The sequence below is a fragment of the Salvelinus alpinus genome, chromosome 3 (genome assembly GCF_045679555.1).
Source record: "Salvelinus alpinus chromosome 3, SLU_Salpinus.1, whole genome shotgun sequence".
In the NCBI taxonomy this organism is placed as follows: domain Eukaryota; kingdom Metazoa; phylum Chordata; class Actinopteri; order Salmoniformes; family Salmonidae; genus Salvelinus; species Salvelinus alpinus.
The window spans coordinates 43,017,142-43,089,230 of record NC_092088.1 but is presented as its reverse complement, the minus strand read 5'-3'; the positions used below and the strand labels follow the sequence as shown (position 1 = coordinate 43,089,230).

The following is a 72,089-nucleotide window of genomic DNA, read 5'->3' as shown; positions in this document are numbered from 1 at the left end:
ATCCAAATCTATATCCAAATATAGTGTTACCTCAAGACCTGCTGACTCCCTCCAGATCCGGCGTGAGAATCAACCTCCGCTAATCCTAGTTCGATGAGATGGGAGTCCCACACGGCTGACTGCGTTTTTCAAACGTTCTTTGAACCGGTCCACCTGACATTCCAAAGGAATTATGTCATTGACAAGGACTCTTAGCACGCAGGGGAAAATCTTGATTTGTTTTCGAGAGTTGTGTCTAATGCTGCTCAGTGTTTTGGAGGCATATGTATCACTGCTGTGTTCTCCACATAGAGGCCGGGGTGTCAGGCCCAGACCAGACAGCCTCTAATTCAATAACGGTTTAATATCGGTGGGATTTTAAACAGGAAGACTGACTCTGAAAAGGAAGAGAGGAGAGACAGAGGAAAAACAGAACCAGCCCAGCCACTGACACTGGGAATTGTCTTCACTTAGAAAGCCAACTGCGAGATCCATACAGAAATGGTTTGTTGTGATTGGTGTGGAAGAACTTGACTGGCCTGCACAGAGCCCTGACATCAACCCCATCGAACACCTTTGGGATGAATTGGAACACCGACTGCGAGCCAGTCTTAATCACCCAACATCAGTGCCTGACGTCACTAATTCTCTTGTGGCCGAATGGAAGCAAGTCCCCGCAGCAATGTTCCAACATCTAGTGGAAAGCCTTCTCAGAAGAGTGGAGGCTGTTATAGCAGCAAAGGGGGGACCAACTCTATATTAATGCCCATGATTTTGGAATGAGTTGGTCGACGAGCAGGTGTCCACATACTTTTGGTCATGTAGTGTATCTTTCCTGCTTTGTCTCTCTCACACACATAAAACAGACGCACATACGCATGCATGCACACGCACACACACACACACACATACAGTCATTTTTTATTTCAGCACCAACCAAAACAACATGGCATCAATTAAGCCACAAACCCAGTGTCCATTTGAACCCAAACAGGCTGATGAACTGTAATAGTGAATCACTGGTTGAAATGGCTATCACTAACACAGATTTTCAATCAAGTCCTTTTTTCTTAGGGTGTGAAAAAATGAATGTTTGGGCAGTCAGAAGAGAAAATAATATTCTGTTACCATTATCACCTCAACAACTGTAGTAATCCACCTCCAGCCGCTGACAGCCATTACTGACAATTATAAACTGGGTGGTTCGAGCCCTGAATGCTGATTGGCTGACAGCCGTGGTATATCAGACCGTATACCACGGGTATGACAAAACATTTATGTGTACTGCTCTAATTATGCTGGTAACCAGTTTATAATAGCAATAAGGCACCTCAGGGGTTTGTACCTCAGAACCCCTTTACGTCGTGCCTAAGAACAGCCCTTAGCCGGGGTATGTTGGCCATACACCAAACTCCTTAGGCCTTATTGCTTAAATAACCCCCTCCACCTAATGAGTAGCATGCAATCAGAAGGTCTGTTCGGGAGAGAAATGGAGACTGCTGTGTGTGTGAATATTTATCTGCGAGACAGTGTGTGTAGATATTAATTTCTGAATGTGTGTTTGTTAAATCAGTGTTTTCTTAATAAGATAAAAGGGTTGTGAAGTCCCAATCAAATACACGGGGATACATACGTTTTAGGGACCCGCAATGACCCCAGTAGACGACGAAGCTTGGTGCTTTGAAACGAGGAAGAGGCGAAGGGGTTATGAAGGAATATGTGGTTAACCAAATGACTAAAAGAGATTTGTGAAGACTTGTAAGTGTGTGTAAAACGTACAAAAAATAATCAAGGACATCAAGCGAATGTGTTACTGTACGTGTGCGTGTGTGTGCTGGTGACACACAAACATTGCTCTGTGATCAAGCCACGCCCGCGTGATTACCCTGACAAGGACGTGAGTGTCGGTGTATCGTTGCGGTTGGGTTGGGGGGGGGGGGGGGGTGGGGGGGGGGGGGGGGGGGTGGTATCGGGTTACCCTCTGTCACTCTCATATTTACAACCGTCCACTTAGCAGGAGGATGCCAGGCCAGCACTGACGCTGATAGCTTTAGCAGGAGTTCCACGAGCCTCCAGACATCTAGTTAAAACGCTCTGCCGGCGAGTTCCACAGGAGCTATACAGTCATTAAAGAGCTGCCTGCCTCGAGAACACCAGGAGCGCACAGCCCCTTTGCACCAGCCGGGAACGTTCAGGGAACGTAGAGAGAACGTGGTGGGGAACGTTTTAGGGAATCAGAGACGCATTGTTCGGGGGAATAGGCTGCGAGTGTTTTTACTCCTGTTCCCACTATGTGAGATGTGGAGACCAAACATTGCTAATAGGGTCAGAGTTATGAGCACTTGTACGCCACCCATAAGTTCATAACAAGTGATCTCTTTTCAAACCAGACGGGCGTTCATCATTTGACCTGCAGCTCTTACAAACTCAGGCTAAGCAAACTGTAACCTGGTCTCCCCTGCTCCAGCAGAGCTCGGGGGTAAAGGTGACTCTTCCCAGAGGCAAACACCTGAAAGTCCAACATATAAAAAAAAAAAAATGTAGGCATTTTTGTTTTATGAGGCTAACGCAGTACATGTCCACACACTCAGAAACCCATTGACTGGCAATTCTATACACTCTCTTTTGTTCACACACACGCATGCATGCACTCACTCACACACAAAACCCCCCCCAGTTTGTGAGTGTGGCTCTTAGAGCCACGAGGAAAGTAATTCAGCGCTGATAGATGCCTCCGGGTCAGGCCTGTTTGTGCGAGCTGTAAGAGACCCTTGATACCTATCAGTCAGTGCAGCAGGGCCCTTCCTGTTGTGCCAGCCATGACCTATGAACCCTCCAACCCAAACAGACAGCAGGGGACCCAGAGGCCCTGAGAGCCCAGCTTCCTGGAGGGCTGAACTGACCTCAGACTGATCCCCCCCCCCAGACCTGAACACCCTCCTGGGGGAATGGAGAGAAGGGTATACCCTCCAGACACGCTGAGGTGGGCGGTAAGAACGCTGTGAAAATAAGGCTTTGAGTTTAGACTGGCAGAAAAATTTAAGTTCAACCGTTACAGCTTTTAATAAGTAGTCAATTACAATGAACAGTTGTATATTCCCAGCCTACTCGCCATATTCCCTTTGTTCACATATTCCTTGTCAGGTTCTTTGGACACAGTCTCATGACACCGACATGAGAGAGAGTGAAATGTGATGCATCCCTCCGAGTTTGTGTGTGTGTGTGTGTCTGATGAGTGTGTGTTGTTACAGACATGCTTGCATAAACACAGACAGGGCCTTGTGTCTGAGCTGCCAGATTGATGTGTGTTTGCTTTGGGTTGTCTTGTCTGTTCGCATGTCACTAGTCTTAGCAGCACTAATAAAAATGATGAACAGTCCGACAAATGCTCCTGGGCAGAAACAATAGAACGGTACAGTTTTTGGGCCATTGTGGAAACACTAACTGCCTGGGAGAATTTGTTTCAATGTAATGCACTTTTCACTATGTATTAATCTCTCGTGGACAGATCTACAGTATCTACATAGACCTGCCCGTAACTTGCAAAGAGAGAGGGTGGAGCACATCGTTCCGCTTCAGCTTCTCGTTCTAGCGTCTCTTAATCCCTTCTCTTAACACGTTTGGCCGCAGAACTCAATCTAGCAGCTGACCAATTATGAAAGACTTTAATTCTGGGCTAACTGAGATTAACTATGCATTGACATTCCAATAACAGACATCTTGGCTTACGACTTAAACTTCATATACTAATGATTCGCTTGTGTGGGAATAAATATCATACCATAATAAATTATGTAAATTGGGAAATGTCTATGCTATGTATCTGATGGGCCTCTTAGGCACGAAAAGAGACACCTTTTGGACCCTGGTCCTAGAGCAGCAGTAGACAGTAGAGTGATGGAGGTGGATGGAGATAGCACAGAGATGAAAATGGGGCCAGAGCAGTGCAGGCAGGGAAGGAGGGAGAATCGCTGTGGTAGTAAATTACAGCAGCCTGCTTAAGTAAAGCACACTGCTCCCACCACCTCTGGAATTCTCCCTCTCAGCTACACACAGGAGCTATGGAAATGCTGTGGAGAATTACTTTGGTTTTTCCACTATTGATCTACCTTTTGCTCTCACATACATACATGCATAGACAGACAGACAGACAGACAGACAGACAGACAGACAGACAGACAGACAGACAGACAGACAGACAGACAGACAGACAGACAGACAGACAGACAGACAGACAGACAGACAGACAGACAGACAGACAGACAGACAGACAGACAGACAGACAGACAGACAGACAGACAGACAGACAGACAGACAGACAGACAGACAGACAGACAGACAGAGCACATTGTGTTTGTAATTCTTGATTCATACAGTATTTGATGATCTGGTTGATGAGACAAAAGAGATGAGACTGCTTAAGTCAGCAGCTTTTGAAAATATCCAGTCCTTTAGGTATGTCAATAAATCCTCAGGGAATGCAGACTTTTCTCAGTGGTTCAGACATGAAACACAGCAGCTCCTTCATGTTGTGAATCAATTATATCCTGGGTGGTAATGCTTTAATTAAAGACACACATATTGTAAAAGCACTGTAACCACAACAAATGCCAAAGGCCCTCTCACTATGGGACATTAACCCACCTCATTGCAGCCCATTGATCCTTAGCGTGATGTATGTAATACTACATTGCAGGAGAGCCCTAATCAGTGTACCTTATTGACCTTTGACCCAACACATGGCTGACCCCTGTGTACCAGGCTCATTGTGACAGATGATCGAGCCCACTCTAAAACACAACAGGGCCATAACTCAAGGACGGAGACTGTCAGACAACCTGTTTATTTAGATTTCTGTGTGTGCATGTGTGTGTTTGCTTGCACACGTGTGTGTGTGTGTGTGTGTGTGTCTGTAGCCTTTTTACATGATGAGAAAGAAATCTGTAAGGAAATTGTAATGGTGGATTTCAGACGGTAGACATTCATCAATATAAATGGATTTACAGCAGACACGTTCTCAATGATACACAGTTGGCTAACACTTGTGATTCTTCACTACAAACGCTCATATGTTGTCAACAACCCTGTCAGAGGAAGCCCCATACGGATGCCCTCATAGACCAGCATGCTGCTCTTACATAAAGCACGTACGCACTCCGCACAGATTGGCTTAGCCACACTAGACACAACATTCTGAAGAGTCCGCATTCAGAGAATCCACCCACCCACAGTGCAAACACACACATGTATCCATGGCCTAAATGCCTAACACACACGCACGAACACACACACACATCCGGCCGCAAGATGTCGTCTTGGGAATGTTTTTGGTCGATGGAAGGCTTCGTGCACAATTCGGATCTTTAGTATAAGAATATTTTGGGGCGGGGGATTCATCAGGGGGTGCAGCAGTCTTCAGCAACCATACTTCCCGCTGCCGTGCACACACACCCCATTTCCTTGGCCCGGTTTCAACCTGTCACTCTAAAATCCTGGGTAGTCGAAAGGCCTGTTGTTGGCCCTCTTACAGATACTTCATGCATCATTACATCCAAAGCTGTGGATTTAACCAGGGCTGAAAACACCAATCAAAGCTTCAATCCAGCCAGTGCTTTTTCAGGATGGGCAAGAATCCTTTTTCTATTACCTCTGGGAAGCTCTCAGTTTGACTTCACCTCCTGTCAATGTGGAGTCTGTCCCTTTGCATTAGGCTAGTCTGGGAGATAGCTAGGCTTTCATGTGGACCAGCAGCTCATGATTGGCCTGGATTCCTCCATACTAGAATCTGGCTTCAATCCACCACGAAAATGAGTCTACGCATGTCCTTTTGTCTCCTATAGACCTACATGTTATGAATTCGTTCAATTTGAAAAAGGACATCTTTTAAATGGCTGAATTTGTCTATAGTGAGACTACAGTGGGTGAATTCGCAATACACTATAATATCTTAAATTGGGTATGCGCGTGCTTATGTATAAACAACATGCACTGTTAGAGAGTGCGGGTGTTCGTCGGTGAGCCCCTGCTGCAGTGACCCGGCGGGGTGACTCCCTGTGGGATGTTGGTTATCCACCATGGCCCTCTTTTCCCTGGCAGCCCTGTGCTCAGACAACCCCCCCAGGACCCAGCCCGGAGGCAACAGTCACCCCGGGCCCTCAGATGTGCCACATGCATCTTTGACCTCCGCTCTGCTTCGACCCAAATCTGATTGACAAAGAAGTTGAGAGCCAGGAGAAAAACCTCCGCCTTGTCTGAGTCTGGTGAGGTCATCCTTTCTGATGTGTCACCCTGTCTGCGTACAGTAACAGTAGAGTGCAGTACATCTCTGCTCCTGCCGTGAGTGGTGGCGCTGTTGCCATCTCAACAGCTGAGCCTGCAGCTAAGCCTATTTCGTCTCACTGCCCCTGCGCTCCCCAGCCCAGCACATCTAGTAAGGCAGGAAAGAAGAGAAGAGAGGAGGCGTCTCTCTCTGACCTGTAAACTCAGCCCAGCTCTGGCGTTAAGCATTTCAGCCCCTCCGCTGAGGAATGGCGAGATGGAGACAGGCTTTACCGGGCGTACGGGGGGGGGGGGGGTGCTTGGCGTCGCGCTGGGCACCTTGAGAGCTCACACTGCAGTGGCTTAGGCTGATTTGGGTGCCATGTTGTGGCCAGATGTGGAGCCCGCCAGTACTGGCGTCAGACTGGACGCTTGTTCACGCAGACATGCCAGGGCCTGGTGACTGGAGGTGTCAACCAAATGCAGGGTTTTTGTGGATAAGCTCAGCCATTGTTTTGCAGTGTCTTTCATGACCTGAATGTAGTGACAGTGGTGCAGTGTGGCAGAGATGGGGATGGAGGGAGGAGGAGTTATGGGGGTGAGAGATCAGACTCCCCCTTCAGCACCTGTGTTCTCCAGCTGACCTGACACACACGGCGCGCCTCAATATTGGCTCTGCGCTAGAAGGGGCCCTCTGCCTGCCCTGATCACGCTCTCTTTCTCCTACGGACTCCCATAGAGACTCCCATCATACTTTACAGTATCTCTAACATTCTGTTACCTTCCTCCATGCTTATTCACAGTGTCCATCACAAGTACTCCCTGCGAACCTGTGATCATACCCCTGCCCTTTCTCCCTCCTCCCTGCCTTCTTTTCTGTCCCATCTCTCTTTCCCCCCTCTCTCTTGGAGTGCCTGTCCGTTGGGTGACAATGGCCCCCTCTCTCCCCGGGCCCTGGGCTGGAACATCCTCCCGTAGCCCTGCTGAACAGCTCCATTGTAAGGCATCTGCTCTCCAGGCACCTGCAATCACACTCCACACTGGGAAGCATCCCGCCAGATCGGGTTCGCTCACCCTCTTCCCCCCTCCCCGGTCCTCTCTGCCTTCCCATCAGCCACTGTCCCAGGAAGACGGGCTCTTGTATTGCCGACATGGCTTAGCGATCAGGGCCATCTGACAGTATAAAGTGCACCACGTCCGTCTCTCAGCACCCGGGCCAGATCACTTTCCACTGGGCCACTCGGGGTGGGGTCTACAGGGAGCTGAATGGGGCTGTCAGGGGGATAGACTAAGGCTAGCTACTGATGATACAGGGCCAGGTGCTAGAGAATCAGTTTAACCCTTTACACTCGTGGGAATTAGTCTATATGGATAGGGCTAAATTGAAATGTTTCTGAGACAAGAGATATGAAAATCATTAGCATAACCATGGTAACAATTGAAAGGGAACAGTTTGGAGATCATGAGGAAATTATTAGACAAAAGGTGTGTACACAAGTTAACCTGACAAGACTAAATCCAAACATGATATAATGTGGGCGAAATACACATACAGTACATATCTAGTCCTGTAGCCGTACTACGACACAACAGTAGTAGTGGGCTTGATCACCAACAACGACGAGACAGCCTACAGGGAGGAGGTGAGGGCACTCGGAGTGTGGTGTCAGGAAAACAACCTCTCACTCAACGTCAACAAAACAAAGGTGATGATCGCGGACTTCAGGAAACAGTAGAGGGAGCACCCCCCTATCCACATCGACGGGACAGCAGTGGAGAAGGTGGAAAGTTTTAAGATCCTCGGCGTACACGTCACAGACACACTGAAAGGGTCCACCCACACAGACAGTGTGGTGAAGAAGGCGTAACAGCGCCTCTTCAACCTCAGGAGGCTGAAGAAATTTTGCTTGTCACCCAAAACCCTGACAAACCTTTACAGATGCACAATCGAGAGCATCCTGTCGGGCTGTATCACAGCAAGGTTCTCCAGAGGGTGGTGCGGTCTGCACAATGAATCACCAGAGGCAAACTACCTGCCCTCCATGACACCTACAGCACCCTACAGCATCTTCACAGGAAGGCCAAAAAGATCATCAAGAACAACAACCTCCCGAGCCACCGCCTGTTCACACCGCTTTCATCCAGAAGGCGAGGTCAGTACAGGTACATTAAAGCTGGGACCGAGAGATTGAGAAACAGCTTCTATCTCAAGGCCATCAGACTGCTAAACCGCAATCACTAACTCAGAGAGGCTGCTGCCTACATTGAGACCCAATCACTGGACACTTGAATAAATGGATCACTAGTCACTTTAAACAATGCACTCTAAATAATGCCACTTTAATAATGTTTACATATCTTACATTACTCATATCACATGTATGTATTTTATACCATCTACTGCACCTTGCCTATGCCGCTCGGCCATCGCTCATCCATATACTTATATGTACATTTTCTCATTCACCCCTTTAGATTTGTGTATATTAGGTAGTTGTTGGGGAATTGTCAGATTACTTGTTAGATATTACTGCACTGTTGGAACTAGAAGCACAAGCATTTCGCTACACTCGCATTAACATCTGCTAACCACGTGTACGTGACGACAAATACATTGAATTTGATTACTATGCCACCATATTCTTTCTTTTTTTATACGAGACGTGGGGTCCTCAGGACTAAGCTAAACGTAACACAGGTTCTTTAACATTAAGGAGTGGAGCATTTTAATTTTCCGTGTCACAAGAACGGCAGTCTCCATAGGCCAACATCATTTCCATATATGATCAGCTCCGTACAGCTGTCCTACAAGACAGACTTCAATAGATAGCAATATCAGATTATTCTAACAAATATCACAAGGTTGATACGTTTCATTCACATACACAAACAGACAATAATAATGTTTTGCAATACTCATAGAGGGCGTGCCCAGGGAGACGGAAAGCAGGTCTAGGTGGAATATGGGAACCAACGCCTACATTTATAATAATTACTATTTCAAAAAATGTTTTACATTTTTTTAATTTAACCTTTATTTAACTAGGCAAGTCAGTTAAGAACAAATTCTTAATTACAATGACGGCCTAGGAACAGTGGGTTAACTGCCTTGTTCAGGGGCAGAACGACAGATTTTTACCTTGTCAGCTCATGGATTTGATCTAGCAACCTATCAGTTACAGGCCCAACACTCTAACCACTAAGCTACCTGCCGCCCAAATAATAGGTAGACGGTTCTACCCCGTTACAACATTACACTGTTGAGTGTAGGTGCATTTGACATTTACTCTAATTTTCACTTCATTTGTTGATGATGAAATCCGAAAATACTCTGGATACATTCAGTAACATCACGAGACTCTTCCGGGAAAAGGACAAAGGTTTGAGTGAGAGGACTAACTGGTGTCTCCAAGTGGATACACACCTCTCCAAAGTGTGCACAGTTCCTAAGCAATTCCAATGCACTTTCATGACTCAAAGAAGAGTCTTTTTTTGGAGCTCTCCTAGCTGCGCCATTGAGGAACTAAAGCATTCACAGTTGTGGTTGTTTTGAACACAACCCTGCATGACTGCCGTCGAATAATTACAGTCGTTGTTGACAACAGTAAACAGAAAATGGTCCATTTATAAATCGCAATCTGGGTCAGGTGGGCATGATGTGAAAGCTTGTTCCATTGCCAGCATGACTAGCTAAGTTATGAAATATGATACTATAGTGTTAGGCTTTCACAGGCAATTCAGAGAAACAGATTGTAATTTTGGTTCTCAGAGAAAGGATTCCTGAGTGCATTCGGGTGCGTGTGCCACGGCAAATTGTCTTCACAATAAACAAACAGACTCGTTCTGTTCAAAAACAACCCAGGGTATGGCCGGCGTGATCTTGTAACAGTGCATCAAACATAGTGATCATAAACGTTGGCACTGTATATGACATGAGTTTTATGATTTGGAGATGTGACGTGTTATCTTGGACTCACAGGTGTTTGGTTTGCTTGTATGACGTCAGCGGTATTTATTATAATCCTCAACGTCTCATCTTTCAAAACGCATCAAGTCATCTTAATTTACAGCATTTTCGTCACTCGGACGACAAAGCGTTTGCAAAGGTTGCCCAGGTATGGGCACTTCTTGTCGCGTGTGGTGCTCAAGTTCAGAGCAGTTGTCAGTCAAAACCCATACAGCGCTGTGAAGCGCAGAGCCTGAGCTCTGAACGTCATGTATAGCACGTTATTGTACAGCCACTTAGACAGATAGCCATATCTACCATTTTCAACCCGTTAACAGGTACTAAGGTAAAGGGTTAACCCATGGTCTCCTCACACCATCAATCTCATCTACTGCTAAGGGCCAGATAACCAGTCAAGCCTTTCAACTCTTACAACCATTTATTAACCCTCCAAACACACGTTACTCACCCACTAATAACCATTTGTCCCGTGCTGTGCCTTTTTATATGCCAGTCAGCAGGACTATCACTAGATGGCAAACATGGTTCTGTCAACACTGGTTTACAAACCGCGGTCGTGACTGGACCACGTCCCAGTCAGTGCACTAAGGGCTATCTGTGTAAGTCAAGACCTTGAGGGTCTGTTGGTTGATGTTAATTCCCATGTACTTACTGCTTAATGAAAGTCACATTTTAGAGTTGCTTTATCAGGCTGTTTTTCACAGTCATCAAAAGTGGGTTAAACACTAACTTAGAAACAAGCAGAGCATTGATGCCTAGGAATCAAATGACCCACTGCCACTGTGTATTGAGCAAGAAATGTGGAGGACAGATAGTCCGAGGAGACTAATGACAGGACAGAGACTTCTGAAGAAAGGAACAATAAAATGTGTGTGTGTGGGGGGGGCCATTCATCCAATTTTCTGCCCCACTAGCAGTCTGAAATGATATGGTGTGCAGATACAGTGACCTGGACCGACCTGCGAGCCTTCTTTATTAGACCGCCATGATTGGAAGCAGCTGTGGCCCCGCCCCCACAGTCTGGAACTGACGGAAGAATTTAGACCTGTGGAGAGGAGAAAAGAGGACAGGAGGGGAGGTGAGGTGAGAGGAGAGGAGAAAGTCATTTACAGCTCATGAAATGCGAAGCACTGCTGCAACGTGTTATATTTTACAGCGAAGGTCGCAGCAGAAGCAAACTCCTTCTTCAGTTACTCTTTGTCTGCCGCGCCCGTGTGGGCACGATTGGCTGGGGAATGACTGTTGGTTGGTGGCAGAATATTTATATATAATATTGTATAAAATACACATTTACAAATTCACTGTATTTGATGCCTTCCTTTTAGAAAGAATAAATAAAACAAGGTTGGGTGAATAACTTGAAACATTTTATCCATAAAACCTACTAATACATTAGAGGGGAAACTTGTTTAAAAATGTCTGAAGGCTCTCATATTGGTTCATTTATGCCCTAAAATAAAGAAGATACTGTACGCAGCGCTGTATCTTCCACAGAAAGTTTGCTCGACAACAGGACGTAAGCCATGCAATGACACTACTGAAGCTAATGCTAGCTCAGGCCTTTCACTGATCTGATGTGACTGGACTCTAGGCTAATATAAATAAGACTATTCTAACAGGTAATTCAGGTAGATTGCATTCGGGTATAAAAGTAGATAGAATTGATAATTATGTGTATTGTACTTTTTTATTATTCTAAACTTCTTACTTTTGATACACAGAATCAGTGTCAATACCGACTCAAGACATGTGGCCTGCTTGTCTGCCATGTGACTCTGTCCAGGAAGCAGATATTTTGGTCTGAGGAAGAATCTCTAGGAGGAATGTGGTGGTGTGCTAGCAGGCTGATGTCAGAGGGGTGTGAAACACGGGAGGAGTGCAGCATACTAGCGTGTCCACTCCAAGGCATTGCTTGCATGCCGCTGCTCAGCTGCATGGCAAACATACACAGACATACACACACACAAATGTGAGTGCTCTCTCTCTGTTGGCCCCTGAGATCTCACAGTGGGACGCAGTCCAGGAATGTTGTTTTCTCTTTTGACCTGTATTTCACCTCTCTCAAGCTAATTAACCACATAGCACATTTGGTTCCTTGGAAGGTGTGGGAACATATGATTTTGGTTTCACATTGGTTGTGTGAACAAAAGCCATACGTTTACTGACTGGTAAAACAACACTTCTGCTGCCGGGCAATGTCAAACCAATGGTGTTGGTGAGTACATTAGCTAAGTATATATCTAGTTAGTAGCTAATTTTGGTTTTACAACATGATTTGATAATGTACCTAGCTATATACATCAAGCTAATGTGTAATGTGATGTATCATGTCAGAGGAAGATGAGCATATCTCACGTTAGTTGTTGTTAGCAAGGTAGCTAACTAACTGTAGCCCATTGGCATCTAGGGTCAATACAGTGCAGGCATTTAGATACTAGCTTGCTAGCTAATCATAGGATGTAGCCAGCTTGCTTTCAATAATGTTTCAACTCTAACTGGCATGTTAGCTAGCTAGCTAGCTAATGTTTGCTACCTACCTAACTCATTTCAACTCGGACAAAGATATGATAACTAACCTGGATTTACAAGTTAGGTAGCTGGCTAGAATTCGGGGGGCTTCGTCTGCTAACCCAAAACAACATGTCTATTCTCATAAATGTTTATTGTGGATTTTCTAGGGCAAAAATAAATGAATGATGGGCCTTGTCTACTTCAAGTATAGCTATGGCCCTGGCAGCAAATACCAAATGTATCAACAAGCATTCAACAACATACACAGTGTCAGCGTCACCGGCCTGAATCTATTTTGTAGTTACAGTCCCTCTATTGGATATAAATTACTTCCAAACTAGAGAAAGTTATTTTTCTCACTATATGTTTATTGAGTGAAGACATTTTATTTCTGGTGGATTTGTTTTTCAGCATCATTGTGAAAGCCCCCTGACTATATCAGGAGGCTGAGGCAGTAGCCAGACACCAGTCCCACTTCAGAGTAATGGAGGACACTTGAATCAGGTTGGTCACATTTGATCTGGTCAATGGTCAAAATACTATCGGCCCTTTGTCTTGTATGTTGTAAGTAGGTGCCACCTCCCACTGTGCCAATGGACTACTCCTGGGCCAGAGTTAGTAAGGCCAACCAGTCAGTGCCAAGCTGACACGTACGTGTCCCTTGTGAATTAGCTGTGAATCAGGATCTCTGATGGGCTATGTTCAACCATGTATGTATTGTTTGCTTCCACGACTATATGGTCAAAGTCTTTCTCTCTCTATCCCTCCCTCTGTGATATAGGAGCTGGGTCACATACAGTATAGGAGCTGAAGTCGGGCTCCTTCATGACCAGTATCTGTGACGAGAGGGGCCTGGAGCGGATCTACGCTGCCATGCCCAGCAGGCGTTGGCAAACACCTCAGAAGGGTCAAAAGAGTGATTACTAAGACAGTATATCACAAGTGTTTAGTAATATCACCCTTTCAAGACATGCGCCACTCTTCCTTGTTTTTCTACAGATAGGCAGAAGAGATGCTTTTGAAATGGAGTCCTCTGACTGAAAGACAGGTTGATACTGATTTCTGATTTTGGAGAGACCTTGCACTCATCATGGGGAGGGGGGTGGGGGGGAACCTGTATTTTTCAAACATGTCAGGGAAATCCTGTCTTATGCGGGAAACCATACAGGAAGGTGTAACATTTGCAAATTGTTATCAGAACACTGCTTCTACAGTATTAGGTGAAATATGGTTTAATCTACATTTACACTTAACTGTTACACTTGAAAGTTATCTAAGCATATCTAGAATCTAGAATATCTACATAAGTTCAGCAATTGCACTCTTCTCATTCCACTGGGCGCACACTGGATGAACCAACATTGTTTCCACGTCATTTCAATGACATCACGTTGAACCAATGTGGAATAGACGTTGAATTGACGGGCAGGGGGTGGAGGGGGGAGGTACAAAATAGGGGAAGATTGTCAAACGTTATTTTTGATTCGGATTCCCTGGTTTACATTTGCTCTTCTGCTCGTATTTTATCGTAAAAACATATTGTATAGTGTAATCAATGTCTTGACTTACTTTTGATATTACCCTAATAAAGTTTAGAAACATTTGTGAAGGTTTGGTACGGTGTGGCTATTATTAAGCTTTAGCTACTGCAGGCCTATGATATGAAGGCAGTGTGCCCTGGCGCTCCAACTGACTCTGACAGTTGGAGCGAAAAAAAACTTTTATCCAAAATGTACGAATTACCCTCCAGTACATCTTTATCGGTATAGCAGTCGCAGTAGCCATCTGACATAAAGAAATGCATGCTGGTGTCATAGCATGTCACAGCATTTTTCTATCTCGCTGGGGTATGATGAATGAGGACCGCCACAGCAAAGGAAGACCCAGAGTTACCTCTGCTGCAGAAGATAAGTTCATCAGAGTTAACTGCACCTCAGATTGCAGCCCAAATAAATGCTTCAAGTTACAGACACATCTCAACATCAACTGTTCAGAAGAGACTGCGTGAATCAGGCCTTCATGGTTGAAATTGCTGCAAAGAAACCACTACTAAAGGACACCAATAAGAAGAAGAGACTTGCTTGGGCCAAGAAACACGAGCAATGTACATTTGACCGGTGGAAATCTGTCCGTTGGTCTGATGAGTCCAAATTTGAGATTTTTGGTTCCAACCGCCGTGTCTTTGTGAGACGCAGAGTAAGTGAACGGATGATATCCGCATGTGTGGTTCCCACCGTGAAGCATGGAGGAGGAGGTGATTGTGTGGTGGTGCTTTGTTGGTGTCAGTGATTTATTAAGAATTCAAGGCCCACTCAACCAGCATGGCTACCACATCATTCTGCAGTAATACGCCATCCCACCTGGTTGGCGCTTAGTGGGACTATCATTTGTTTTTCAACAGGACAATGACCCAAAACACACCTCCAGGCTGTGTAAGGGATATTTGACCAAGAAGGAGAGTGAGTGCTGCATCAGATGATCTGGCCTCCACAATCACCCGACCTCAACCCAATTGAGATTGTTTAGGATGAGTTGGACCGCAGAGTGAAGGAAAAGAAGCCAACAAGTGCTCAGTAGCGTTGAGATGTTTGTACAATGTCCACATGTAGCCTACACCTGTTGTAGGGATATTAGTAGTTCTGGGATTTGTCCCCTGGGAAAGATCTAACAGCGGACATAAGGAGAGACGAAACTAAAAATATTATATAAATGCTCATTGAGTAGATTGATGGGTGCCTCTTTTTGCTCAGGACAGCTAGTGTGCTGTGGGAACGTAGCTATTAACTTTTGTACTGCTCAAGAAGTTGTGAGTTGCGGGAATGTAGTGGTGCTTGAATGAATGGCCAATCATATTGCTCAAATACAAATAGCACAACCTCTGTGTGTCGTCTTTTCAATGGTAGACTATGGCAGAGCAGGTAAATGTTGAACTGGAACACAAAAATGCGCTGAGAAGCTTTTATCCCTTCTCCCCAATTGGTAGTTACAGTCTTGTCCCATAGCTGCAACTCCCCTACGGACTCGGGAGAGGCAAAGGTCGAGAGCCATGCGTCCTTGGAAACACGACCCTACCAAGCCGCACTGCTTCTTGACACACAGCTCGCTTAACCTGGAAGCCAGCTGCACCAATGTGTTGGAGGAGACACCGTCCAGCTGGCGACTGGGGTCAGCTTGCAGGCGTACAGCCCGCCACAAGGAGTCGCTAGAGTGCGATGGGACCAGGAAGTCCCAGCCGGCCAAACCCTCCCCTAACCCGGACGACGCTGGGCCAATTGTGCGCCTCCTTTCCCTAACCCAAAAGTACTTGTTACATCTTGAATGCTTAGCAGTACAGGAAAATTGTCTAATTCACACATTTATCAAGAGAACATCCCTGGTTATCCCTACTGCCTCTGGTCTAGTGGAATCACTAAACACATGCTTCGTTTGTGAATTGTCTGAGTGTTGGAGCTTGCCCCTCGCTATCCATAAATTAAAAAGAAAAACAAGAAAATGGTGCCATCTGGTTTGCTTAATATAAGGAATTTGAAATTATTTTTACTTTTGATATAGTATATTTTAGCAATTACATTTAATTTTGATACTTAAGTATATTTAAAACCAAATACTTTTAGACGTTTACTCAAGTGGGATTTAACTGGGTGACTTTCACTTTTACTTGAGTCATTTTCTATTAAAGCATCTTTACTTTTACTCAAGTATGACAAATTGGGTACTTTTTCCACCACGGCTGAGAAGTTACGGTGATTGGTGTGTCGAGATTGAAAAGTAGTTGGGCAAATGCTGTCTCGCCACATGTTTTCTGGCAGCTCTGGCTAGACAGGAGAGCCAGCTGCAACTATAACCAAGATATGCTAGCTAGCTGCTGTCAGCTTGGCCAAACACAGTGCAGGTTTTTGCCCACACTCAGAACTGAATTAGTTGACCATCTTGAGATGTAGAGTCAGTCAGGAGGGGATAAGTCCTCAACTTCAAAACTTTGTTCTCTCCATAAGCAAAGCTAGCTTAGCTTACCTCGCTGTACTCACTACTGGTCTTTTTTGTTGTGATTGAATGGCAACAACACACCCAAGAAACACCCACATCAAACCCCCAAGACAACTCTCGTTTGCCTCCAGTCATGGCCGCTAGCATTTGTCAATGAGCATTGATTAAAACATTTATTTTTTTTAAAGGCAAAATCAGGAAGTGCAGTCACCTAAACATTCTGAGAACAGAACTGAAAATGTTGCCTGTTCTGGGAACGTTTATTGTTAGGTTGCAGGGAGGTTCTGAGAATGTTTTAATCTGGTTCTTTGAAAGTTTTCCTGGGAAGTTTTATTAATGCTCTGAGAATGGAAATTATAGTTTTTTTTAAAGGTAATAAAATAACATTCTGATAACATTCTCTAAATATTGTGAAAGTTTTATGGTTATTATATTAACTTTTCTTAATTCCTAACTACGAAAATGAAAGGTTGGTTGGAGGTTTTTGAATAACTTCCTTAACATTCACTGAATGTTTTAATAAGACTTTTAATAATACTGCTAGCTTATTTTGGGATCATTTAAAAAAAACTCCAAGCAGAGATAGGACACACGGAAATGAATTTGCTTAGACATTCATCACGCAAACGCATTTATTTTCTATTGTGACAGGGCATCAGGGAGATTTTAACCTATGATCTTCTGTTCTCTATCCATGGAATAAGTCCACTGTGCCACCAGGATGTAGCTAGCATGCAATGTTTTTTTACTCATACAAAGCTTTTCATTTTTGTCTATTCAAGCAGACCCCATGTCCAAGGAAACAAGCACTCATTAAGATCAAGTGTGGCCAATTAGTGGGCGCGGCAAACACGGCAGAACACACTTAACAAGATAAAGGACAGAGAGTTTTATAGACGCTGAGAACGGAATGTGTATTTTTTTTTTTAAATAACATTCTTAGAATGTTTTCTGAATGTTACTCGTTTTCTCGTGTTTTTTTCCTTCATGTTCTGAGAACAGAATGTATAGGTCGTTATCAAGAAAATATTTAGCTGCTGGGGAACAAAGAGACCTCCAGCTCTGCTAAAACCATTGACAACTACAGTGTGTGCTGTTTTCAAGGGATTGTTAAATAAATGTTATAATTAGTTGGTTTTAATATCATCACGTTAAAGAGCATAGTTAGAGTTACCCTTTCCCGATTATTCCACATTTAGCTCTATCATCATTCCACATTTAGCTCTCTATCATTATACAGCAATCAGTAAAAATCAATTGATCATGTATTTACAGATACATGAGGGTAGCCAAATCCATTTGGCATGTAGCTAACTTGCTAGCTAGCTAAAGAAATCGCAACATGTGTCTTTTAGCTTCATCAGAGGCTTTTGGCAAGAGCTTGACATCGTCCTGGTAAAGTTGTCAGTCAGACTAATGTCATCACCACTATAGATGGCAAGCAAATCAAATAATATTTGCATATAGCCATCTAGTTTATCCCCTGAAGGTTAGCTTGTTAACTAGCCATATTGACGTGATATGTTATTAGCTAGCTAGCCAATTTGACTTGGTCCAACACTATGTAGGCCTACGTTGGTTGCAGAAAAAAAGTATATTAGGTCTACTTTATTAACTATACCATGTTTTTACTGGTAACTTGCAAATTAAACATTATCAGCCAACAGCAACGTTACATCGGCAAATGCGCCCTTCTGCTGCTTGACAGGCAGACCCCACAATAGTTTGGGAAATTAACCTAGAGCACTCATACTTGTCAGGTATAGTTCACTTTTATTTTATATCACTCAAATATCCAATTAATGGTGGTCAATATTGAGCGATATCGTGAGGCTACCCTCACGTTTCTGAAATGACCTGATCAATTGTTTACTGATCATGAAAAGTATGCAGTTAGGCCTTCTTGCTGTAGGCCTATAACTCTGATGATAGAGCTAAATGTACGCATATATTTTGCATGGAATAACCTGAAATTTGTAGTTCTGGCTATACTCTTCAAGGTGTGATGATATTACAACCAAGTAGTTCATATTTATTTAATAATCCCTTAAAAATGTCACAGATTTGTCAATGATTTTAACTGAGCTGCGGGCTCTCCATGCCCCCCAGAAAACAAATAGAACACTGTGCACCTTATTGTGATGTTTTATTGATGACAACCTATATGTTTTTAAATAACATTCTTAGAACATTACTAAAGTTGTCTTGTGATTTTACGGAAATTTTTTGTTCATGTTCTGAGAACAGAATTTAGAGCTTGTTAATGTGTAGATTTTTTTGTTATTGTTGAAAATTCCCAGAATATTGTCAAGAACTGACATAAAAGAGAACCATACGTTCTCAGATAATTCTGAGAACATTGCTTAATGTCGCATTCACGTGCTATCGCATCTCGGAACTTATGAGTTCAAATGAGCGTAAGTTATTTGGTTGAGTCTGGTACTTTCAAGTTGGAAACTCGGAGTTCATGTTTTTACAATGACTTTCCAAGTCAGAGATTTCAGAGTTTCCTAATTCTGACTAGCACGTGAACGCAGCATCACTCACACCATTTTTGAGAACGTTCCCAGAATGTAGTACAAATATGACATTAAATAGAACCACATGGGAACTTCTGTGGAAGTACTGAAATTCCCACAGAACAACATTGTTTCTTAACGTTCTTGGAAATATTTGAGAACAATCGCAATGTCAAACCATTTGGATGAAATTAAATGTAACCATATTTGAACTTTCAGTAAATGTTTTGTTAAAGTAATGAAATACCAAGAAAATAACTTTTTTTTGGTTAAGTTCTTTAAATGTGATTCGAATGTTCCAAAAGCAAGCAAATATTCACCATTCCCAGAATGTTGTGGGAAAATAACCATATGCAAAATAACCATAGGACAACCACGCTCTCACCCAGGTCTAAGAAACAAATTGTTCTCAGAACGTTTTGTGCTAGCTGGATAGCATTGTATTGGCCAAATAAAGACAAGTGTCGCATTGTGCTCCAAGCCATGATCCACATTACAACTCATTAGATATAATAATTTGCAATTAAATAGGAAGATTGGAGCGAAAACTGGAGAGCGCTGCATGCAGCTTTCAGTCAAAGCTAAATGGGATAAATGCAATGAAGTGTATCTGACCCCCATGGCAGGTAGTGGGGTAGCTCCTGTGGAGTAGCTGTGTTTATTAAACACATTCATTTGCACTGTCTTACTGAGATAAGTGTCTGCCATCACCTGCATTGCATTTATCATCTTACTGATACCCAGGGTTGTTGGTAAGGAGGGGCGTGCATAAACACACACACACAGACACACACACACATGCGTGCACACGTACGCACGCCGTGGCCCGGGCTTAATCCACTGACACGTTTCCTAATGGCTCCTACCAAAGCGCATGCTTGTTTCAAGGTCACATTCACACATAGTCTGAGGCTCATAAACTCAGAGTGTGACTGAGTGTTGGTGGGCCGGCACAGGCCTTCCTCCCGGTCTTTCTCTCTCTCCTCCTTTCTCTCTTTCTCGCCAACTTCCTCATTTCTCCACTAAACAGGACCAGAAGTTAATCTCTAAAAACATAACTCTTACGGAGTAAAGAAAGCTCTCTTGTCTCAGACACTGATATGGGTTTACTCCACTTTTCTACAGCAGCCAGCAAGAGGACAGGAAGAAGAAAACCCTTCAAAACTCCTGACTAAAGGTCCAGATGGAAATGGAGTCAGTTTCAACTTAAACGGACCATAAAAAAGCTTGGCACCAAAGTGGGAAATTAAATACATGTACAGTGCATTTCTAAAATCAAAACCCTGAATAAGACACACAGCAAATGTAATAGATACAACATCAAGACACTGTTCAGAAATTAATTATATTGACTATAAACAGCTTCAGTTGACTTGACTCCACTGTACATTGAAGTTCTGATTCAGAAATGTCTCTGGCTAAAAAGGCTTATCCAAGAAACTAGCTCATTTCTTTTTGACCTTTGGGTCCTTTGCAACAAAATGTACAAGTTTACAGCTGATATATTTATACCTCTCACATTTGCAGGTTGCTGATCATTATTTTCGGCTCAAACTTGATTGATTGACACATGCCATTACTTCGGGTGACATATTAGGCCTTCTTAAGCACACAATGAATGGTCAACCTATGCCCCCCATAACCATTTTAATTAATGTGTGGCTTACAGTAACCGACGCATAGGCTATAATTATCACCCTCAGAAAATAGAACGTAAAAGGATTAGCTCAGTCACATGCAGCCGTAGGTTGCGCCAATCACAAAGGGACAGCAAAGGCTAAACATTCCTGCACTGCAGCAGGCTAATCCGTCACCCCCCGAGCCAGCCAACCACCACTCCCTCTGTGAGGATTCTCATGTAAACGGCCGGTTAAATGGAAACCTTAAAAGGTTAGGCCCCGCAGCACAGTGGTTATAAGAATAGTATGTTTGGCTATTGTCCCCAGAAATCCTCAAGAAAATGAAGTTATTTAAGTGGGATTAATGCATGATAGCTCCCCTGAGGGGCACTGGGCCTCCCCACCTGCAGAGCTGTAGGCCTACGCCCCAAACCAGGCCATACAAATAAATGACCTCTCCACCCTTGTAGTAAGGAATCGGAAATACTACAGTAACAACTGCACCACTCATGAGGAAAATACCATTTCCTTACACATCACTCCTGTTCCTCAAAAATCCAGTCAAAGAAAGAATTCTAGACGTTTCGTGTCAGTGCGTTATGGTGATTAGGCTATCTTGCACAAGTCAACACTTGTTGACAGTTGGGCTGCAAAAATAGGCCTAAATATTAACTAATATGTATTTACTAGGACACTGCATCTCAGTGCAAGAGGTGTCACTACAGTCTCTGGTTTGAATCCAGGATGTATCACATCCGCCCATGATTGGGAGTCCCATGGCGGTGCACAATTGGCCCAGAGTCATTGTCCAGGTCTGGTCGGGGTAGGCCGTCATTGTAAATAAGAATGACTTGCCTAGTTAAATAAAGGTTAAATTAAAAAATATATCATTTACATCACAATGTAAGGATGACTTTGCTAAATAGGCCTAGATAAGTGTGACCAATCATTCTCTAATGAGCCATTTATATTACCAGATAATAATGATTGAATGCAATCACTGTGTGTAAAAGTAAAGAAATGCCAAATACACAAATTGTTAATGATTTGATTATTATTATTATTATTATTATAAATCACTATTATTGTCAGAATGTATAATTATCATCCTCCTAAGCAACTCTTCTCTACAGCCATGCCACTTTTGGACATAAAACAGTCTTAAAGTGACAAGAACTGTTCCATACACTATACAATTTGGTGTGGGATACAGTGGTATAGGTATAGTTACTATAATGAGGTATAGTTACTATAACGAGGTATAGTTACTATAATGAGGTATAGTTACTATAACGAGGTATAGTTACTATAATGAGGTATAGTTACTATGACGCTTCAGCTCCACTGCAGTTCCATCCAAAATTATCCTTACCAATCTGTCCAAAAACAAACAATGGTTCCTAATATATAATATAATGTAGGCTAATATAGTATAACATAATAGTATGTAATATAATAATTTTTACACTACTCTGACCTTTTTAAACCGAGACGAATATATTTAACCCAAGCTATAAGCCCCCTACCCCCTCCTCATGCGGCTGCGCCCCGCTGTCTCCGCTTTGTTTGTTCAGTTTCCAGGTTGATTGTATGTGTTAATTAGTTGCTAACAGCATGGTAATGTGGGTTTGATGGATAGACGTGTCACTAGCATTCAGGTCTACACTATCCGGAGCCCCAGCAGGGTTTAGATTGGTCTCGCCGTGTCATCCTGCTGATTTTTTGGGGGGGCCTAATGAAGCCATAGAGGCCGCTCGGTCTCGCCTCTGCAACACCAGAAATAACTAATTTGTCATTAAAGTAATCCAATAAAAAAACGAGGGCATTATTAATAACATTATTTTAAAGTTCATCATTGTTTACCACAATAGAGAGCGAGACCCCTGCGTGAACTCTCTGTTTGAGCCAACTAAAAATGGGTCGTGGCTAATTTTTTTAACGTCACTGGCACTGCTACAGTGTATTTACAGTAGACAAACATCACGGGATTTAATTAGGAGGACGGGGGTGCTGGCTAACATGAGATTCCATTCGAGGAATGCTTGCTTATCTCAGCCGAGTTTAACAAAGCCTCATTGGAGCCTATTATTTGATTATTTATAATGCTTTTTTTGTAATGTCTGCTTTTAATTTATTTTTACTTCTCCGACCCCAGAGACATAATTATACACATTTTTCTTTCCAAGTAACAGAGGGGCTCGCATAACTTCAGCCTGCAAGGAGTCTCAACTTCTCTATCAATTTAAAACCGAGGTTGTAGATTTAAAGCAATCCAAAAGTGTTAGCTAAATGCAATACTTGCTGAAAAGCATTGTGCTCCAATTTTTTGTTGTCTCTTCTAAGGGCAATGCTCATTATTCATTGAAAACATTTCAACTTACCTACTTGTCATGTTGTGTAACAATAGACCATCAGAAGAAAACCTACTAGATAGATACCAATTGGCTTAAATTAAGGAGTGACCAGGTAGTCTGGCAGGTAGGAGCGTTGGTCCAGTAATCGAAAGGTTGCTGGATCGAATCCCGGAGTTTACAATGTAAAAACCTGTCGTTTTGCCCTGAGCAAGGCAGTTAACCCACTGTTCCCCGGGCGCCGATGACGTGGATGTCGATTAAGGAAACCCCCCTTTACCCCTCTGATTCGGAGGGTTTAGGTAAAATGCGGAAGACACATTTCAGTTGAATGCATTCAGTTATACAACTGACTAGGCATCCCCTTTTCTATTGCTGAGGCGTAGACCCCTATTAGAAAAGATTTCGCAAACATTAAATGAAGTCTATATTTAAAACACATATAAGCCTAGCCATTCAAAATTGTGATTTAAAACAAGATTCATCCATCAAGAGCAATACTAGATATTATTATTCATGTCCATCAATCAACTAATGCGCTTTCATCACTCGCTTCAGTGGTCAACTTTTGCGCGTGCCATTACTCGAAAAGGCATTTCGAAGAACCCTCAAACACCGCCCCACAGCTGCTGGTTTGTTGGAACTCAGTGTCCAGTGTCTGGATTTTTCACATTGCACCATGGGTAGTGTGGTCGTAAGATTTTCTATACAAGACGTACCCTAATGAAAATGCACTGCCTGGAGAACTACAGTGCTCACAGCTGCATGATATACGTATGCTGTCAATCACAGTGGCGTCACGGTTGTTTAGTCGCTCAGGGGGCTTCTAGTAGGCTACGAGAGAGGACCCCTGCCTGATGCGCGCATAGGCTACATAAGTGGTGGGCTTTGCAGTCTGTGAAGGCAAGTGTATCACCATGATCAACCTTATATGGGGAGGATCTTCAACCTGCTTGGCTGCATAAATCATAATCAAGATGAAAACGTGACCATAGCGCATTCGGCATCGTTCGAGGCATCGGTATACCATTAAGTTCTGACGCGCACGATAGAACCGTGGACTCCGGGCACGGCTACAGAGGTGGTAGACTGCTAGGCGGAGGCTGGAGGCGAAAACAGACATATTTTAATGTTATTAATCAAACTGATCACAATGAAGCGCAGAAGGATTGTGGTTGCGGCAGGCTTCTGTCTTGCCTTCTTCCTTGGTACACTGATGAATTTGCTGTATATACCAGGGTTTGAGCACCATCAGAACCACGACCATAGAGTACATCGGTACTACCACGAAAAACAGCAGCGGGTTACAGGCGATTCACAGCTACAAGTCGGCGAGTCAGTCACTGAAGCTGTGGCCGAGTCCAATAGTAAACCTGCCGTAGGAAGCAGGCATCATCAGGACCTTCTGCTGCAGATACGAGAAAGATTCGATGAGGTTGTGCGGTACCGTCAGCGCCAAGCACATGGGTCTGGCACCGGAGACCCAGTCCGCCAGCTGGAGAGACGGAGGCTCATGGATTCAGAGCCAGGGGACAATTGGGACCCTGTCAAAGTAATTGAGCGAACCGATAACCGACAGACGCGTTTTCAAAATCGACCTTCACCTTCCATATACATGCACACAGCATCACGGAAAGATTTCACTATGACTTTGAGCAGCGTTAACGGTACTCGGATGCTTGGCTGCAGCAGCATAGACAACGTGACCAATGTTCAGTACCTCGGCTCAGGCTACACAAAGGCTGTCTACAAGGCGTCTCTCAACAACAGCTTGTCGGTGGCTCTGAAATCGGTGGATTTCGGGGGACACGATATGGAAAATTGCGTAAAGAAATATGGTTCACCTGGAGACTGCTACAGACTGGCGTCCTTCAAAATAGTGAAAGAAATGACGCTGATGGAAAGGCTACAGCACCCCAACATTCTAAAGGTAATCTATATCTAGGCTAGCTAACAAATTGATGCCTTACTGATCGGTGTCTTTTAGCCATTTCTGTTGCACAATTATTTATTTAGCCATAGGCCTAGTATCACACACAGACCTATTTAAGATGTACTATATCTTTGTTTCTGTTGCCTATTCCCTAAAGGATTTGATCTGAAATCCATGAATTTCATTATAACTTGTAGCAGTGGCCCTATAAATCATTTAAGTTTGACTTCAAATGTAACCCCATTTGTGCTCTTTACGCAGTATCGAAGTTAGTTAATTGCCGTTTTGTCTTATACCAACAGCCAAACCATGAATCATTCTTTCCCTAATGACTGAATAACCATAGGTGTGAAACTTTACGTTAAGCCTCTCGGCGTGTCAAAAGTGACACATAGGTTGAACACTTTGGACATTGGTGTGTATTCCATTTCCACGAGATTACTTGAGAAATCAGTCCAAGAGTGCAGTGAAAACAAAATGGGCAACATGAAATAAGTGCACGGTTGGCCTATTATTAATAGTGCTATTTGGATGATGTGTTATCCGTTTAGTGGCTGATTTAATAGTTTAGAGTTGAATGAACGCCATCGCTTCATTGTTACCCTGTCGTTTTTAAGCCGTTCAGCGGTTTGCTGGATCTGCATGGTACAAGAGCCGGTGAGCGGTGGGACGCCCGCGGCTTTCCCGCATTCTACCTTGTATTTTATTTGCATTTACACAAGATCTGTGGCGTAGCCTACCGATACGCGGGTAAATCATAATACATTTGTGTAAAAAAAAGTAAGAAGGCCTTTTTATTACGTTATATTAACAGCGCGTCTTTAAGCAGCTTGTCTATAACACCACCAAAATAAGTGCATGCATGCGTAAAGGACGATTTTACAATTCAGACGGAGATAAGTACCCTAGGCCAAATAGCCTTATCAATATCCACACTAATAAAGCATGTATAATCCATATAGGCCTACAATGTAGGTCTACAAATAGTAATGCCTGTACACGTTTCCCTAGATTTATGCGCAAGAACAGTTGCACGCCTACCCTCACGCATCTCACATTTTCCGATATAGGGCCTATATTTGAAGAATGTTCTTCTAATGTTTCACATGTTAGGCTACTGTTTGAGAAACTATATGGCCTTGAGGTACTGGTTACAGTGGCATTTATAGGCTACAGCATATAGGTCTAAGTCTGTGCTTTACTGTAATATGTACCGCATGAGGCCCAATTAAAATATCCAAACAACAGCAATCCAAACGACGTTGTTGAGGGCATTTCATGCCTTCATCGCAACTGTTGCTGGATAGATAGATAAGTAGTCATCAAACCAGTGGAAAACGTGGCGTTTTGTTTTTGAAATCAAGTGTAGGCTAGTTATTATAACCCAATTAAAATTAGGTAGGCTAATTTAAGGTAAAACACTAGTTGCACTTTAACCAAGTAAAAAGTGGCACGTTTTCAAGATAGACCTATTGTTTTCTAGGATGGTACAACAGAACCAAGACAGTAGCCAAATAGTCTATACAGAACATGTATTAAAATACAATACATGTAGTCAATTATGCTCCCTAAAAGAATTTTCTGGACAATATTATAAGTTTGTGATCTTTTGATCAGAATTGCTATACATAAGTATTTTGTTAGCACAGTCGGGAACTGGAAGTTATCTATTTAAACTAAATGTGTCCTACATATTTTGAGTCACTTCTATCAGACTTTATCTTTTTGTTTGCGTGGTGTATGTAGAAACATTTTAAGAATGATACCCTAGCCTAGGATATAAGTGAATATCTGGCCCATAATCAAGTTATTTACCCTGTATGAAGCTTTAGAGGTAGTTTACATTCTTAACAAGATTTAAATTGCAAACAATAAAACAATATCACAACCTTACAAAATGTGTATTATTGTAAAGCACATATTATTGTCAAACAATGTTAAACCCACATTAACCTTGAATTAAAATACAAAATGAATATATAAAACCAATGTAGGTAAAACATTAAAAAAAATGTATTGACATTTTTAGACTTTAGTAAGGCTATGGGGAGTTAGGCCTTTAACACTTTTTGTAACTTATTTAAATCTTTGACTTATAACTTATAACTAACTGGGTGTCTTTCAATTGATTTACATTCAATAATTGAGATATTTCACATTATTAACTCATATCAAAACTCTCCTCAAAACTTGATGGCCAAGCTATAACTTTAACTTTAACCAGACATTCTTTTTTGACAACCGCATTGAACAGGGGACTGACTACATGTCACCACAGCATGTTAATACATCTGGCCTGTTTTTAATGTTTTACTTGGTTTATTCATCAATAGGAAGTTATTTTCGTTATAGAAGTTCCGTTGTGGAGTCAGGGAGGAGTAGAGCCCAATATAGTGCCTGCCCATCTCTCATCGCTCACTTACTAGTCCATGTTGTGATAGGTACAGACTTACATTAATATTGACTGTAATACAGGAGTGTTTATTTGTGTACATTTAAAAAAATACTTTTTTGTAGTACTGGAGTCTTGGTTTGTGTGTCCACTCAGACTTTTCTGACCATCACAGTGTAATATACACACACACACACACACACACACACACACACACACACACACACACACACACACACACACACACACACACACACACACACACACACACACACACACACACACACACACACACACACACACACACACACACACACGCAAGCATTTGTGTGACTGGAAAGTGCACTTTGGCTATCCCACTCTATCATCGTTGTCATAAGCGAATAATACCAAGATGATTTATTTCAGTATAAACATAAAAAATAACAAAATTCATTTTCTGGCATGGAAGCTACATTGAGGGATTACAGGAATTGCTTTAGAAAATGTTAACATAAACTGGAAATGGTATGGAATTTCTCTCTCTAATCATAGGGAAAATATTATTTCTTTTTCATTCCTCTATGAACATGAGCACAATGGCCTTAAGGCTAATACATGCACTTTTTTTGTGCACCAGGAAAAATGCCTGAATGACTTCTAGGGTAAAGTTAACTGGCATGCTCCACTAGCCGTAGAAAGAATAAATCACAGGAAAAAATTATATATTAACTTTAAGACTGAATTGGAGCAATATCTCCATTACTAAAACAAATGTTTATTTTAGCTGGCTTAGGTTGATATTAATTTGACTTACTAGAATCATAACTTGAGATCTGTATGTATAACAAAATTTTTCACGTAAATCTCCCATTGACATCAATGCATCGTTTACCAAAAAAATGTGTGCAAACGTAACAACTGGTTGATTGCAAGTAAACGTTTTAGTATGTTTAGTATCCCAAAGAGTATTTCATGTCCAGTTCTGCTGATCCAATATATCCTGTTAGAGTAATGAAGTCTGGCTCTGTCTGAGCAAAACAGTCTACAGCACACTGTCTGGATAGTGTCTGCCTCTGACCAGTCCTCCGTATGAGAGGAACGGCAGGGTCCCATGCTCTCTCACTGGAGAGAGTGGGATCAGAGGTAGAAACCCAAAGCAGTTCGTCTCTGTTCTCCTAACTCAGCACACTTTTGGTGTCAATAGCCATGTTGACTGATACTGTTTGTCCGGGATAGATGGGGGACGCCTCCTGTGAAGAGGAGGTCGAGGTGGATCGTGGACACGTGCTTCTTACACCGGCACGCACGGCAGGCGCCGTCCACCTTTCTCTGCCCTCGTCCGTGTTAGAACGAGTGTGAACAATATGAATTTGAGCTGATCAGTGAGGGAGATAACAAGAGGGGCTGCTTGCCTGCCTGGACTGAGGGTGTGTGGGATGGAGGGAATGAGGGGAGGAGGGCCCGTGTGGCTCAGTTGGTAGAACATGGCGCTTGCAACACCATAGTTGTGGGTTCGATTCCAATGGTGGACCAGTATGGTAGAAAGAAAAACTATGAAAATGTATGCATTCCCTCTGGATAAGAGTGTCTACGTAATGACATGAATGTAAGGGCTACCTGTCAGCGAAAGTATATGTGGTGGATACAGATGATCTGAGAGTGGTGGGACCTCTGGGCTGCAGCAGGGGTGTTGGCCGGTTTCTGGCTGTGTAGCTGGATTATGTTTACACAAGCGTGTCACTCTGTCAGCCTCTCCCCCAGGGCCTGCTCAGGAGATCTCCTCCATTAGTTGGGGAATTTTATTTTATTTTTATTTATTTATTTAACCTTTATTTAACCAGGTAGGCAAATTGAGAACACGTTCTCATTTACAATTGCGACCTGGCCAAGATAAAGCAAAGCAGTTCGACACATACAACAACACATAGTTACACATGGAGTAAAACAAACATATAGTCAATAATACAGTGAAAAAAATAAATAAGTCTATATACAATGTGAGCAAGTGAGGTGAGATAAGGGAGGTGAAGGCAAACAAATATATGTATAAATAAATAAAAATATAAAAGGCCATGGAGGCGAAGTGAGTACAACACAGCAAGTAAAATAAAAAATAAAAAATAAAAAATAAAAAATAAATAAAAAAATAAATAAAAAATAAATAAAAATAAAACAATGGAATGGTTGGTTTGCAGTGGAAGAAAGTGCAAAGTAGAGACAGAAATAATGGGGTGCAAAGGAGCAAAATAAATTAATAAATAAATACAGTAGGTAAAGAGGTAGTTGTTTGGGCTAAATTGTAGATGGGTTATGTACAGGTGCAGTAATCTATGAGCTGCTCTGACAGCTGGTGCTTAAAGCTAGTGAGGGAGATAGGTGTTTCCAGTTTCAGAGATTTTTGTAGTTCGTTCCAGTCATTGGCAGCAGAGAACTGGAAGGAGAGGCGTCCAAAGGAAGAATTGGTTTGGGGGTGACTAGAGAGATATACCTGCTGGAGCGCGTGCTACAGGTAGGTGCTGCTATGGTGACCAGCGAGCTGAGATAAGGGGGGACTTTACCTAGCAGGGTCTTGTAGATGACCTGGAACCAGTGGGTTTGGCGACGAGTATGAATCAGTAACCAGGTTGTGTTAATGTGAAAGCTGGGTGTCTGTGGGCCTTGGGGTCAGTTTGAGGATGAGTGGACTGGAGACAGAGTTGCAATTAAGCCAGGGTTAACACTTTAACCTCCGACTTCCATGGGAAGGAAGCTGGGGGGAAAAGAGAACGCCAGAGAAATGTTGTCCAGGGCCTGCCCTGCCTCTCTAAGCCCTCAGCCCTGTTTCTGATCAACCCTGGGTATGTTGGGGCTCAGCAGCCCTGCAGCCCCCACACTCTACATGGAGAGCAGGGTGCCCTCATGACCCCCAGAACGCCAGACCCTCACCACATAAACATAGGACATTTCTGCTTGTCTTCTTGCTCTGAAACTTTCCGAAAATATACAATACATGCACGTCATCACTTCTAAGTAACAGATAAAGAAAGTCAAGGAAAGTACAGTTTTGAAGTTGAATATGGGCTGTTGTGCATGTGCTCAAAGAACATTAAAAAAAAGTCCCCCCAGTTTTAAAAGAGAAATGTGAACAAGTATTTGATCGGATGAAGTTACACTCGTGTGAAACATTATTTGATATGGCCAGCGAGTCTCCCACATCATTTGCATTAGTTGAAGCTCTGTAACTTCTCCCCTTTATTTCACCCTGAGAACATGCTCAGCTCCTGTTAACTGGTAGTCTGAAGGGCAGGTATTGATTTGACAAACCCTGTGATGTGTTTAAGGAGGAAATAAGAAGATGAATTTCACTCCAGAGTATTGGGAGTAAATTCTTCCTGCAAAACACCTTGTGTGCAGCCCTCTCCTACGACACCCCGTTTTGAAATGTTGTTTATTTTTACTGAGCGGTTGGAGAAAACAAGTTGATGAGAGTTCTTACTCAACAAACTTGTTTCTGTTTCCATATGCTTCCTTCCCTATTTCGTTGAGATGGAAGGCACCAAATTCAGCAAAAAAATATATAAATCTCTCGATTTTACAGTCATCCAAAAAGTACTAAGTTAACAGTCATACATATTTTCTTCCAGAACGCTCGCTCCCAGACTTTGTTTTCAACCCTATGAAGTCATGCAAATTATAGAAGGGGAAAGATGTAATAAACGGAGTGTGTAATCATCGAAACTCAAAACGTTTAAACCCCTTTATGCACCCAAACTTACGGTTTAAACAATTTCACCCTCCTCTATTTAATGCATTATGAGTCTCAAATCCATCTAATGTACTAGGATCAATTCACATGGAAAAGGAAAATGACAGAGGGTTTTCTGCCAGTTGCACTTGGTCCAAGTCGCTGATTAAAACAAGGCATACCGAATCCAACCATTAATGTCATTCGACGCACGCACGCAAACACACACACACACACACACACACACACACACACACACACACACACACACACACACACACACACACACACACACACACACACACACACACACACACACACACACACACACACACACACACACACACACACACACACACACACACACACACTCTCTATCCTTGTGGGGACTAAACAATTGATTCCAATTCAAAATCCTATTTTCCCTAACCCTAAACCTAACCCTAACACCTTAACCTAACCCTAATTTTAACCCTAACCTTAATTGTAACTGTAAACCAAGCCCCTATGCCGAAAATAGCCTTTTTCCTTTTGGGGAACGGTGAAATGTCCCCTTGTTCTACTATCTTTGTGAGTACTTCCGGTCCCCACAAGGATAAAAAACACACGCACACGCACACACACACACACACACACACACACACACACACACACACACACACACACACACACACGGATACACACGGATACACTTCAAACATGCATTACATACAGTTTCATGAATAATAGTTACGTATGTTACTTATTACCTGATTTGTGAGTGAAATTAAAAGCTCTACTTTTGTTATTGGGCTTACAGTAAGTCCCCACCCAGTCCGTAGCAGAGATCCAGAGAGAATCCAGTTGGTATGATAGAGATGTTCTTGTTTGACTGACACTCAGTCCTGCAGTGACCCTGTCCAACAGAAGAGCAGCAGTGTGCTCTCTGCTCTGGCAGATGCTGGGGATTTCATCTCTGGACAAACATGTCCGCCCCGGGGCCGGTTTGATCGGGGGCCAGGAGGCCTTCGTTAAAGAGCGTGTGGTGACTGGGTTAACTGCCCTGCCGACCCCGGCGTTTATTTACACATTAATAATGTCCCACACAGAAATGCTTTTGTGGAGCTCCGGTGCGTTGGCATATTCTGACGCGCATAGCATATGTTCTCGACTATTTCATCTGCTACTCGAGCAGGGCAACCGTTCAAGCAGCAGCACCCCCTCTTGGCTGCTAGACCCGTCTCACTCTGACCGCTACTCTGGTCACCCGGCCTCACCTCAAGCAGAACCTGCATGGATTCATTCTCTTTGTCCATCTTCAACTCTCAGCATTATTAACCGGTCTCAGTTGAAATGCACATTCCCGCAACCCTACATTTAGTTTAGTAAGAACAGAGAGACCTTCCAACCTTCCTTCAACTCACTTCTTGTGTGTACAGCCAACTGGCCAGTGGGGGTTTGGCCTGTGTGAGTGTGACTGGTCCCTGGGCTGGTGTGTGTTTGTGGCCCTGGCCCTTGGCCCCCTCTCTGTTCCTGGTGAGGCCATGCCGTGCTATGGCATGCTGACTCCTGCCTCTGGCCGGGAAAGTGGTGCACTGCCAGGAGATTGACCTACTAGGCTTGGTTCCTAATGTGCCTGCCTTTTCACACTTACCTCACCTCAGAGTTTCTCAGCCTTTTCACTAAGGCCACGCTCTCTCATACTCTATATATACCCATCCAAAGATGCACTTAGATAAACCTCTATGTACAGAAGAAACAGAGACACATCAAGACCTGAACTCACAATAGCAGAATAGATTCTGAACTCAGAACAGCACTCACGACGGAACCGTTCAGAATCCCGTTGCAAAAATATCTAAATAAATTTGCACAGATTAAAATTTCTCTGAAACACTTCAATGATGTCATGCCTTTGTTAGTAAAAATACATTATCAAACGACCAAGTTGAGTGACCTCTGAACCCCAGTCAGACAAAATGGCACCAGATTCAAAGCAAACACAAAACACTGCCCCAGCATGCGTACAGCTGCTATCTCACTCTGGGCAGCCTTAGCTGCCGATGAGTCTAGTCTGACATGGAGGGAAAACACTGCCCTGATGTGGTCGTGTTCGCACAAGAATGCCTCCGCTGCACACAATACCAACAACTTCAGCACTGGCTGCAGACGTGGTGCATACAGTACACACAACCTGGAGATGGCGTGTGCTGATAATAGTCATTACTGTGAATTCAATCTCAGATAACAAAACTTTCCGTACACTCCAACCCCTGGGAAAGCTTCTCTGGCATTGCCAAGGGCAATCTCGCACGCACACACACACACACACACACACACACACACACACACACACACACACACACACACACACACACACACACACACACACACACACACACTCCAAAAAAAGGTGTTAGTCCTGTATTGATGGCCCTATATATATAAAAAAAACACCATTCTTCTTTTGCTGCAAAAATGCACTTTAGATTCACGTACTCAACAGAACCATTTTTACAGAGAGAAATAAAGAGACTCTACAACACTCGAAAACTTAACCTCAACTGAACTCAATTCATACATGCATTCTGACTGCACATGGAAAAGGGGCTGATCTAAGCTCTATAAGTGCAGTCTTCTTCATGTGTTTGTCATGCTGTACCCAGTGGTGGGGTGAGGGGGCACTCTGCCAGCCTTGCCCACAGGCCCCTCCTCTCCTCCCACAAGGTTGGCACCCGCTGGGCACCTCGCATTTCCCATCACACAGCACCGCTATAAATGTCTCAGCATCGCTCTTCACAGACACACCCAAACTGCTAACAAGCAGTAGTCACCCTCAGAGAGTATGAAGCCTCCACTACTTTACTCTCAGACAATGCTACATTCTCACATCATTCACTTGTAAAAGCCTTTCATTAACCAATAAACAACATGCAATGCCACCTTCTCTGTTTTGCATAGTCAGTGTTTTTCCTGATGGTATGGTTGACAGCCATATTGGTTGTTATGCTTTTAGATTGAATTTCATGCCCACTTATTTTAACCAGTTCTTCTGGCACAAATTATCTTACACAAATGTTTATGCAAGCAAAGGGCCGGCATCTCTAGGAGGCACTTACCATAGCAATAAAGAGGAGAGTAAACTACTTCAATCGACCAAAATAAACATTAATGAGTGCCAAAGCTCTCGCATGTCTCATTGCGTTTTCATTTAAAAACATCAGAATGCATGCAACTGGCATACAGTAATTCAATCTTCTGAATGAGATTTACACTGAGTGTACAAAACATTAGGAACACCTCTTTGCATGATGACATAGACTGATCTGGTGAATCCCGGTGAAAACTATGATCCCGTATTAATGTCACTTGTTAATAAATTCACTTCAATCAGTGTAGATGAAGGGGAGGAAACAGGTTAAAGGATTTTTAAGCCTTGAGACAATTGAGACATGGATTGTGTATGTGTGCCATTCAGAGGGTGAATGGGCAAGAAAAAAGATTTTAGTGCTTTTGAACAGGGTATGGTAGTAGGTGCTAGGCGCATCGGTTCGAGTGTGTCAAGAACTGCAACGCTGCTGGGTTCTTCGCGCTCAACAGTTTCCCCCTGTGTATCGAGAATGGTCCACCACCCAAAGGACATCCAGCCAACTTGACACAACTGTGGAAAGCATTGGAGTCAACATGGGCCAGCATCCCTGTGGAACGCTTTTGATACCTTGTAGAGTCCATGACCCGACTAACTGAGGCTGTTCTGAAGACAAAAGGGCGTGCAACTCAATAGTAGGAAGGTGTTCCTAATGTTTTGTACGCTCCGTGTATATCGTGTGTGTGTGTATAGATGAAGAACCAGTGTTTCTCTGTGTCCTCTCCAGTTGTACGGCTACTGCTACCAAGACAGCAATGACATCCAGGACACAGTGACAGCCATCACAGAGCTGGGAAGTCCTCTGGAGATGATCCAACTACTGCAGACCTCCTGGGAAGAACGCTTCAGGGTGAGTGTTAGCGGACAACACAGACATTTCACTTAAACACGGACCCTCACTTCAAACAGTGGTTTTAATCAAACGCTAAATTGACATGATCATTATCTTGTCAACGTCGTGTGATTTCCTCTCGCTCACTGAACAGAGTGCAACGTGTATGAGTCAACAGAATAGGCTGAATTCTGGTAGGTGTCACTGAGGGACTGAGGGTAGGTCACATGCGTAAGTAGATACTAAGGCCTGTGACTCAAACCCATTGCAGGCTGACTCAGAATGTAGAGCGAATTGGCTGAAACAGGGGCTTGGTTAACCTGGTTTATAGGGACACTACTGGTATAGCGGATGGTATTTCCAGAGCCAGGGCCCTTCTCCTGCCCAGTTTCCTGCCTCCCTTGCTGGGTACCATGGGCCTGTGTGCCACTGGGCCGCTGGGGCCCCTGGGCCGGGTCTGCCGATCACTATCGCCACAGAGCCGCGCTCTAATTATTTCCTATTGCTTCCTGTGGCCGGGGAGTGTCCACCCGCCTGCCACACAGAGGATGAAAGAGCTTCGGTGCATGAAATCACCAGCAAGTGCTCTCTTCCTCTCTTCTCTCTATCCCCTCCTTTCTTCTCTTCCTTTCTCCCTTCCTTTCCTCACTGGCAAGACTGGAGGAGATTCACTGAGACAGTCAGCTCTTCTACTGAGAGATCCTTCAACACAAACGTTTTGTGATGATGAATACAGGGTGGGAAAGATTGTTGCCAAATTTCAAATCAACCTATATCTGTAGGCATGGTCCAGAAAAGGAATGGATATATATATATAAAACAAACGTAGTAATAGCTTCAAAATGCCTTCTGATAGGTCTTGGGCTTCCTTAAGTGCCTTGAGCTTCCATATCATTTACATCTATACAATCCTTTCAGATTTGTGCAAGTGCCTGGGGGGTAGGGCAAGGGGTGGGTTTGGAATTGGGCATGGGGAAGTTAGTTAGAGTTCTCAGTGTAACCATTGACACATGCACAGCTCAACACGTCCTTGGATGTGCCGTCACTGTCATTTATAACACTACACACTAAGCCTATCTACATGTCATCACACTAGTCTATGAACTCCTAAAGCATCATTTGTTTTATCCCTAATCAACACTGTATTTGTCATGGAGAGGTGGCCTTTAACCAAAGTCAGAGCTCCCTCACGGAGCTTCATAGTGTAGTTTGCCAAAACAAATACATCAGCCAGTGGAGGCTCATCAGAGGAGAAAGGGGAGGACCATCCGCCTCAGTAAATTTCATTAAAAAAAAAATTGTGAAACATTAAAAAAGTTTTCCTTTTTAGATAGAACTATACTAAATATATTCACGTCACCAAATAATTGATTAAAACAATCTGTTTCGCAATGAAGGTCTACAGTAGCCTCAACAGCACTCTCTGGGGTAGCACCATGGTATAGCTTGAGGACAACTAGTTTCTGTCCTCTGGGTACATTGACTACAAAACCTAGGAGGCTCATTGTTCTCACCCACTTTCATAGAATTACACAGTAATTATGACAACTGCCGGAGGACGTCCTCCAACCTATCAGAGCTCTTGCAGCATGAACTGACATGTTGTCCACCCAATCAAAGGATCAAATAATGAATCTAGTACTGAAAGCACAAGCTACAGCTAGCTAGTACTGCAGTGCATAACATGTGGTGAGTAGTTGACTCAAAGAGAAAGACAATAGTAGAACAGTTTTGAATGAATGATTTTCTTCAAAAATGAAGAAGCGAGAGCGAGCTCTATTTTGTGTTTTTTCACTTTCAGTTTCACTTACTTAGCTAACGAATGCAGCTAGCAAGTTTAGCCTACTCAAACACCCAGCTCAAACAGAGCTGGGGATGCTATGTTAGCTAGCTGGCTATGGCTACCCAACACTGGAACTCTTCCAAGTCATGGTAAGCTTTTGATTTTATTAATTTGCCACCAGGGCCTTCCGGTGAACTGCTAAACTGCTTGCTGTACACTGTACTACATGATTGTAGTGGGTTTACGAACACATTAGTTCTAGTATGTTGACTATGATGTTAGCTAATATGCTGACAACGATGTAGGCTGTGTGTAGCAGTTAGCGGTTATGGTATGAAGGTTTGGAAAGGTTTGTTTGCCTGGTCACAGACAGCTTTTGTGTTGTGCACTGAATTCCACAAGCGAAGGGAAAAGGTGAGCGCGTAGATGCGAGAAGCAATTATATAACGATCAAAGTGATGATGCTGTTTGGCTGTGGTATGTGGTATGAAGGTTTGGTTAAGAAAGGTCTCTTTGAAAGTGAACTGTGTTTGCGGATGATCAGGGGTGTATTCATTCTGCCGAGTTTTTTGAAAAACATTTCTTAAATGGAAGCAAACGGAGCAAAAACAGGGAAAACATACCTGAATTTGTCCAATAGAAACCTTTGTTTGCAACTTTCCGACGAATGATTACACACCCTAGATCAGCTAGATGCAACCAATAGTGTGCAAGGTGGTATTGAATGTGTCACTGTCTGTCACCTTGATTGCTCAAATTTTTCCCTCAACCTCCTAGCTTGTAGCAACCTCATGATGGGTACAGGGAAAATTTGAGTATCATGTAGTAGCCTAAACCAATCGATGTTACATTGAGCTGGGTGAATGGAATATGAATGACAGTTATCCAGTATGCTGTAGCTAATAGAGTACATGCTCATAAAAATACAAAAAATCGTCCTCCATCATCTTAAATGGCACTGACCGCCACTGACATCAGCCTTCTGGTAAATAAATCAACTGAGATAACTTTCCACTTTGATTTCATGGGCCTTGAATGATTGCCACACGAGTTTCCAAGCCTGTGAGTACTTTCACAGAGAACAATACCCAGTGCTTAGTGCAGGGTTTCCCAAACTCGTTCCTCAGGACACAGCTGATTCAAATGATCAACTAATCATCAAGCTTTGATAATTTGAATCAGCTGTGTAGTGTTAGGGCAAAAACCAAAACGTGCACCCCTTGGGGTCCCGAGAACCAAGTTTGGGAAACGCAGGCTTAGTGCAAGTAGAATGTAAATAATTCCCACTTTTAAACAGCGACCACGCTTTAAAAGACTCCTTCCTAGTGCTTGTTCCTTTTTGTAAGTATGATAGAAACAGTGTTTAAATCACTTTAAGTTGCATGTAGAAATCAGTTGCTTTTCTATGAGTGGCTCTGTAAATGTCTTTGTGGTTCACTCAGTGGTTCTGAAGCACAGTGAAAAAGGACTTTGTCTAGCTTTGAGAGAAACCATTGCATTTCAAACAAGATGTTTTGTTTTTTGTCTATGTAACTCGATTTTTACCGTAATGCAATAACAGAGCATGAGGTTAGACAAATTCAATGAGATTATTATTTTTAAATTTTTATTACCTAAATATAATAATACTATTTCAATGGAGTGTCACCACTTACTATCGCTGGATCTTGTGTGTGCTGTGTGTGTTCATGCAGCATCAGCGTGTGCTGTTTTTTGGTTGCTCCTTTGTTTCCCCACAACATTAAGCGTCAGGTCTGCCTCCCTTGTCACCCAAGATCCTTCCCTTGAAATGTGGAGTGCGAAATGAAAGAAAAATATGCTTTTTCTCTGAGCATTTGCAATTCGTATGAGGCATTAATAGACTCTAGGGAGGCGCGCTGTAAACCCACTGAATTTCAAATGCTCCATTTAGGTCTGTAACCATTTCCTGTGAGCGTTGACAAAGGCTTTGATGGCCCTGGCCTGCAGCCCCTGTCAGTGAGACAGACACACCCATATCCCCTTTAACCCCTCCCTCCCTCCTCACTAACCACACCCACCCAGCAGTCTGTCTGTCAACCTTCACGTCAGGCTCATTTACATTTATGGAAATGATAATTTATAGATACATTCTATCAGACCTGTATTGCAGTATTTACAATACGCAGTATGGTCAAATAGAATGACAGAATAGTTAGGGTACTCTAAAAACCTATGCCTATCAATCAAATCAATAAAAAAAATGACCCAGTATTTAAAGGGAGAATCAGCAGTTGAAACAACAAGAACGCTAATTCCTCACCACTGTTTCGGTAAAACGCTGAGGGATGGTGCTGGAGAAATGTAACCACTCCCAAATTCATAGACAGAACTATAGATGAAAGATCTGACCATCCATGATATCAACATGATAGTTTTTACCGTGTTTTGAGGCTGTACAGTGTTTTTTCTTTTATATACATATGATTAATGTATGTATGTAGCAACTGCAAATTGCCCATTTAAGCATAGTGTGACAGTTTTGCATTCCTCCAGCACTACTGTTACTTCACTAGGGTTAGAAAGAGACTCCAGCCCCTAACTCACGCCTCAGTGCTCTCTGTCTCACCTCTCCCACTCACTCTTAATCCACAGTACATTAAAAACAGCTTTTGTCTCGCTTGAAAAGAAATGAGCTGTTCAGCTCCTCCTCCTCTCCTCCTCTTTTCTCTCTGTCTCACTCCCCTCTCTGCTCTTGGGAACGTAGATGTTTGGTTTATAGTCTGTATAATATAGGTGTCTATTCCCCTTTCACGTGTTTCCTTGCCCCTTTCACGCTCTCTCTTGCGCCTTTCAGCCCTTACCCTCGACCCCTGGACACACACAATGGGAGAGGGGCACACACAAACACACAGACTCATGTGGTTCTCTCAGGGATTTATGAGTGTTCACAGAGGAAATGGGGGGGGGGGGGGGGTTGCTCTCAGTCAACCCCAAAGAGAATAATGCAGTGGAAAAGAGAACAATGCAATGGAATAGAGATGGAATAGAGAGATGTAATCAGGGAAATAATGACAGACTGACTCATCTCCACTGTCATTTCTCTTATCTGCTACAGAAATACACTAAATCCCTTCCAACCTTACAATTTCAGGGCGGATACTCTAACTGGACTGCTTTACGATAAGGGCTCCACATTTGGCACAGAAGTAGATTCATGAACCCTGAACAGATTTAGACATGGAGCCACCATTCTCACTCTCTATCAATTCAACTCAATTCAAAAGGGGCTTTATTGGCATGGGAAACACATGTTTTATATGACCAAAGCAAGTGAAAATAAATAAATAAAACAAAAGTGAATCGTAAATGAACAGTCAACGTTACACTCACAAACTCTTCCTCTCTCGCTCTCTGCTGCAGATCTGTCTGAGTCTAGTGCGTCTGCTCCACTACCTGGCCCACTCCCCTTTGGGCTCTGTCACCCTGCTGGACTTCAGGCCTCGCCAGTTTGTCCTGGTGGCGGGGGAGCTCAAAGTCACAGACCTGGATGACGCCAGCACAGAGGAGGCCCCCTGCTCCCCCTCCGACTGCGTCATGGAGTTTCCCGCCCGCAACTTCACCCTCCCCTGCAGCAGAGGGCGCTGCTTGGGCATCAACGAGAAGCGCAACCTCTACAACGCCTACAGGTGAGGAGGAGCAAGACCTCTGCCATGTTAAATGATAATCTAATTATTTCCGTGGAGGCTGGTGGGGAGGGAGAAATCGGAGGGTGGGTTGGGTTAATTGCATTTCAGCCATGACAATGAGCTCTTCCTCTGATTTAAAGGGTCATCAGCATCCACTGAATTAGTTACATCATAGTGTGATTAGAGTGGTTCTGTTGAAATCAATCAAATTCAATCAAATGGATTTTATAAAGCCCTTTTTACGTCAGCAGTTGCCAAAAAAGAGTTATACAGATATACCCACCCTAAAAACCCAAAAGAGCAAGCAATGCAGATGCAGAAGCAGTGGCTAGGAAAACACCTTAGTAATGCAAGAACCTAGAAAGAAACCTAGAGAGGAACCAGGCTCCGAGGGGTTGCCAGTTCTCTTCTGGCTGTGCCAGGTGGAGGTCATAAGAGTACATGGCCATTAAGGCCAGATCGTTCTTCAAGACGTTTATATGATCAGCGGGGTCAAATAATAACCACAGTGGTTATAGAGGATGCAACAGTCCAACACCTCAAGAGTAAATGTCAGTTGGCTTTTCATAGCCAAGCATTGAGAGAGAGAGAGAGAGAGACACAAAGTAGCACGTCCGGTGAAACAGGTCAGGGTTCCATAGCCGGAGGCATAACTGGATCGGCAGCACGACCAGATGGACTGGTACAGGGACAGCCAGGAGTCGTCAGACCAGGAGTCCGGAGGCATGGTCCTAGGGCTCAGGTCCTTCCGGGAGGTATTTGGTATTTTATTAGGATCCCCATTAGCTGTTGCAAAAGCAGCAGCTACTATTTCTGGGGTCCACACAAAACATGAAACATGACATAATACAGAACATTAATAGACAAGAACAGATCAAGGCCAGAACTACACCAATATTTATTTGTTATTTTTTACAAAAGGCACATGTAGCCTAGATATCAATACATGCACACAAACTATCTAGGCCAAATAGGGGAGAGGCGTTGTGCCGTGAGGTGTTGCTTTATCTGTTTTTCTTAACCAGGTTTGCAGTTCAGTTGAGCAACATGAGATGGAACGGAGTTCCATGAAATAATGTCTCTATATAATACTGTACGCTTTCTTGAATTTGTTCTGGATTTGGGGACTGTGAAAAGACCCCTGGTGGCATTTCTGGTGGGGTAAGTGTGTGTGTCAGAGCTGTTTGTAAATTGACTATGCAAACCATTTGGGATTTTCAACACATGAATGTTTCTTATAAAAAGAAGTGATGCAGTCAATCTCTCCTGAACTCTTAGCCAAGAGAGACTGGCATGCATAGTATTTATATCAGCCCTCTGATTACAATGAAGAGCAAGACGTGGTGCTCAGTTCTGGGCCAGCTGCAGCTTAACTAGGTCTTTCCTTGCAGCATTCCACCACACGACTGGACAATAATCAAGATAAGACAAAACTAGAGCCTGCAGGAGTGGAAACATAGAGAGAAAGAGATAGAGGAGCATGCCTAAGATCAGGACATGCCCCAGACAGGACATGAGAATTTGAGATCACACAGTGTACCAATAACCTGCCCAGGGACTGAGGTTGAAAATTAGCCGGCTGGCTAAAACCGTCACTTTTACTGAAACGTTGATTAATGTGCATTGTCCCTGTAAAAATAAACTCAAACTCAGATAGGACAGACTGTCCCTAGCCCCCCGACACATACACTATTGCAGCATCGATACTGGGGACTGAGACGGGAGATCAGGGGACACTGTTGCCCTGTCCAAAGTTACCCCCGGAAGGGGCCAACTCGGCAGGATATAACCCCACCCACTTTTCCAAAGCATAGCCCCCACACCAGCAAAGGGATATGAACAGACCTAACTTACTACCCTGAGACAAGGCTGAGTATAGCCCACGAAGATCTCCCCGACCGCATGAGCCCTAGGGGGCACAAAACCGGACAGGAATATCACATCAGTGACTCAACCCACTCAAGTAGAGGATAGTGAAAAAAGGCTGGCATGACATGATGCGCCTTCTAGGGACATGTTAGCCCTCCATCTAGCTGCTTGCTTCGAAAGGAGGCCTGTGCTGGGATGTAGCCAGAAATCTTTAATGTGTGGGCCTGCAGAAATTTGGATGGGCCATGTAGGTATGTAGCAAGGGCTTGAATTCAGCCCTAGTCGTAACGGGGCAGGGCAGTCATGATAATGCCCTTTAAGTGAAAAAAAAAAGCCTGTTCAGGTGGGATGGCATTTTTGGCCCACAGCATGACATCACAATCTGATCTGATTATTCTGACCAATGACCAGTCATCTTTTATTTGCATATGTATCCTCCTACTTTGAAGGGGTAAGAGGGGTAGGATCTAGAGCAGGGGTAGGCAACTACATTCAGCCGCGGGAGGATTTTTTAAGAGCGGATGGTACACTGCCAATTGACCACAACTAAGCCCCAAAAGAGATTGTATTTGAAAATGTAAATTATTTCATACCTTTATAATTTTATTTATTTATGAAAACATTTGCATCTTGAGATGCACCATCTCGTTTTCAAATGTCCAAATGAAAAGAACCAAAGCTAAACTTAGTAACAATAATATTATGCCAACTACTGTCTAATAATAACAATAATAATAATAATAATAATAATAACAATGAAATAGTCATAGTAATTTTTAAAAATTACATCAATTTTAACAGCATAACGTTTTGTACTACTACTAATAAAAACTACTGTTACAACTACTAATACAACTAAAGCAAATTAGTTATAATACTGTACATATATACAGTGCATTCGGGAAAGTATTCAGACACCTTGATTTATTGTAAAGTGGATTTAAAAAATCCTCAATCAACACACAATACCCATAATGACAAACCGAAAGCATGATTTTAGAAATATTTGCACATTTATTGAAAATAAAAAAACAGAAATAACTTATTTACGTAAGTATTCAGACCCTTTGCTACGAGACTCGAAATTGAGATCAGATGCATCGTGTTTCCATTGATCATCCTTGAGATGTTCCATGGAATCAATACATCAAATCTCTTCCCAACTATTTAGCATTCTATATGGCACAACTGTACATGTTTTGGTGCTTAAATGAAATTGGTATACCTTTTTATTCATCAAGTTTTCTTTAACCAATTTAATGCAGGGCTGACAGACAAGTTCCTTACTTTCTCCCCCTTCCACTTGCCTCTGCCATTTTTGCAGTAATGTTGCAATTAGTTTATTCTTTGCTGTGTACCATACATCATGATATAGGACTTTGTTTGATTTAAAACCAAATTATTTGCTAGAAACCATTTTTAGAAAGTGTTCAAATCTACTTGGAGAGTTGCTTGTGTCTACAAAATATTTGAACCTGATGTTTAGAGCATTGTATCATCAGCGTACAAGTGAACATGTGTAATCTGACACATTGGAGGCAATTTATTTATGAATATAGAGAAAAGAAGGGGAACCAATACTGAACTTCTGAGTCCAAGAAGATGCGATTTGTGTCCTTGTATGAAACAAATGTTTTTCTATTGCTAAGATATGCATGGATTTCAGTTTGGGGATCTATTAATGAAACCAATGTTTTGAAGTTTTCCTAGTAAAATAGAATGATCAACTAAGTCAAATGCGTTTGATAAATCAATAAAAAAATTAAAATCTTTGACAAAATTAGAGTATACCCACTTATCCAGGCACCACTACACCACTGAATAGGGCCGATGGAAAGACAGCAGTCACACAGCATGATGTTAAAGGATAGGCAGGCCATAAACTCAGACATAATAAGCCAGTAGGTCCCAATCATAAGAATACAAAAACACAACCATTAAGCATTTCCAATTGATATGTACAACTATTACTTCCCATTGCAAAAAACATTTCGCGTTTAGCACACAAAGTAACCAGTGACCTAAAGTTGAACCTCTAAAGGACCCGCCCCTTTCCCCCCAATTTTGGCCACTAGATGGCAGCAGTATATGTGCAACGTTTTAGACTGATCCTATGAACCATTGCATTTCTGTTCAACATTTTGTATCAAGACTACCCAAATGTGCCTAATTTGTTTATTAATAACTTTTCATGTTCAAAACTGTGCACTTTCCTCCAGCAATAGCATGGTATTCTTTCACTAATAGCTACTGTAAATTAGACAATGCAATTAGATTAACATGTATTTAAGCTTTCTGCCAATACCAGATATGTCTATGTCCTGGTAAATGTTCTTGTTACTTACAACCTCATGCTAATCGCATTAGCCTACGTTAGCTCAACCGTCCTGTGGATGGGACACCGATCCCAAAGAAGTTTTAAAGTGGAACTGACAGCGTTTTATCTACTTTGCAGATATGAAACAATCATAATATCAGTAAAAAATATCAAATTCCCAATTTATGCTACAAAACCAACTTCATAAAAGGCTTTAAAAATAGGTTATATTTGACTCAACGTTCCATGACGTATTTTAAGGCATTGTTGGCAGAATAGATGTATGCAGTCTAATGCATAATTAATATAATTCACCAATACAATTCTTGGTAGTCCCAAAAATATTGCCTTCAGGTTGTAAATCACAGCTGGCCTGGTACATTGTTTGGCTGCCCCCATTCGGGAGGCACTATTTGGGTTTCAATGACTCAATATTCTGGACAAAAATGGGTGAATGTAACTAAGGCTGGGAATGTCCATCAATCAATACAATCAATCTAGCAAGGGCAATGATCACAAGTTAGTCCAAACATGGCTAATATGCTAGCGTATCTATTTATGTAGCAAGCCTAAAACATTGAGTCTAACGTTAGCTAGGAGGATGTTATGTCATGCCATTGGAGGAGTGGGTGAGTGACTGACTTTTTCCCTTCATATTGTTTTTCGGTGGCTATACACAGCTAGAGATGCAGGTGTTATTTGGTTAGCTAGCAAGAAATGAAACAACTGTTATCCAGTTAGCATATATCTTGTGTTCGCAAATTCACTCTGGCTATCCACTCCGATTTCAGAGCACTCTCTTCTGAGTGTGCCAGAGCGCAAAACAACTGATGAATTTACAAACGTGCAACACCCGCTGAATTCGACCAGTGTCAGTAAACGTAGGCAAAAAAAAGTACTGGTTAGTCAAGAATGCTCTAGATAACATGTAAACTGCCTAACCAGCCTAAACAGCCGTACGGGGAGTAAAATGGTCAGAGTGAGGTGTTCTCTCATTTGTGTTGAGAAGTAACTAGCTAGCCAACTTTAGCCAGTTAGCTTGGATGCTTGGTTGGGACAAGCATACATTGGCAGGCAAGCTGCAGAAGTCAAGGAGGCTACAATTCCTTGCCGTTTATCAGTGCAATTTTGATGGCCAACTACCTGAAAAAGTTTGAGAAGGTTTATCTAATGTTCCATCATTAGATTTTAGCTCATCTTGCTCTGGCTAGCATTCGTTGTTGACCTTGTTGTTAATGTGCATAACTAAGGGAGAACAAGCCTACCTTTTCATAGTGGTTTGATCAATAAGACTGTAAAGTTCCCAAATGTAAGAGGACTCCTGTGGTGTTTAGATATTTGCAGAAATCCATTCAGGTGTATTTTTACGCTTTTGGCGAATGCATTCTAATGATCTAAAGTCGCGCTGTTGCTACTGCCTGTGAACACACAGTCCAGTTCAAAGTGAATGATGGCAGGCCCGTGTGTCAAATGGCTTCTTTGTGTAAAGGCCTACTGTAGCTCTGATTGGGAAAAGGGGATACCTAGTCAGTTGTACAACTGAATGCATTCAAATGAAATGTGTCTTCGGCATTTAACCCAACCCCCCTGAATCGGAGAGTTGCAGGGGCTGCCATAATCGACATCCACGTCTTCAGCGCCCGGGGAACAGCGGGTTAACTGCCTTGCTCCGGGGCAGAGTGACAGATTTTTACTATGTCAGCGCAGGGATTCAATCCAACAACCTTTTGGTCACTGGCCCAATGCTCTAACCCCTAGGCTACCTGACTATAGCACACCAGCCTGTTTTCAGCCTGTTTTCATTCAGTTTTATTTATAGCAGTGTCTATTAATTGTCCAAACGCACGGCTGCTTTCCCACTCTATATTGCTATAGCATTTTCACAAATGCCTTAGTATAAATAATTCCTTAACATTCTAGGAATTTATGAGAACGTGAAAATTACCATATCTAAGTGGTCGGTTGTCAGAAATGTTTTAAAAAGTGTCATATTCTTCCTGGGGGTGTATATGAACAGAGATTAATAAGATTTCATGTTGCTAAAATACATTCACTTCCACTTTAAATGCAACAACATTTCACACACAAGTTATTTTCAAAGAGATGGCTAACAACAGCAAGCACAGTGCAATAAAAAACACAGTTCCACTCACCAGATGATGATGATTTGAAACGTAATAACTTCTTGTTGAACGTTATTCTTGAAAAGGGAGAGGCTAACAAATTAGCAATAACATCCTCTTTGACAACACCTGATATAGCCACTGCAAACTAGCCAACAACAAAAGCTAGCTAGCTAGACCATGGGAAAACTACTGCTAGCTATTGCACAGTGACCTGTTGGCCTTCAAGAAGGCAGAGTTTCCATAAGTTTGGTAATAATGGTCCCACCCATTAAGTGAAAATGTGATTAGTGGATTCCACTGTCACTCCCAAATTTTGCCCTAATACAGTTGAATGACAAATGCCTTTATCTAGCTTCTAATGGCCTAGCCAATGGCTGATTTAGCAAGCTAGATTTATCTGTGTAACTCTGTGTTGTTGTCTGTTCACACTGCTATGCTTTATCTTGGCCAGGTCGCAGTTGTAAATGAGAACTTGTTCTCAACTAGCCTACCTGGTTAAATAAAGGTGAAATAAAATTAAAAATTAAAAAATCTCACCAGAGACCAGCAAAGAAAAATCCTGATTGGATCTTTTTTTCTATTCCGTGTTAACCCTTTCCTTTCCAACAAAAACTGAAGAGATTAAATCAGAACATCATTGAAAAGAATAATATTATTATTATATTATTATAATAATTATTTTAGAAATTCTTAGCACTTCTCCGAAGGTGTAGAAGGCCCTTTGGTCCCCACTTTGTTTGGGTTAGTAATCATTTGTAATTTCCTCAGCATGCATTTTTTTCACTATTCTGAATGTCTAAAGAATCCATCTGTTCTGAAATATGAACACAGAAATACTGGACATTTTGAACTTTTATTACGGTGGTGATTTGGCAAAATTACAATCATATTCTTGAATTGTACTCACATTTTTTTGTACTCACACTACACCTGCACCATGTCAAATATAGAGTTGAAATGTATTCAATTTTGAGATTGCATCCCAATATTACACTATAGCACAGAAGACTGAAATATAATAAAACCCTTTGACATAGAAACACTTCTATTTTTTTTATGTTTATGAATTATGAAATTATGAAAGATATTGATATCATTCCACCCATGCCACTAGGTCATTTGACTGAAAGAAAGGGCTATACGTATATTTGGACTTACAGTATTATCATGAAATAAACACACACAGTGATTTATTAGACATACAGTGATGATTAAAACATTTCATTAAAACAACTGCATGTGGGCTTTAACAGGGAGCCAGTGGCTAGCACTGGAATAATACAAAATAAAAATAAACATGTGATTTATAGTCTAAATTCTAGCAGACATATTTTGCACTAGCTGAAGTTTATTTTGTGCCTTATCCAGGTAGCCAGAGAGTAAGGCATTGCAGTAGTCTAATCTTAAAGTGACAAAAGAATGGAATAGCTTTTCTGCATAATTTTTTGACAAGAAGTTTCTGATTTTTGCCATGTTTCAAAGACAGAAAAAAGCTGAAAATTAAAATATTTTTGATATGTTCATCGAAAGATAGACCAAGGTCCTTCACAGATTTATTTGAGACAACTACACAACGTTGGAGATTCATTGTCAGATCCGACAACAGATCTCTTTATTTCTTGGAACCTAAAACTAGCATCTCTGTTTTGTCTGAGTTTAAAAGTAGAAAATTGTCCGCCGTCCACCAGGGTAGGCAATTTTGAAGCTTCACCATGTTTCATCGAAATGTACAGCTGTATATCACCCGCATAGCAGTCAAAGTTGACATTGTGTTTCCAAATGACATAAGAGGTAGCATATATAGTGAAAACATTAGTGGTCCTAGAATGAAACCTTGAAGAACACCGAAACTTACCTTTGATTTGTCGGAGGACAAACTATACACAAAAACAAACCAATATCTTTATGACTGATAAGATCTAAACCAGGCAAGAACTGAAGTCAAATAATACAGCTATTGTGTTTGAAACTGAGGTGTTGATTTTAATTTCCAGGTTCTTCTTTACATACTTGCTGCCTCACAGTGCCCCACCCACTCTAAGACCCCTACTGGACAAGATAGTCAACTCCACAGGTGAGTGCCCACTGGGGACAGACGTCAGTTCAACGTCACATATTTTTTATATAAACTAACGTTCAAAAGTTTGGGGTCACTTAGGAATGTCCTTGTTTTTTAAAGAAAAGCACATTTTTTGTCAATTAAAATAACATCAAATGATCATAAATACAGTGTAGACATTGTTAATGTTATGTAAATGACTATTGCAGCTGGAAATGGCAGATTTTTTTAATTGAATATCTACATAGGCGTACAGAGGCTCATTATCAGCAACCATCACTCCTATGTTCCAATGGCACGTTGTGTTAGCTAATCCAAGTTTATTATTTTATTATTATTTTATGTCTGCACTGTATTTATGATCAATTTGATGTTATTTTAATGGAGAAAAATGAGCTTTTATTCAAAAAACAAGGACATTCCTAAGTGACCCCAAACCTTTGAACGGAATTCGAAGTGAATCAACAAAACTTTCAACCATGTCACTGGATTTAGGTTCAAAGTTGGGTGAAAAAGAGACAAGAAATCCTGAAATGCCTGTATGGTGATGACTTTTTGCAAATCCAATCAGTTTTCCACATTGATTCAATGTCATAACATTTTGTTGTTGTTGAAATGATGTCGAAACAACGTTGATTCAACCAGGTTGTGGGTGTGGGTGCCCTCTCTCGGCTTCTCACTAGTTACTGTTTTGCTAAGATATGAAGCTACCACTAAACATAGACTGGCTCAGTGCTATCCATGTTAAATGCCTGAGATGGATCTCTCTCTCTCTCTCATATCTCTCTCTCTCATATATCTCTCTCATCTATCTCTCTCTTCCCCTTTGCTCTCTCTTTCCTTTTCCTCACTCCTCTCCCTCCTATCGGGCTTCTCATCAGAGTGCTGGTATGTCAGCCGGGTGTTTGAGATCTGTTTTACTGGGACACAACAGGCCGTGAAGATGCAAGCCGCGTGGGCGGGCTGTGTGTGTATGAGTGTATGTGCATCTGTGCACGTCTGTGTGTGTTTGTGCGTGTGTGTACGAACTGGGGGATGGGTCAGGTGATCCTATCTCTCGTAGTCAGACAGAGAGCTTAACGACCTCCGATCAGTGTCTACTATAAGGGAAGCAAACACAGACACTGCCCCATGTCCCTTGATCCATGTTCAAAGACTGAGCTGGGCCTCTTTTGTCTGTGCTATTGTACGCCATTTTTGTTCCTCACAGATTTGGTTGAATGGTATGCTTTAATGTCGCTATAATAATAGGTCATAACCTTTGTTCTGTGGAATTTTGTTTGACGTGTAGAGTTTAAACTGTGTTGCACTATCTGAATGTTACTTCCTGTGTTGGATTCAGGAGAGCTGATATGGGGGATAGATGAGACGCTGCTTCAGTTGGAGAAAGTGTTGCACCTGTACAGAAATGGATTTTACCTGCAGAACAGCACACAGACACACATAACAGGTAAATACGCACGCACACACACACACACAGGTTCAGGTTAGATTAGATTATGGGTTAGGGTTAGGGAAAATTGGATTTTGAATGGGAATCAAATGTTTGGTCCCCACAAGGATAGTTAAACAGATGTGTGCGTGTGCCCAGGGGATTGAGGTGGGGAGAGAGAGAGAGAGCTATGATCAGATATACTCCGGACAAATAATAGTAATGAGATTTAAAAATATGAAAATGTATATAACGTGAGTGAACTCAATGGGGGATGGAAGAGACTGACATGTCTTCTAATCGCATTGGGAGGAGAGAGGTGAGTGTGCTCTCTCTCTCTCCCGCTCAGTCCGTCTCCTTCTCGTCTTCGCTCGACAGCTTTCCTTCTCTATCCTTTCACCTTTTTCCATTCCATTCCGGAGGATTCTGTTTTCACTGTCTTACATTCACTTGGTGCCCCTTGCTCGTCGTCTTTTACTTTCACATGTTCTTTCTCTCTCCCTTCCTGGCCTCCCTCAGTGTCTCCTCGCCTCGCTCCGTTGGCAGTGTAAAGTAAACCCAGACAGTTGTTGACCGACGAGTGCTCACAGCCCAAGGGGCCGAACACAGTGTCTGCTTAACCTTTACAAAGACACTGCTGCTCCAGTAGGCCTCTCACTCGCCAGTCTCCAACCTGAGCTCCTCTCTCACTGACACAGAACAGCACGATCACACAGGAACACTGGTAGGGTCACTCTCAGTGGCTAGTGTTCGCCCGTGCAGGGCTTCCTTGTGGAATGTGGCCTTGCGTCATGTGCTTTTTTCCCGCGATTACACTCCTGTGCATGCTTCCCTTCAGCCCTCCTCCTCCTCCCCTGCTCTCCTTGTTTTCTATCCCCGTCATGCCATTTCTAGGCGCTGTTAAGTCCTGCATTTAGAGAAAGCGAGCGCTCCATAAAGCATTAATTACAGCCATAAAGCGTCTAATAGCAGTAGTTATTTACTACCCGGAGCACTGCTGTCTGTTGCCACGCATGCAGGGGGGCCGGCGCGCGGGTGTGTGAGTGCGTACATGCGTGTGTGTGTGTACTTCCACACAGTAAATCTTGAAGTGATCGTACACGGAGACATTCTGTCCTGCTCCCCTCCTGCCATCTTTCTTCCTCTTCAAGCAGGTGTGTAAACCCTCCCTGTAAATCACCAGGACTTCTACTGGCCCAGCGAGGCATGACACTGATATATATCTATATCTATACAGTATAGAGAGAGAGGGTGGAAGGATAGAGATTGAGGGGGAGAGAGACAGTGACAGAGAAAGAGAGAGAGAGCAGTGTTGTGATGTCTATTCCTTATTCCAACACCAAAAAGAGTAGTCTGGAAATTTTAAAAGTACTAGATTCCAAGACGACCAAAGAGAATAATTAACAGAGAAAGAGAAAAACGGACTCAATGATTCACGGGCTGGGAGGCTTTTAAAGGGGGGTGGGGACTTGCTTTGAAGCTGCCCTCCTCTTCTCATCTGGCCCATTGTCACAGTCCTGTGAAGCTTAGTTAAACCCACAGACCATAGGACAACTGGATCCTGATTGTGTAGGATAAGTACAGATGCTTACACTGCTTCATGTACATGGTATATGTGTCTGTCTCAGTTAAAAACACAACCTACGGGCTACTGAAACATCTATTTCTTTGTTGATTCATGGGTCACATACTAACCAGTACACACATGTGACTCACCACCTGGATTCGGTCTTATGTAGCAAAATGTGAAATGGTGTTTTTTACATTGGTTAAATGTAGAGACTCAGAGCTACAGAATGGTATATCATACACTGCATTTGAGGAACAATGGGAAAGTCATTCTGCTTTGAAAGTTGATCAACTTGTAAACTCACTTTTGAGAAAATCGCCTTTGAATGTTTTGTTATCTAGTGAAGAGCTCTTCTTTGTCTACACCCATTCAGCATCGTTCACACCCTCTTAAGCTTTAGCCCCACCCATCTTGTTTCGCTCTCGGAGTGCACATGACGCTCTGGCCGATTATTTGTTTACCTCTGGATAACATGAAAATAGCCTAACCAGCTCTGTTGGCAGCAATTTCATTGTGCTTTTTTTGCAGACGTTTACTGACACTGGCCATATTCAACAGGTGTTGTACACGCGTCACGTAATGTTAGCTAACGAGCCAGCCAGCTAACGTTGGCTAGTTAAACAACAATGTACAAAGTGCCAACACTGCCTAACATTAGGCTCTAACTAGAAAAGCAAACAGCTCTGGGAAATGAATAATAATGTCTGCTAGGGAGCCAGCCAGCTAACGTTAGCTAGCTAGCTTACAGTACACTTTAGCTTAAGACCTATAGCTAGCTAGCTAGCTAGGTAAACAATGAACCACAGCAACACTTATTACCCACACAGACTGACGAGCTCAATTAGACAGACGCCTTCAATATGGCAGACCAATCCCGAACTTCTTTCTCTGCATGTCCAGCCCACTCATTATCTCAGCCAATCATGGCTAGTTGGAAGGTTGCTGACTTTTTCTTTGGCTTAACCAACAAGGCTCATAATTTAACAATTTTATTCATATTTACAGATGGCTTATAAGTTTGTTATTAAGGCACATGAAAGTTCACATGTTCGAGAAGGCATTTCTGCAAAAAAACTATTTTTTTCTTTCAAACGGCTCTCCTGTGAAGTCGTGACTTGCGACATACGCCTAGTTTCCTAAATCGGGACACATATGCTCATTATCATGCAAATACAGTACTAGTCAAAAGTTTGGAAACACCTACTCAAGGGTTTTTCTTTATTTTTACTATGTTCTACATTGTAGAATAATAGTGAAGACATAAAATCTATTAAATAACACATATGGAATCATGTAGTAACTAAAAAAGTGTTAAACAAATCAAAATATATTTGAGATTTGAGATTCTTCAAAGTAGCCACCCTTTGCCTTGATGATAGCTTTGCACACACTTGGCATTCTCTCAACCAGCTTCATGAGGTAGTCACCTGGAATGCATTTCAATGAACAGGTGTGCATTGTTCAAAGTTGATTTGTGGAATTTCTTTCCTTAATGCATTTGAGCCAATCAGTTGTGTTATGATAAGGTAGGGGTGGTATACAGAAGATAGCCCTATTTGGTAAAAGACCAAGTCCATATTTTGGCAAGAACTGCTCAAATAAGCAAAGAGAAACGACAGTCTATCACACTTTAAGACATGAAGGTCAGTCAATCCGGAAAATTCCAAGAACTTTGAAAGTTTCTTCAAGTGCAGTCGCCAAAACCGTCAAGCGCTATGATGAAACTGGCTCTCATGAGGACCGCCACAGCATTGGAAGACCCAGAGTTACCTCTGCTGCAGAGGATAAGTTCATTAGAGTTACCAGGCTCCGATTGCAGCCCAAATAAATCCTTCACAGAGTTCCAAGTAAGAGACACGTCTCAACATCAACTGTTCAGAGGAGACTGCGTGAATCAGGTCTTCATGGTCGAATTGCTACAAAGAAACCACTACTAAAGGACACCAATAATAGGAAGAGACTTGCTTGGCCCAAGAAACATGAGCAATATTCATTAGACTGGTGGAAGTCCGTCCTTTGGTCTAATGAGTCAAAAAAAAATTTTTTTGCTTTCAACCTCCTTGTCTTTGTGAGACGCAGAGTAGGTGAACGGATGATCTCCGCATGTGTGGTTCCCACCGTGAAGCATGGAGGAGTGATGGTGTGGGGGTGCTTTGCTGGTGACACTGTCTGTGATTTATTTAAAATTCAAGGCACACTTAACCAGCATGGCTACCACAGCATTCTGCAGCAATACTCCATCCCATCTGGTTTGTGTTTAGTGGGACTATCATTTGTTTTTCAACAGGATAAGGACCCAAAACACACCTCCAGGCTGTGTAAAAGGGCTATTTGACCAAGCAGGAGAGTGATGGAGTGCTGCATCAGATGACCTGGCATCAACAATCCCCCGACCTCAACCCAATTGAGATGGTTTGGGATGAGTTGGACCACAGAGTGAAGTAAAAGCATCCAACAAGTGCTCAGCATATGTGACTGACCGGCACGATTCAGTCTTATAAAGCAACATTTGAAATGTTGTTTTTTACATTGGATAAAAGTATAGACTCAGAGCTAGAAAATGGTATATCATACACTACAGGTGAGGAACAATGGGAAAGTAATTCTGCTTTGAAAGTTGATAAACTTGTAACCTCACTTTTGAGAAAATGGCCTTTGAATGTGTTGGTACACCTACTGGAGAGTTCTTCTTTGTCTACAACCATTCAGCATCGTTCACACCCTCTTAAGCTTTAGCCCACCCATCTCTTTAAGGGTTGATCCTAGCGTTCTGTCATAACAACAGCAGTCAAGCACCCAAGCTAACTGGCTAACGTTGGCTAGCTACTTCCAGAGACAAATGAGAGAACAGCTCACTCTGGCCAATTTACTCGCCCTAGCAGAGCTGGTTGGGCTGTTTTTATGTTATCCAGAGCGTTGGTGACTGCAACTGTGCTGTTGGTAACAATTTACACTTTTTTGACAACGTTTACTGACACCGGCCATATTCAATGGGTGTTGAGCATTCATAAATGTGTCAGATATTCTGCACTCTGGCACACTCAGACGTGTAGACTAGTAGATAGCCAGAGCGAATTTAGCAGCTACATCTATCAACAGCTGTCGCAGTGACATCATGAACATTCTATTGAAATTGATTTATTTTATTTTATTTAACCTTTATTTAACCAGGAAGGGCTCATTGAGATTTAAAATCTCTTTTTCAAGAGCGTCCTGGCCAAGATAGGCAGCACCAAGTCATTACAAAAAATTACAGACAGACAACATGAAAAACTACAAGTAATCTAGTAAAAACCATTCATGAATTCACAAGAGTATAACAATATCAAAAACAGCAAATTAAAAACATTGACAGGTCAGGGAATCAGCCTCAAAAACCTTCATCAGTGATTTAAAAACACCAATCGGGACAAGTTCTTCCAGTTTAAAATTATTTTGTAAGGTGTTCCAAGACGATGGCGCAGAGTACATAAAAGACCTTTTACCAAATTCAGTTCGGACATTTGGAACAGTTAGCAGGATAAAGTCTAACGAACGAAGAGATACTTGCATAATAGAGTCTTTTGTAAAGACATGTAGCTAGCTAGCTAAACAATGAACCATAATCCCAACTCATGACGTTACTACCCTACATGAATCAGCAGGTAGATAACCAACCAGGTTCAATGTTAGCTAGCTAACATTAGGCTACAACTAGCAAAGCAAATGGCTCTGATATACAAAATAATATTACTACACAGATCATACACGTAACGTTAGCTAATGAGCCAGTCAGCTAATGTTAGCTAGCTAGCTAACAGTACATTTTAACTTGAAATGAAAACTACTTTGACAAAATTAGAAATGTTTAATATCTGAAAATGTAGCACGCTAGATGTACGCTTCTCGCTCTCTGTCACGGATGCTATGGTTGCCCTTAGTTTGAAGACGTAATCCAGAGACAAGTGCTTTCTCCATCTCCTTATCTATCATAGTCTAATTCCACTGATTTTTAAAACTCGGTCCTCCTGAAAGTGGAGTGCAACAGTTATGCAGTTTTACTACTCTCAAATAGACAGAAGTGTGCTACATGGCAGACCAATCCGAACTCATCTCTCGGCATGTCCAGCCCACTCATTATCTCAGCCAATCATGTTGCTGTCTTTTTCTGTGGATAAACCAGCTAGGCTCGTAATTTAACAATTGTATTAATATTTACAGGTGGCATACAAGTTTGTTATTAAGGCACATGAAGGTTCACATGTTCGAGAAGGCAATTCTGTTCAAATGGCTCTCCTGTGAAGTAGTGACGCGCGACATATGCCTAGTTTCCTGAAACGAGTCACATGTGAGAACTGTTGGAAAAGCACTCCTCATGAAGATGGTTGAGAGAATGCCAAGAGTGTGCAAAGCTGTCATCAAGGCTACTTTGAAGAATCTCATATAAAATATATTTTGATTTGTTTAACACTTTTTTGGTTACTACATGATTCCATATGTGTTATTTCGTAGTTTTGATGTCTTCACTATTATTTTACAATGTAGAAAATAGTAAAAATAAAGAAGAACCGTAGGTGTGGTACTGTACAAGTAAGCACATTTGGGATGAAAGACACACACACACACACACAGAGCCATCTTGCTGACTGGACCTTGTAGTTTCTAGTCATCAGAACCACAGTGTAATCACAGCCATTTGGGATGAAACCGTGGAAGCCTCACTATTAGCATACAAAGATCAGCATTACAATAGCCAGTAATTGTAATCATAGTCAGTAATGTTTCTTACCTCTAGAGAAAGTAGCATAAATAAAAGATCTCAGAAATGTTCCATAAGCACAAAAAGTTTCTTTCTCTCAAATGTTGTCTACAAATGTATTTACATCCCTGTTAGTGAGCATTTCTCCTTTGCCAAGATAAACCATCCACCTGACAGGTGTGGCATATCAAGAAGCTGATTTAACAGCATGATCATTACACAGCCTCACAACCGGCCTCACAACACCAGACAATGTGATGGTGTTGTGTGGGCGAGCGGTTTGCCCCATGGTGGTGGTGGGGTTATGGCATGGGCAGGCAAGGATCTGTACACAATGGAAGCTGAAAATGTCCCAGTTCTTCCATGGCCTGTATACTCACCTGACATGTCACCCATTGAGCATGTTTGGAATGCTCTGGATCGTGTTCCAGTTCCCCTCAATATCCAGCAACTTCGCACATCCATTGAAGAGGAGTGGGACAACATTCCACAGGCCACAATTAACAGCCTGATCAACACTATGCAAAGGAGATGTGTCGCGCAGCATGAGGCAGATGGTGGTCACACCAGATACAGACTGGTTTTCTGATCCAGGCCTCTACCTTTTTTTTAAGGTATCTGTGACCAACAGATGCATATCTGTATTCCCAGTCATGTGAAATCCATAGTTTTAGTGCCTAATTAATTTATTTCAATTGACTGATTTCCTTATATGAACTGTAACTCAGTAAAATCTTTGAAAATGTTGCATGTTGAGTTTATATTTTTGTTAATTATACATGAAAATGACAATTGCCACACATCAATCAAGCTACTCACCAACCAAAACCCCACATGACCCTAGCCCACTTAAATCAAGAGCATGACTGTGTTATATACATGATACTGCACATTATCATATACATTGTTGAAATTCAAAAGTCTGACCATTCAAACGACTTATTGATACTTGTATATGGTTAGTTGCAACTAAGTTGGGTAGCCATGCACTCAAGATTCTATTTTCCACATCAGATCCAGCTAACCATGTCTGGTCAGGCTTAATCAGTAACGTACTGTGGTTGTACAGTATATCTATGGAGTTATTGTTCCACTTGAGAACACTCTGAGAAATAAGGCTTGCTCTACTGAGCATAAAACCCGGGACACAAAACAGACTATTCTATTCTACAACATGCAGCTATTGGCTAGAAGCAGTATTTTGATATGAGCCTTGGCAAAGCGAATTTATTTAATTTTATTTATTTTGTATTTTTCTATTTCGGTTTTGCTTTTATTAAATGTCCGTCGAACACACTCATTATGTTAGTGGATCCTTAGGGGAACCCTGAATCTGGTTAAAACAATGTTGAGCATTTTGTCATTCACTCTGTAATTTGATATAATAATTATTGGCATGGTAAATGTACATTTAAATTGCAACTGCTTACACTCAAATGCAATCAATTTTTTTTATGAATCACCTTTTATTTCAAAGTATAAAAATTGTTGGAGGGAGAAGTTTGGGGGGGTCCCATTTAAGATTTAGGAGTGATAGGTACAGTATTCTCTGATTCTGTCACGGTCGTTTGTAGAATAAACGGACCAAGGCGCAGCGTGCTCTGAGTTCCACATCTTTTATTTTGTGAAACTTAAAAAACAAAACAAGGAACCAACAACGACCGTGCAGTACTGGAGGTGCCACATGCACTGACTCAAAACAAGATCCCACAAAAAAACTGTGGGGAAATGGCTGCCTATATATGATCCCCAATCAGAGACAAGGATAAACAGCTGCCTCTGATTGGGAACCATACCAGGCCAACATAGACATAAAACAACCTAGATAACCCACCCTAGTCATAGGGTTAAATGCAGAAGACACATTTCAATTGAAGGCATTCAGTTGTACAACTGACTAGATATTTCCCTTTCCCTCACACAATGAGCTACCTCATTACATGTGTGCAGGACCCTCAGTGCATCTCCCCCAGCCAGTGACAAATATGCACGCACACACACACACACACACACACACACACACACACACACATGCATGCTCGCACACACACGCACAAACACACACACCCTTCCTTGCTGACTAAATTACTTCTCTCCTTGTCTTCTCCAGACTATAAGCATGTGGTGGATGCCTCTATTCATGAGGAGAACTACCGCTGCTGGCCATCCTATCAGCACGATGGATGTCTGCTATCAGTCTTCAGCATCACAGAGGCTATTGGTGTGTGTGAGAGCCACGCCCAGTGCCAAGCATTTGTACTGACCAATCAGACCACCTGGACAGGTAAGAGTTAAATTTACATTTCAGTCATTTAGCAGACACTCTTATCCAGAGCCACTTAAATTTAGTGCATTCATCTTAAGATAGCTAGGTGGGACAACCACATATCACAGGAATATAAATCATTTTTTCCCTTAATAACATAGCTACCAGTAGAGTCAGAGCTAGAAGGGATAATTATTATTATTATATATATATTTTTATTTTTTGGGGGGGAGGTAAGGAGGAGGAAGGGGAGGAGGATTTCGGAAGATGTGCAGGGACTCTGTCCTTGCTTCAGGTGGAAGCTGGTTCCACCATTGGGGTGCCAGGACAGAGAAGAGCTTGGACTAGGCTGAGCGGGAGCTGCACTCCCGTAGGGGTGGGAGAGCCAAGAGACCTGAGGTGGCAGAACATCGTTTTTGGGTTGGGGTGTAGGGTGTAGGGTTAGCCTGAAGGTAGGGAGGGCAGTTCCTCTTGCTGCTCCGTAGGTTTAGCACCATGGTCTTGTAGTGGATGCGAGCTTCGACTGGAAGCCAATGGAGTGTTCGGAGGAGCGGGTTGACATGAGAGAACTTGGGAAGGTTAAAAACCAGGCGGGCTGCAGAGTTCTGGATACGTTGCAGGGGTTTGATGGCACAAGCGGGGAGCCCAGCCAACAGCAAGTGAATATTTGTTCACGCTACAGTGTTATCGTTGTATGGTTGAAGACAATGTGTGGGTTGCATTCGTGTGGCTGCCTGTGTGTATCTGTGTCTGTTTGTTTTGTCCATAAAGTACCCTGTGTGTGTGTGTGTGTGTTTTTGTGTGCATGTGGGAGGTAAAGTACCCAGCGTTGTCAGACGTCTCTCTGATCAAACAGAGGCAGGGCCTTCAGTAGTGTCGTCTCTCATCACTAACCCCTCCTTTCTAGTAGGTGGCACACACACACACTGCATTAGAGCTTAGTCTGAGGGGAGCACATCAGCATGGCAATCACTATTTATTGAACCAGGCACGTCTAGACCCACAGCACTTTCATATTCCTTCTCTTCCCTCTTCGCCCCCCCTCTCCCCCATCATACAGTATCTCTCGCTGTCTCTACCTCCTCTACACACCGCAGTTCTTTCTTTTCAGTCTCTTTCCAAAAATAATTGCCATTTCTGGCATTGTACGATTGTCATGGCATTCATGCAATTAACATTGTAGAAGGTACGCATTTGCTAGGGTACATTCAGCTCATTTATCTTCTACACCTGCATTGCTTGCTGTTTGGGGTTTTAGGCTGGGTTTCTGTACAGCACTTTGAGATATCAGCTGATGTACGAAGGGCTATATAAATACATTTGATTTGATTTAACACAATGTCTTCCTCTTACGGTCTCTCCTACTTTTCCACTTTTTCTTCACATTTTTTTTTCTTCTTCTTTGTCCCCAGGTCACCAGCTTGTATTCTTCAAGACGGGCACTGCCAGTCTGAGCTCTGCCAAGGGACGGGTCACCTACGTCAGAGTGGGCAGCTGAATCAATGGAGGGGGAGGAGACTTAACTGCCAAACCTCGCTCTGATTGGCTAACCTGCTCATGGGGCTTGCCCTCACGGCTTAGTGAGTCACCCCATTGGATGGGTCGGACAGAGGGAGTTGAAGATGGATCCTAGACAACGCCCTCCACGGGGCATAGAGAAGCCCACACCAGCTCACACTGAAGTGCAATAATATCACTTGGAGAACAATTTTACAATATTGCTCTTCATATGTGTTCTCCGAAGGAAAATGCTGGGTTGTGCAAGGCTATAGCTCAGGGTATAGTGGGGTTACCTTCCTAGCTAAGAAGGGTGACAGTGAACACCTGAGATTTCCCTCCTGTGCCCCCGAAACAAAAGTATGTGGACACCTGCTCATCAAAATCATGGGTATTAATATGGAGTTGGTCCCCCTTTGCTGCTACAACAGCCTCCACTCTTCTGGGAAGGCTTCCCACTAGATGTTGGAACATTGCTGCGGAGACTTGCTTCCATTCAGCTACAAGAGTATTAGTGAGGTCGGGCACTGATGTTAGGCGATTAGTCCTGGCTCGCAGTTGGCGTTCCAATTCATCCCAAAGGTGTTCGATGGGGTTGAGGTCAGGGCTCTGTGCAGGCCAATCAATTTCTTCCACACCAATCTCGACAAACCATTTCTGTATTGACCACGCTTTGTGCACAGGGACATTGTCATGCTGAAACAGGAAAGGGCCTTCCCCAAACTTTTGCCACAAAGTTAGAAGCACAGAATCGTCTCGAATGTCATTGTATGCTGTAGCGTTACGATTTCCAATCACTGGAACTAAAGCCGGGTGTACACTACACGACTTTCAAAATCCTAACATCGCTAAACCTCTCACATTAAACAAACATCTTTCCTGTAATTTTATTTTCGTCTTGCCAACGTAGTGGTGTGCACACAAAATGATGTGGCACAGATGTGGGTCACACACTGTAAGATTCTTCACTTGGTCTTGAGGATTATTGATACCACATTGTCTCGCGAAAACAATGATGTGATGATGAGATTAGATTTAATGTAGCTACAACGAGCTGTGGCCCAAAGCAGCATCAAATCTTTTCACGCTCGCCATACAGAGTTGAAATATCTAGCCAACATTTTGAATTCAATAGCATTGCTTTAGAACTTCAGAGCTGTAACGATTTGACACTTTGATTAAAGGCAAGTACAAACCCATACTAGTAGTATTCATCACACCTTCGAGAGTCTACACATTATGGGTGACGCTAAACAACGTCATCATCTCACTTCCTTCTTCTGTGGCGTGCTCTCGTCGGTTATTGCTCGTCACCGTTCTCAAAACATTTCATTGCACATCTCACACAACAAGAGCATTTCAGATTGTGTGCCAATAAAATGAAACATGTTTGAGAATATGGGGACGTCTGGGACTGCTCAAAGACGAGATCAGTAGCCCTCAAATTGCATCTCTGACCCATTCACATTAAACGAGCATCGGTGACTGCCGCGCGCCCCTTTGTAGGGATGAGGATTTTGTCTCCGATCTCAACAACTTGTCTGGGACAGCTACATCTGTGTACATCCGGCTTATGGGGCCAAGCCCGGACCATGAAAAACAACCCCAGACCATTATTCCTCATCCACCAAACTTTACAGTTGGCACTATGCATTCGGGCAGGTAGCGTTCTCCTGGCATCCACCAAACTCAGATTCATCCATCGGACTGCCAGATGGTGTAGCGTGATTCATCACTCCAGAATGTGTTTCCACTGCTCCAGAGTCCAATGACGGCGAGCTTTACACCACTCCAGCCGACGCTTGGCATTGGGCATGGTGATCTTAGGCATGCGTGCTGCTGCTCAGCCATGGAAACCCATTTCATGAAGCTCCCAATGAGCAGTTCCTGTGCTGATGTTGCTTCCAGAGGCAGTTTGGAACTCGGTAGTGAGTGTTGCCACCGAGGACACCATTTTTATGCGCTATGCGTGCGCTCTTCAGCACTCGACGTTCCCGCTCTGTGAGCTTGTGTGGCCTACCACTTCGTGGCTGAGTTGTTGGTACTCCTAGATGTTTCTACTTCACAATAACAGCACTTATAGTAATCCAGGGCAGTTCTAGCAGGACAGAAATTTGATAAACTGACTTGATGGAAAGATGGCATCCTATGACGGTGCCACGTTGAAAGTCACTGAACTCTTCAGTACGGGCCATTCTACTGTGAATGTTTGTCTATGGAGATTGCATGGCGGTGTGCTCGATTTTATACACCTGTCGGCAACGGGTGTGGCTGAAATAGCCGAATACACTAATTTGAAGGCTGTCCACATACTTTTGTACCTTCACATGGAGTCTGGTCAAAAGGCTCTCCTTATGGTACCTTAGCATGTTTTATCATTGTCTGTGAAGGTTTCAAGCCAGCCTCTATACAAACCTTCAGCCAACCATCGAACACGAGGAAAGGTACTCACCGGGACAAACATTTTCCAAAAATAAGGGGTTTACCTCAAGAATTTTTTTTAAATAGTACGTCTTCATACAATGTTCAGGCTTTTTTTCCAGATGGAAACAAAGGTATTGGCAAAGGACTGATGTTTCAGCCTGAGCCCTTATTTTTAGATGATCTAATGCTGAGTGTTACTCAGACCTTCTCCCTCCTCCCTTATCCCCTCACCTGTCTCTCTTTCTCTGTTTCCTTTCCCTTGTATTAGACCCACAGCACTTTCTCTTTTCAAACAGGGTTTCTCTATGCTTTCAATAAGCATCTCAGAAAGTGTGATTGATTCCAAATCTTAGTGAACGAAGAATCTGCGCTTATAACACAGATGATTGTTACATCTGAGTTATCAGATAAAATATTATTTTTCAATCCAATGTTGATGGAGATGAAGAAATTGTTCTCATATCGACAAATCAAGGACTAATTTGGAATATTGTGTCATTGTTGATTTTGCATGTTGACCAAATGTAATGTAGTGTAGAGACCTCCTTGGGAGGGTACATTTTTATGGTGTATTTTATGGTGTATTTATTGAGAGTGTGTGCCACTCCTGGGTCGTATTCATTAGGTACCAAACGGAAGACAATTGACTAAAACAGGGAGGACCTACCCAAACTTGTCCAATAAAAACTCATTTTTGTTTTACATTGCAGAAACTTTGCTACGGTTTGCTCTAATGAATATGACCCTGGGTTTAGAGCGACCAAAGCAGGAAGTAAGCTTGCTCTATTCTCATTTCCTAAGGAAATGTGACATTAACCTTCAACAGACAGTATCAAAGAGACATCGCTTTCAGTGAAAGCACTCCTTGTGAAAAGAATGAATCAAAAGTGAATTCTACAAAAGCATTATCGCTTTGTATCCATTGTTCATTGTTACTTTTTGATGATAACGATGAGATGGCTATTTTTATATGAAAAAATAAAAACCTTGTGGCAAGTGAGACATCTGTGTGTGTGTTTATTTGAGTTACAGTAAAATGTTTTTATTTTGGTTGCCATGATGCTGCAAATACAGCATATGTTGAGAGCTCCTGTAAATATTGTACATATTTACTTGATTTTAGTTTATTTGTTTTGTTATTTGAATTTATTTTATTTTATTATTGCTAATTCAACATTTTGATCCAAAATGTCTACTTGTCTTGCTCATGCGAGTTGCAGAAATGATTGGATACGATTGATTTCTTTGGTTTGCTTAGCCAGATTAGCTATTTAGCTTGTTAGCTAGCCAGCTGCCTGTTTGCATTCAAAAGACACATTCTTGACACAGCTTCTTGTTTCACCATCCAAAGTGTGAGGACTGCAGTGTGGAGACGGAAGAGGGCTCCCTTATTGGATTACTTTATACATTGGACGTATGTGTGGTGAACTTTAAGCTCCAGAAGAGGCAGCAGAAGAAGCATCACCCAAGTGGGTACTACACGTCGCTGGGGGAGGAGTCGTCCAGTAGCTACAGAGAGCTGAGGACTGATGAAAACAACATTTGAGGACAACTCCAGTGAGCCTACTACATCACCACCACCATTATCATCACCAACCTTGTCCCTACCATACAACTTGGCTACCATCGAAGTAGACTGCTAGCAGAATACTGGTAGATGCCTTCACCAAACGCTTTCACCCTCTGAAGATATAGACTTGATGCTTGTTTGTTTTACATTTAAGCAATGTAATATTATTTTTGTTTTGGTTTACCTCTGTACTGCAATTCAGCTTTTAGCTGCCAAGCATGGCCTAAATGTAAAAATGAAATAAACTACTATTACTATATTAAGTGCAGCAGGTTGAGACGGAACTTGAGTATTGGCTTCAGCGACATCGCACCAATCATATTGTACAAACACTTTTGTCGTGACTTTACTTTCATTAATCTGATGACAGTTAGTGGATTAAATACATAATGTTTAATTGTTACTCAAATTAATCATGTAACAATTAACTCATTAGGATTTGGGGCACCACGGAAGAAGTTGTTTAACGAGTTGCCATCTCCCGAATTAAACTAGATATATAAGTTCTATATCGATAACAGTCAGTTATTAATCATTACCTCATATCAGTCTCATAATCTGAATGGTCGCAACCTTCTTGGATCCGCAAAAACCCCAGCTTTGAGCATTATTCAGTACTACACAAATTGGTTTAATTATTTATTTACTAGCTAACTAAATAATAACACAGAATACACACAAACTTACATGAGACAAAGGTCCCTAATAGACTGACAAGATAGGACGGCTTGTTACACATATGGAGAGGGGGTGGAGAAAAGAAAGAGACATTTATAGTGGATACATTAATGGACTGTCCTCACATTAATCATATAACTTGCACACGAACCGCCGCCCGTTTGGAATAAGAAGCAATGAATGTATGCCGAATGCCGTTTGCCATTTCTCTGTCGGAACGAGCCCTCCTTCAGAAGAATGTTGGTTTGGTGAGCCTTTCCTGTGGGCTACTTGTACATGCTTTGATTGTCCACCAGAGATCACAATGTCCTTCACATATGGAATCATCTAGTAACCAAAAAAGTGTTAAACAAATCAAAATACATTTTATATTTGAGATTCTTCAAAGTAGCCACCCTCTGCCTTGATGACAGCTTTGCACACACTTGGCATTCTCTCAACCAGAATCATGACGTAGTCACCTGAAATGCATTTCAATTAACAGGTGTCCTTAGTTAAAAGTTCAGTTGTAGAATTTCTTTCCTTCTTAATGCGTTTGAGGCAATCAGTTGTGTTTTGACAAGGTAGGGGTGGTATACAGAAGATAGTCCTATTTGGTAAAAGACCAAGTTCATATTATGGCAAGAACAGCTCAAATAAGCAAAGAAAAACGACAGTCCATCATTACTTAAGACATGAAGGTCAGTCAATCCGGAAAAAGAACTTTGACATTTTCTTCAAGTGCAGTTGCAAACACCATCAAGCACTATGATGAAACTGGCTCTCATGAGGACCGGCACAGGAAAGGAAGACCCAGAGATATCTTTGGTGCAGAGGATAAGTTCATTAGAGTTACCAGCCTCAGATTGCAGCCCAAATAAATGCTTCACAGTGATCAAGTAACAGACACTTCTCAACATCAACTGTTCAGAGGACACTGTGTGAATCAGGCCTTCATGGTCGAATTGCTGCATATAAACCACAACTAAAGGACACCAATAATAATAAGAAACTTGCTTGAGACAAGAAACACGAGCAATGGACATTAGACTGGTGGAAATCTGTCCTTTGGTCTGATGAGTCCAAATTTGAGATTTTGGGTTCCAACCACCGTGTCTTTGTGAGACACAGAGTAGGTGAACTGATGATCTCTTCATGTGTAGTTCCCACCGTGAAGCACGGAGGAGGGGGAGGTGTGATGGTGTGGGGGTGCTTTGCTGGTGACACTGTCTGTGATTTATTTAGAATTCAAGTAACACTTAACCAGCATGGCTACCACAGCATTCTGCAGCGTTACGCCATCCCATCTGTCTTGCGTTTTGTGGGACTATTATTTGTTTTTCAACAGAACAGTGACCCAACACACCTCCAGCCTGTGTAAAGGCTATTTTACTAAGAAGTGGAGTGATGGAGTGCTGCATCAGATGACCTGGCCTCTACAATCACCCGAACTCAACCCAATTGAGATGGTTAGGGATGAGTTGGACCGCAGAGTGAAGGAAAATCAGCCAACAAGTGCTCAGCATATGTGGGAACTCCTTCAAGACTGTTGGAAAAGCATTCCAGGTGAAGCTGGTTGAGAGAATGCCAAGAGTGTGCAAAGCTGTCATCAAGGCAAATGTTGGCTACTTTGAAGAATCTAAAATCGAAATATATTTTTTACATTTTAGAAATATGTTCGTAGATTGATGAGGATTTTTTTATTTCATTCATTTTAGAATGAGGCTGTAACGTAACAAAATTTGGAGTAAGGAAAATGGTCTGAATACTTTCCGAATGCACTGTGTCTACAAAAGTATGTGGACACCCCTTCAAATGACTGGATTCGGCTATTTCAGCCACACCCATTCCTGACAGGTGTATAAAATCGATGCACATTCTGGTGGTGATCTACCAAGAAGGAACAGAGCCTAACGCCACGATAATGTTTTGCATGTACTGTAATCTTTTCTAATAAGTGGTTAAACGGATATGTAGCATTTCGTGTCTGAAATGCACTATGTAGAGAATGGTTTAGTAAGCATGACAGGTTAGTCCAGTAAGGGTACATACTGTACAGCCAGTGATGGTGATGACTGGCCTAGTCGAAGTCCATCCCATCTGACTCTAGTTCCACTGTATCTGTCATCTAATGAAAAGATTGAGGGCACATTTCTCAGGGATCAGCCCAGTGTGCTGGCCCAAGTATCAGAATACCAAAACATGCAAAAACACACAGAAACACATGGAGCTGTGTTTCTGATTCTTCACTTCCAGAGGGGAAAATGCAAGCCAAAGGAAAAAGGAGCAAAAAAAGGAGAGAGCGAGTGTTTTGAGAACAAACGCAACTTTACAATCATGGAACTATTTGGACGGAGTGTGAGTCAAAGAGGCCCTTGGAGCTGGCATGGGCCTGCAGCCCATCTGGACCGGTCCTGGGTCACTGGCTCAAACAGCTGCACAGAGCCAGGGGGGCTGGGGGAGTGGGGGGCCAAGTCAGCCAGGGGGCCCGGCCAGAGGGCTAGGGGCCCCAATGGAAAGCCTCAAGGGGCCCCTCAAGCACCCAGGAAAGAAAACAACGTATTAATGAAGAGAACACAGTCTTTTTGGTTTACTCCCCCCAGCTCTTAATGAAGTGTGCCTGCATATGGAGGTCAGGAGGGCCTGTATGTACGCACGCAACTTTGTGTGTTTGGGTGTTGGTGTGTGAGTGAGGTTCTATGTCTGACTGCTCCAGCGGAAATTAGTCTGTGTGACCCTTGGACCCTGACCTTTTGACCACAGACTGGGCAGGACAAAGGGAAAAGCTGTGAAACAGTGGGAGAGGGAGGCCATGTGACTCAGTGAGCATCCTATAGAGGGGAATCCGTTTTTCCCATTGGGTGTTCAAAGCAGGCTGCTTGTGTCAACACACACATACTCTCTACAACTTAATCAGTGGGGATTTTGGTCACAAGGAAACTGGGGTAGAAATACCGGAAGTGACAAACAAAATATGGACATTCTCGCGCATCCATGTGCACACACATCCAAGCGCACACACATCCAAGCGCACACGTGCACATGCGCAATACACACACACACACACAAACACAAACACAGGGCCGTGCAAAGACCTTTCAGGAGGTAGGGGCTCATAATAACAAACAGGAACATGGTAGCTAAAGGCAGGTTGGAGGTAGAGGGCAGTTGGACATTGGGAAATGACGTTGTTGCAGATCAGCATGTGAATCGCACTTCAATGCAGAACATCCGTCAGAATGTGTGTTATGTGTGTGTGTGTGTGCTGGTGTGTGTGGATGTGCGCATGCGTGCATGCGCGTCTGTGTCTTGTTTTGAAAATAAATACATGACTTTCATAATTCATATCTCAAAATTCATAACATACCAAATACCTCTGCAGCAACAATTGTAACATTTTTGACCATAGACCAATTTTTTTCTGCAACAACACACTCACTCATCATCACAAATTGTAAGTAATTTTGGGGCCTCCTGAGTGGCGCAGTGGTCAAAGGCACTGCATCACAGTGATAGCTGTGCCACTAGAGATTCTGGGTTCGAGTCCAGGCTCTGGCGCAGCCGGCCGTGACCGTAAGACCCATGGGGCGGCGCACAATTGGCCCATCTTCGTTAAGGGAGGGTTTGGCCGGCAGGGATGTCCATATCCCGTTGCGAAATAGTGACTCCTGTGGTGGGCCAGGTGCAGTGCATGCTGACATGGTCACCAGGTGTATGATGTTTCCCCTGACACATTGGTGCTTCTGGGTTAAGTGTCAAGCAGCAGTTGGGTTGTGTTTTGGAAGACGCACGGCTCTCGACCTTTGCTTCTCCCGAGTCCGCACGGGAGTTGCAGCGATGAGACAAGACTGTAACTACCAATTGGATACCACGAAAAAGGGCAAAAAAAATAATTGTAAGCAATTTTTAAATTTAAACTAGGTAACTAGTCATCTCTCGACACACTCATCTCTCGAGCCATGCATGTTTGGAGCCCACAATCTCTGTACAGGGTAGACTGGGAAACAGGCACAACCGGGCGCGGGAGCTCCTTACAGGGAAGTACAACAGGTGAACTTGAGGACATCACAACAATTTACGGGCAGTGGGTTCCGAACAACAATGACAAAACGGGGAAGTTATACCACCACCCAAAAGGGCACTTTGGAGACTGGAAGGGCAAAATGGCATGTGGTCTGCACAGGTAGAGCCCTAACTCACTCACATTTCACACTACAGACCCTCAGACGTTCTGGAAGGTCAACACAATAAAGTGATTCTTATTAACATGAGTAGATCTGCACACTCACAGACCTACACACCAATCTACCACTTTGATTCATACAAACTTTCCTTACACCCAAAAAATGCCTAAATAATCTACAAGATCAGAGTATTTTTTAAATCTACCAATTGGTGCTGAAACGGAGACGAAGATGCAGTAGACGGCGTTACTATTTTCTGAATTCGTTCGCTCAATGTATTCTAGTCTGTTGGGCTCCTGAGTGGCGCAGCGGTCTAATGTACTGCATTTCAGTGCAAGAGGTGTCACTACATTCCCTGGTTCGAAACTAGGCTGTATCACATCCGGCCGTGATTGGGAGTCCCATAGGGCAGCGCACAACTGGTCCAGCATCGTCTGGGTTTGGCCGGGGTAGGCTGTCATTGTAAATAAGAATTTGCTTTTCACTGACTTGCCTAGTCAAATAATCAAATTTTATTTGTCACATACACATGGTTAGCAGACGTTAATGCAAGTGTAGCGAAATGCTTCAATTTTAAAAAAGAAATGTTTTGGGGTGTAAACAAAATTCAAATTTAAGGTACACCGTATATAAAGGGATGGCTTAAGATAAATGTACTGGAAACCCTATTGAATGAAAACTCAGAGAGGGAACCACGCCTGCAAAAGCCCATTACGCACCTTTAAGGTAAGTCTGAATAACAACAACTGAGAAGTGCGTAGGAAAGGTGTGCGTAAGAAAGGCCTCATTTCCTAAATTGGATTCGGGCCCCAGCTGACAGCCAGCCTGTTACAACACTGTGTTCATGGAGGCCAGCTAACTGCCAGTAGACCAGGGCCATTCATCCACAAAAACCACCGCTCTAAAACAAACCAACTGGCAAAATTTGTCACGTTATGGGTCTGTGTAAAGACTTTGTGTCTGTACATGTCTGTGTGTGCGTGTGTGGGCGTGCCTGCGTCATGCGTGCGTGTGTGTGTGGTGATCCTAACTATTTGTTTAGAGTATGTTTGTCTGTCTAAGGATGTACTGTATGTGTTAGCTTGTATGTGGCTGTTGATGCATGAATGTGCGTAATTGCTGTGTATATAAACTAGACCGCTTTCTTGCTTCTGGACACAAAACAAACAAGAGACCTGCCATGTGCTTCATATCAAGAGAGACAGGTCTGAAATAGCTTGTTTTCATGTCAGAGGGAAAACTTTTTAGCTTTGGCGCCAGTTAAAATGAGAAAGGAGAGGAGAGGAGAAGAGAGCAGAGGAGGAGAAGGAGAATGAGAAGGACAGAGTGAGAGATACACAGAGAGAGAGGAGGAGAGTGGGGGGAGGGGGGAAGAGAGAGAGAGAGGAAAAGAGAGATGGTAAAAGAGAGAGAAAGAGAGACTAACCTCCTGCTAGCCTAGTGTCATTCATGTGAGGGACAGGAAGAGCGAGGGAGTGTCTCCAGAGAGAGGGGCAGCATCTGTGTTTTATTGGCCTGGGGGATTAGGGCATTTCCTGGGGTAGAGCCTGGGGGCCAGGGGGTACTAGATGGGGGCTGTGGGGGGCAGGGGTAGAGAGGACCAAAGCGCCTACTCAGGGCTAAAGGCTGCTAATGAGAGACAGACAGCTGAGTCAGAGACAAACAGGAACAGGGTACAGTTGCAGGTGTGGAGGTAGATGGCAGTTGGACATTGGGAAACGACATTGTTGCCAGATCAGCATATGAGCCGCGCTTCAATGAAGAACACCCGTCGGGGTGTGTGTTATGTGTGTGTGTGTGTGTGCGCGCGGGTGTGTGTGTGTGTGGATGTATGCGGGTGTGTGTGTGTGTGTGTGTGTGGATGTGTGCGTGTGTGTGTGTCTTGATTTGCACCTCACGGTGGCTGCTGGCTGCACTTGCCCCGTAGGCCCCACCCACAACAGTAGCAGCATTGTCTTCTGTCACAGGAGCTCTCAAAATCAGCCTCGAGCATCTGGGCATCAAGTGGGCTGGAGGTGGGGGAGGACGGAGGGATATAGAGGAAAGTGGTATTACCTGCACTCTCTCTTTTTCTATTCCTCTTTTGGTCTTTCACTCGCGGCCTTTTGTCCGCTGTCACACACACACACACACACACAAGCACCCCCCTCCCCTCCGCTTGCCTGATGACTCAAACGGACTTCTTCTTCTGCTCTATGCTCGCTACGTTCAGTCTGAGACTGTATGTAGCATGTAGCCGCTTGTGGTGACGTCAAAATGAGGGGTGTCCTCAGCGATTGAATCACCTCTAAGCAATCAAAGCCATTGGTGAATTTTCAAAATTGGTTAGAATGTGTTTGCATTCTAGAAAATCGGGAGCTATTCAGATCCAGACTCATTGCAAAGAAGCAACTAACGTCTGTGGGTGTGGCGTAGCGTTTGGCCGGAGCAAGGAGTTTGGGTAGACAGGCAACCCTTGCTTTTCTCAGCTCACACTTGGGCAAGGCTAATTATCTGGATTGCTACTTCGGATGGAGGTTCTTAGAATCTCTGATGGGAGCACAGAAACACAGAACCAGAAGCTGGCATGAATTGTCCTGTGGTCTGCTGCAGATCAAATCAAATCAAATGTTATTTGTCACATGTGCCGAATACAACAGCTGTAGGTAGACCTTAGTGAAATGCATACTTACAAGCCCTTAACCAACAATGCCTTATGAAGTTAAGAATAAAAAAAAAAGTAAGTATAAAAATAAAAATAAAAGTAACAATAATTAATAATTATTGTAT

At 42.8% G+C, this 72,089-nt stretch overlaps 1 protein-coding gene and 1 long non-coding RNA gene across 2 annotated transcripts; both read left to right on the top strand.

Moving 5' to 3' along the window:
- The first annotated feature begins 12,341 nt into the window (after positions 1 to 12,341).
- On the top strand, positions 12,342 to 14,319 carry LOC139569734 (uncharacterized). The gene is made up of 3 exons (XR_011673947.1): positions 12,342 to 12,419; positions 13,127 to 13,219; positions 13,497 to 14,319. It is a non-coding gene; the product is annotated as an uncharacterized lncRNA (long non-coding RNA).
- Positions 14,320 to 24,043: 9,724 nt separating this feature from the next.
- LOC139570741 (extracellular tyrosine-protein kinase PKDCC-like) lies at positions 24,044 to 63,909 on the top strand. Its single transcript, XM_071392876.1, has 7 exons — positions 24,044 to 25,121; positions 35,077 to 35,199; positions 40,346 to 40,611; positions 48,918 to 48,997; positions 50,325 to 50,432; positions 58,833 to 59,006; positions 60,401 to 63,909. The coding sequence occupies exons 1-7, from the start codon at positions 24,321 to 24,323 to the stop codon at positions 60,484 to 60,486; spliced, it is 1,638 nt and encodes a 545-aa protein (XP_071248977.1). The 5' UTR covers positions 24,044 to 24,320; the 3' UTR covers positions 60,487 to 63,909.
- Positions 63,910 to 72,089: the final 8,180 nt, after the last annotated feature.

Excerpts from the sequence above, each read along its gene's own strand:
- LOC139570741 (XM_071392876.1), top strand. The coding sequence starts at position 24,321 with ATGTTATTAATCAAACTGATCACAATGAAGCGCAGAAGGATTGTGGTT. Across the intron at positions 48,998-50,324 it reads CAAGATAGTCAACTCCACAG|GAGAGCTGATATGGGGGATA; the intron begins GTGAGTGCCCAC and ends TGTTGGATTCAG. Across the intron at positions 50,433-58,832 it reads CACACAGACACACATAACAG|ACTATAAGCATGTGGTGGAT; the intron begins GTAAATACGCAC and ends TGTCTTCTCCAG.